The 72,089-nt window shown below is 32.7% G+C and overlaps 1 protein-coding gene across 1 annotated transcript; it reads left to right on the top strand.

Annotated features, from left to right (window-relative positions):
- Window positions 1-17,149: 17,149 nt before the first annotated feature.
- Window positions 17,150-71,250, top strand: LOC128180294 (leucine-rich repeat transmembrane neuronal protein 3-like). The gene is made up of 4 exons (XM_052848273.1): window positions 17,150-17,408; window positions 42,306-42,377; window positions 70,076-70,147; window positions 71,175-71,250. The coding sequence occupies exons 1-4, from the start codon at window positions 17,230-17,232 to the stop codon at window positions 71,248-71,250; spliced, it is 399 nt and encodes a 132-aa protein (XP_052704233.1). The 5' UTR covers window positions 17,150-17,229.
- The last annotated feature ends 839 nt before the right edge of the window (window positions 71,251-72,089 follow it).

Below are 72,089 nucleotides of genomic sequence, written 5' to 3'. Positions count from 1 at the left end.
CCCGTTTTGTGCGGCACAAAAAAGACCTATATTTTTCAATTATTTCTATCATATCACATATAAATATACATGTAAATGTATGATTTGTATGCACATTTGAGTTCTTCTCATCATCGTCGGAAAGGATAAGAAACCCTTGGGGTCCAATAATGTCGTACGCATAAATAAGAAGATGTAGCGAAAGCTATAAAGACTTATTTTCTTCTGTTCTAGACTTTTTCAGAGTTAACAAGCTACAAGTTAACAATCTCCCATTTTGACAAGCTAGATTAAAAATAAAATATTCAGCTGAGTTTTAGGTCACTTAATCTGCATTACAACCTCATACTACACAACTTCAATGATTTTTTGTTATCGATGTGCATATAACAATAAGTATAATCCCCAAGAACAAATATCTATCGCAATTAAATGGATACATTTTTGGGAGGCAGAAAAGTCGCTATATTATAGTCTGCAAGTCAATTGAACTACTACAATTATTTCAAAGAAATAAGAAACTGTCGACACTTGCAGTACTCTGATGATTTAATGACGATCAACCGACTTTATTGCTTAATGTAGTCGTATATCATTACTTCTAATCCTCAGAACAAATTTTATTTAATCTTTGATTTAAAACTGTTAACTTATAAAACCAGAGACATTAATAACTTATTAAGTTATTTATGTCTCTGATAATATATGTTTTATCATGTGTATTCTGTTCATAACTATAGAAGTTTAGCGTGTTCAACAGGTTAATTTTTTAGCCCCATTCTCAGATTACGATATCGCTAATGTGAGGTTGATTGACATCGAATATTTAGACACTTATTGTTTAACAATTGACCGCTGCAGTAAAGGATCCTTCCAAATGTTACTCAATTATTTATTAATTGCTGATCTGCAGCCCGGGGGCAATATTCTGAGCTATGTGCGCTGACGCGACACGAGATTTTTGGTCGCACGTGGAGCGGATTGACTTAGCATAGACTGACCGAATAAACACACGGGTGGGAAAGTGACATACATTGAGGAGAAAAATGTACACATGTTAAGTAATCACCAAAAATAGGTCTTCGCGACATTTTGAAAATAAATAAAGCCCTTGCACTGTCATCATGAAACCGATAAAATCTAAACAAATCTTGTTTAAAAACTCATGTGAACATTCTAAAAATAATCACTAAATCCCTCAATTCTGGACAGTTCTTTTATCGTGTCAGCCTCTACCGCCAATCGCAACTTCTCGGGTCTTTCCGGCAAGCTCGGAAAAACATTTCGTATGTATTACCTAGGCGTCCATGACAACCCCCTTTTTATAAAACTTGATATAATTATAACACATTTTATGATCTGTTGAGATGTGAGCTATACTTCATTAAAGGTATCAATATACACTAAAATATAAAACAGAAACGACATACAAGACTTCTTGCCGATACTTATTTTAATGGGAAGCGACTCCATTTTGTATAAAATTCTAACATCCGGTGATGTTAATACATTCGAGGTGTTTTTCCAAACTTGCCGGAAAGGCCAGAGAAGTTGCAATTGCCTCTACCGCATGTGTTAATTTAATATTTGTTTTTTTTTATCCAGCCTTTAACGCTTGGGGAATGTTTCATTTTCTAAATTCGGCTAAATACAGGCACGTAGCATCGTTTTTGAAAGTGGGGGGGGGGGGGGGGGCAGACTCATCCAAAAAATCTTGACAAGCAAATTAAAAAAGGAAAAAGTTAATACTTTCCAAAATCCTGAAAATCCTAATCCGGGGGGGGGGGGGGGGGGAGGGGGGAGGTAACTTTAGTGAACTTATTTTTTGAATCCAATTTTTTACATGGTCCCTTAAAAGTGTGGGGGGGGGGGGCAACTCCATCTTAATTTAATTTTTTGTATGTAAATTTAAGTAAAACATTTGCTGACCAAAAAAGTGGGGGAGCCAGCCCCCCCCCCCTGCCCCCCCCCCCCCCCCCCTGATGCTACGTGCCTGAAATAATGCTTCCAATTTTGAGCGCTCTCTACAAAATATCAATAAACATGCACGTGTGATAAAGTACATGTACAAGAACACGAAGCTACCGCGGATCACTTGTCCACTCGCGCGGGATCTCCTTGGCTATGTTTTAGGGGTGATCATCAATTTAAGGTTTAATCTTTGTGGTTTTTCGTTGTTTATCTATAACATTATTAGTACATGTATAGTTTTGAGAACATTTTAGAATTACAAATTCACTATTGATTTATGTCTGATGATGTTTCTGATTTGGAATAATATCGCTTTTATCAATTTTTTAGAGGGGCTTCTCAATTCACATTCTAATGTTTAATTAAATAAATTGAAGGTGAACAAACTTTAAGAACATAAAATTGAAACAGTTCTTGTATATATATCTTGTTATTAGATAACCGCTGACCTCTATGTAGTGCAGCCGCGACCGATTTTCTACGCCACGGATGAGGGATCGGATAACTTACGTAAAGGCAAAACACACATAGAGAGCTCAGAACCCAGGAAGATTTACAATGTTTGCAGTATGATGACTAAACTCTAATTAATATAAGTTTTTTTCCCCTTTAATCCCACGGTTGATCTATCTGTCTGATCTGCTTCAGTTCGAGAATGACATTGCTTTTACGATTAAACAGAACGATTTCTTATTGACACTCTATCGTTAAATTCAAATTAAGAAGAGTAAGCTTTAATGCCATTGTGTACGATTCTTGTGTTTGCGGCTAAATAAAATCACATATGACAGACGCGATTCTTGTGTATTAGATAACCGCTGACCGCTAGGTAGTCCAGCCGCGACCTTGGCGATCGATTTTCTCGGCCCCGGCCGAGATGGGTTATGTAATGACGCACACAACTAAGAATTTAGGTCGATTTGAAATGCTTAGGTAAAATGACTCAAATCTATTTCATGAAAGTTATTTTTTTTTAATCTAGTTTATGTATCTCACTAGATAAGAAAGAGAACGTTTATATTTTCTCGTTTTTGTTTTTCTTAACGGTTGTCCACTATAGGACCTAAACAGAGGTGACTCCAAAAAAAAAAGGCTGCAAGAAAAACATGTACACGTATACTTTTTAGACACTTTTTCAAATGAATCAAAGCATCCCGTATATGCTGGTACACTTTCAGCTGTTAATTTATGTACGTTATGCGCACGATGACGATTCTCTTACTTGCCAAATGAATACAGCTACATGTTAACAAGACAAGCTTTTTACACTCATATTACGCATTACCGGTACAAAATAATTTTGTAACGACATTGATAACACAATGATGAACAACTTTTCTATCGACAACTATAGCGAAATATTAACCATTTTTGAGTTATAAAGCGAAGACTTTTAAGGGCTCTATACCCCTAATTTAAGGGACCAGCCCTTTTTCAATGGTGTCAAGTGAAAGCCCTTGATATTTTGCACATATTTTGTTCTATATGTGTTTAGAGAAAATTTTAAACTATCAGAGCTACATAACAAAAACACAACCAAAAATCAGCATTTTTTGAAACACAAATTCAAATTAATTTTTTGAACATTTAAAGGAGAAAAATTGTAAAAACAAAACTCGGAGGACAACGTTCAAACTCTCTATTTTTAAGATTTGTTACTTTGTAACACATGATGTGAGCGGTTTCAGAGCCTTTGCGTGCACAAGAATGCCTATATTTTTGGGAAAAAGGGGAATAACTCGGTATTGGAAGTGTCGATTTCAACGAATTTCCTTAGATATTGAGAAATATGAACTACCAATAAGCTCTGAAAATTTGAACTTTATAGGACAACAAACAAGCAAGATATTTGAGTTTTAAAAAAAGTCTAGAAGAAAAAAAAGAATAAAAAGAGTTACCAACAGAATCAGTACAAGGTCTTCCGTTGAAAACGGAAGACCTTAATAATTGAGGAATTCAATGTTATCAGAGATTTACCAAAGGTATGCTAGTTTTGGCATTTTCTGCAGTTATTAATGTAAAAAATACACCAAGAAAATATTGCCAATAAATTGTAATATTTATGTTTGTACTTTGTTTGATCTCGTTTACTTCTCCAATTTGTAACATCTAATATAAGTAGTGCATTTGACAACATTTATTAAACGTATTGTTTAAATATATGTTCTTTGTCTATTTAACATAAAATCACTTATAAACATGTCTTATTTCACCAGCATAAGTTGAAAGATACCAACAGTTGCCATTAGGTATTGAAAATACCATCTTAAAAATGCCCAGCTAGTGGAATGCGAATGCTAAGATCAAAACATTTTCGAAACTAGTTTATGAAATGCTATTACATCTGTACAATGTCTGAAAATTTATTGCAAAGGCCATAGATCCAAGTCTAAAACAATGTATTTCCATCATGTTAATAAAATTATTGTGTCATTATTTTTTATGGGGAATGCATCAGCCCAATACCTTTGTTTTTAAGCATCCATTTTTTTTAATTCCTCATTTTTAAACTGAGATCAAAATGTTAAAAAAATCAAGTGTCGTGAATGTATTGGGCCTAAGAGTTCTGAGTAAGTTCAGATAGAGACAACACTCAATCAAGACTAAGTTAAAAAGAGAAACATCAAAGCATTTATTTTCTTTCAAAAAATGTGCATCTTATTATCGAGAAAAATATTTAAACAATTAGTATGTAGTCAGGGTGTAAAAACCATATCGGATTCCTTAAAGAACATCGCTCTTGTAATGTTTGGGATCGTTCTTTTTAAATGCAAAAACATCAAAAGAGATTGACAATATAATTAACCAAACAGCTTGTTTTTTGTGTCTGTGAAATAGAAAACAAAACTAATTGGTCCAATATCAAAACAATGCATCATAAATTGTCTATGTTTCATAAGGTTTAAATACATAAAGCAACTCGTTGAATTAAATGGTTTGAAATATTAATTTCAATATTTACAATGCTTAACTTTAGTATTTTCAAAAGCCTGCTCAAAATCAATGTTAGTTGTCAAGTTATAAGATAGATACAGATTTCAGATTTCATTTATATCGCTATGTTAACAAAACTTGTTTTTTGTTTTTGTTTGTTATTATAGGTTGTACATTCTTGTAAAAACATTTTTTTCTTTAGATTGTTCAATTTTTAAAATTATTATGAATGTAATTTAAACAGTTTGTATTGTTCTCACTTCCTAAGCTCTCTATATCGCTTATAACTTAACTATCGACGTTAAAACTTTGGCTGACCAATGTGAATATCTAGAATAGGTAATGCATTGTAGATACTGTAATGTATAAAAAATGGAAAAGTGACCTTTGAAGGTGTCCAAGTAGCGTAGTAACGTAGCTGCGACCCGAGTTCGATCCCCGTGATCGACAGAGGTTGTATGTGGTAGGGTATGGCGGTTGCCCGCTTGGACACGTGGGTTCTCTCCGGGTTCTCCGGCTTCTTCAAACACCAATGACCCCCCTCGCGCTTATATCCGTGCCAACGAGAGATATTGATATAATTTGTAGAACTTGCTTATCAATCGTTGTAAAATAAATAAAGTTCAGTTTCAGTTTCAACTTTGAAGAACGTTGTGACCTTTATAGTTTGTCCGCCTGACCATTGTGACACTCGTCTGAAAAGTGTTGACTATAAAAAGTAGGAACGTAGCCTGATTTTGAAAGTGGGTGTGGGCTTGGGGGTGTGCGCAGTGGGTAGACTTATCCACAATTTTGTCCAGCAAAAAAAAAAAAATGAATACGAAACATGTATATCTTGACACAAAATTTTCTCCATTCTATCAAAGGATTCACTGGACAATCTTACAAAAGGTCAGGTTTACTCAATGTAACTCTGAAATCATACGTAAATGATATATATCTTGGTTACCAACAAATGGTCACCTTTTGTAGTGTTAATCTCGGTTAACAAATTTAAATTTTTTCAATGGCACATAAAATGTAAAATGGTTTATTCTGTTTTATTGTTGGTATTTCCATGCTTCAAAAATCGAAAGGTTTTTAGTTACAACAAATGATAACCAACCAATCAAGTAAGGACATTATCCAATTGTGAACGTCATCTTCGAATACTCTTGCACCGTCAACATCATGACAATAGCCAAATTAAAGAATAAGAGTGATTTTCTGTAGTTCACCTCAAAGCAGAACGACTACATTTACTTATTAAGACATTGGTTTCTTATTTTTGGATATCGTTGGTTCTACATGTGTATAATTCACAAAGCAGTGCAGACAAATTGAATCTGCGTTAGCGCGGTATGATAATTTGTCTGCACGGCCTGGCATATTATAGGACCGACGATATCCAAAAATAAGAATATAATGCTTATATTTACATTCTTGCAATGTTCACAAAATAAATGTGAAATATACCTCATAATCACTCAATTATCCTGTGGTTAAGTTTAAGTTGATTGAATAGCTACTGTAACAGCCAAAACCATGAACTTTGATTTTCACTTGTGACGTTGCACTTTAACAGCGTTCAACGTTTGTAACGTCATTATAAAACTCATCAAATAATGAAAAATTAACTAATCAAACCTTATTTGAGGTCATATATTAAGGCGTTGCCCACTTATATAATGAAAAAAAACATAAAACATATAACAGCCTTTGGTATATCGTCAATTATAGTTTTATAGAAGAAATACTCGAATACTTTTATAATGTTAACATGGAAATCGTGAAAGATTATTGAAATAGTTTTTTAAAAAACGGAATTGGATAACTATTCAATTTTTACAACCCTATCAGTGTCCATGCAATATGAGTTTTATTAATGAAAAATGACATCCGCTGCTATGGTAACAAGGCCAAGCAATACGAAAAATAAATTCCAAATTAAAGGAAATAAAGGAAATAAGAATTTAAATGCCTTTTAGACACCTTTACCTTCGGTTACCATGGTAGCGGGTCCACATAACATCAAATAAATGATGTTAAGTTTTTGTTTTCACACATCAAATTCTTTTTCAAACTGTAAAGTATGAAGAAAATCCGTGACTATGTGTGGCCATTGAATTTTGATTCAACGAATACCATCATTCCATGTTGTTCAAAATGTATTTATTCATTGTTATTTATGGTAATAAATTGTACTAGAACGGAGTCCAAAAGAATATTTTGCATAGTATTATACTTATCATAGAAAATATCATGCATAACATGCAAAAATCATCATTGATTCGTTGTGAAGAAAAGGGTTCAACGAGTATCAAAGTGTGGCTTAACATTATTTGCATTTGCAATCAATTTCCCAATAGACTGGATCATTTACGTAACTGGAAATATTCAAGGGACTGAAAAAAAAACAACTTTTTAGGCTTGTATTATTATAAAGATTCCTTATTATACGCGCACAGTTTGTAAATTTCAGCTGTGGTTCCTGAAGTTAATTAAAACCTGAAATGTCAATTAATAGTTACAATACTGATTCCTTCCAATCCTATTGTCTCCGAAAGCTGATTTCACATTGAAACATTTATACATTAAAAGTACCCAATCATTTTAATGTTATCATATCGAGATTGTATTTCATTTGTTTATATTTTGTAGTTATATGATCATAAGTATATTCGATAATCAAACTGCATCCTCGCTTAAAAAACACTGCGCATATTCACTATATAAAAGGAAATCAGCGATAACACGTTCTGGAACTTGAAATACTGGTATAACCATTTAGCAAGAAAGAGTTATTTTATGAGCCTTAAAATGAATGGAACTTATTGTATCATTTGGTCGTTTCTTCTATATGGGGTGTGTTTTATTGGTATGATTGATGGTTGTCCCGCTGACTGTTCTTGCGGTGGGGATACGTGTAAATATGTGGCTTGCTACAATCGAGGCCTGGAAAACATTCCGACGGGGATACCCAATGATACATGCAGATTGTAAGTCATTTTCATATTTATTGTATACTTCTACTACATGTAGAAATGAATACGATAATGCTAAACTAATTAAGTGATTTACCTTACAAATATAAAATAACCAATTACCAATAAGTTACTGAAACATAATACCTCTGTAAATTTATAAAATTGATTTTCACATCTTTATCATTCATTATTATAAATGATATACCGCGCAAGCGCGAAAATAAACACTTTATACATTAATAGGATATTATGCTCAATATGTTGAACCATTTTTTCTGTTAATTTTTGTGTATATACTGTGCCCGAAATCTCTCTTAATTGCTTTTTGACCTATTGTTTAAAATTTAAATTAAAAAACCCCATGTTTGGCTGAATATTTAAGGAAGCGGGCATGGATTAAAAATCTAAACCGAAATGGATGATATATACCTGTACGTGGCCTTTATGTAATTCTTTATGTTGCAGCTGACTGGAAATAAAAATAACAAACTTTTTTTTAATTTAAAACCACTGAGTTGGTATTAAGTGCGTCGTATCTCTAGATTTCATTTTAAAAGTAAAATTTGACTTTGATTTGTATCAATGTCCTAAATAAAAATGTCAGATAAAAGACTATTTTGAAAAAAACAATGATGGGGGGGGGGGTTCCCCCACAATTCAAACTCGCCGTTTTATGCATGATTTATTTATTAATATAGACGTAGAACAGAATATGTTAATTGTTTACAAATTAATTTCTTAGTTTTTTTTGCAAATTATAAACCAAATTTGTCAGTTTCAAAGTATTTGCCAAATAGTTATCTGCCTTACAATCTCCGCCATTATGTTTAGTCAACCCGTGTTCCTTGGCACCCCGTTCGGAAAGTACTTTCAATCCGAACTAAAATCTAGTTTTAATAAATAGTTTAATAAAAACTAAAATCGCATTTAATTGTTCCATTTTATTTCTTATCTGTTACTGTATTAAAGTATCTAATCCAAGGTATTTGCCCGCTATGCATGATGAACTCGTCCAACACTTTTCGTTGATTATTAACCTGCGTTCTTGTTACCCCGTTCTGCAAAGTTCTTTCCCGTTCTCTCACCAAAGGTCGTGCTTCGCAAACGAACGAGTTTTCTCTATCAAAATTAAAATCGCGTATTTAAGAAACGAATGGCCTTATTTTATTTATTCAGCATGATGTGTCAACTTTTAACTTTTATAGTTTATTGGCAAAATGTTTTAATTTTTTTTAGTATAGATTATTATAGTTTTAAATAAAGTCTTCCCATTCATAACCCTGTCCCGTCCATTTTATCCATTCTTAATTGATATTCAAATCATTTTTCTTGAAAATGTGAGGAAATGTAATAACTTTCCTTTTGGTCTCTTCTTAATAAGTCGCAGCTGTCTTAAATGATCATTTGTGGCAGAATGTAAACTGCCACCTAAGACAGGTGGACTCTTATTCCAAGTTTCAAATCACTGAAGAAAAATCTCTAAAATCTCTGATTTTGTTCATTTTAAACATAGTTTCGACACATTCAACGAATTAAGAACTTATAAGTCACAAAAAATCATTTTATTTAAACATATTTCTTAAAAAAGGTCTTATAGTTTATCTATGTTTTATTAAAGTTTAATTCATTTTCTTCATATATTTTTTTTTATTTTATTTTGTGTTGTGGAGATAATAACTCATATGTTATATTTACAAATGATTGTCACACAAAAATCATGACACAATTTCCAATATTTTTATTGAGGACATGCATTGTTTACCAAGCTCTACAGCCATGGTCTTATTTTTTAACTGGGAAGATTTCTTTCTACTTTTTATTCACCTAAATTTAATCAGAGTGCTTGAATTTTACTCAGAAATGAATATTACTGGCAATAGGGCTTATATACATGTTGAACACAAGACTATAAACAACTAAAAACAATGGCGACTGGCCGCGTTAGATAGGCAGCCGCTTAAATGAGTTAATATAAAGTGAAACACTAAACGGGTGGAATTGAAACTGGCAGTTCATATGAAATGGCCACTGATTAAAGGTGGCCGTATCAGCAGGTGCGACTGTATTAAAATCGTTTTAACGTGCCAAAATAACTTGAAACAGTTTCTCAACTCATAGGAAAACGAGAAGATAGCGGGTAGGAAATAGAAGCAGAATGGATACATAATGAAGTATTATATAAGTCAAATAGGCGAAAAATCAGCAATTTGATAAAACAAAGTATGAGTGTCTCAAATTTAATTCAGTAGATAAGAACAAAAGACCCAGCGGATAAGAACTCGGGATCTACGGTTCACAAGTGCGATACATTAACCACGTGATAATTCGAAAAAAAGATCGATATAAACAGTTTCATCAAGCCGGTATTTGTCATTTGAGAGTTATTGCAATGTTTGTGCTTATTATATGTATATATCTATTCAATATACATCGTTTTGATCCTCTCAATTTGTCGTTTAACTGTTTCCACCTGTATTTCAAACGACCGTGTAGTGAGCGACCAGCGCGCTAGTTTGCCTTCGTCATCAAAAGCAAGATTTTTGTTTGTCTTGCCTAGATGGCCCAGTGGTTAGCGCGGTGGCCGCTCACTGTTAGGAGAATGGGTTCCAGAGTTCAAGCCCCGGCCGGGGCGGAGGTGGACCTCCATGCAATAAGGGGAATTTCTCTCTCTCTCTCTCTCTCTCTCTCTCTCTTTCTCTCTCTCTCCATCTCTCTATGTATAAAACTTGCGTTTCATAACACACCTATAGTGGCATTCAGGAGAGACAAAAACTTGAAAGACATATTGGTCCATATGAAAAATAATAACCTCTTTTTTAGAAAACAACCCTTATGCGAGCCGTGTGGTGTAAAAAAATGTGTTATGTGTAAATATATTATTTGTTCTGGCCAATTTTAAGATTCTAAGGTCAAAACGTATCAAGTTAAAAATCATATCGATTGCAAGTCAAGTAATGTTGTTTATGGGGTGTTTTGTAAAAAGTGTTACAAAATTGTATATGTTGGGGAAACGGGGGTGACTTTATATCAAAGACATGTTCTAAATTTGTCACTGATCAGGAGAGAAACTAATGACCCTGTATCAATGCATTTTAATACTGACGAACATACAGTTGAGGATTATTCTGTAATAGGTATCGAAAAATTGTACAAAGATGAAACTTACAGAAAAATCAGAGAAAATTTGTGGAAGAAAAAGATATATACTTATATGCCTTTTGGTATCAACAAAAGGGAACATTTTTGTCTTTAGACTACATTAATACTAGTTTGTATAGACATTTCATATATTTTATGTCCCGTTATCTATACATTTTTCATATATTACTTCTTAATGTACTAATTACGGCTATCATTGTGCTTTCTATAGACTCTCACCTATATTTCATATGTTTTTGGCGCAATATTGTTGTATGACGTCACTTGCCAGACTGTATTCATATTGTGACGTCATAGTATATGTTCTACATTGTGTTGCTATAGACAATAAACATCGACTGATGAAGACCGGTAACACGGTCGAAATATTTTGAAACAGTGTTTTAAAGTTTTTTATTATTCATTGAAAAAGAGACTTTGGATATATATATTTATATATACATATATGTGTGTGATATATTTAAAAAAGAACTCATTGCATTATCAGCTAACTTGATAAACAGTTTCTAGATAAGAATTTTTTTCTTTTCTCATAAGACAATTTTGACAATTTGCACAGAAAAAAATTCGGGATGTTAGAATTATCTTAAGATGACATATTTTTTCAAAGTGCGTTAAGAGTGTGAATACTAAAAAATGTTGATCTTCCTTCGGAACGGAATTTTTTTTTTCAAAATTTAGCGCACTTTAAATTTTTGTTCAAAGTGCATAGAGTGTTAATACTAAAAAATGTTGATCTTCCTTCGTAACGGAATTTTTTTTCTTCAAACTTTAGCGCACTTTGAATTTTTTTTCAAAGTGCGTAATTTGTTCGAAGTGCGTTGCCACAGACCATAAGCTCTTGGTCATTTATTCCCAGGATTTGAAGGTTTATTTCAGGTAGCAAGCGACAGTTTCGGATAAAGTACCCGGATAAAGTAGCTGTCAATATTTTTTTGTAAAATTGAGAATTGCTGTACCTGTGATGTTATTAGTGTTGCTTAAATGCATGAAATGAGTTTTAATGATTATTATTAGTCAGAGTGATGTCTTTTGTTGAATTGGTATGCAATTTGTAGGCCCTTAGGTACATGGGAATCAGAAGTAAAATACGAAACTTGCGGCTATGACTGTTGTGTTGACGTTACACAGTGAAATTGCAAGTTACATACGGGAGATAAAATAACACGAAGAGTACGTGAATGGGACATTGTAAACAATACAGCGTTAAGTTTCTGACATGTGATGGTGCAACATGCACGCAGTATGTAATGTCAACTTTTACAGGGAATTCGCTGGGGGGGGGGGGATATAAAAAGCTGTAAAATCACGAAAAATGGGCGAAATATGAAAGGGTCAAAATCTCAGAAAAACCAGTATGTAGAACAATTTACAGGTTTTGACTAGTTAATTTTCTTCAGAAATTGGTGATTGGCTTTATAAAGAGTGAATTAAAGGTTTTTGTGCTGCATGTGAACTGAGGAAATTCTAGTTACAGAGTTCCAAAGACATACATTACTCTGCTACAATGAATTGTATCAAAAAAATCTGTCTCATGCCACCTCAGTGATATATGATAAGCCAACTTAACCCTTGGGCTTTTTGGATCTTCTAGTCCCCAGGTAATTGTTATATACAAGAAAAGGCATGCTAAAGTTTCAGCCTCGTACTTAGCACTTACTCATTACTAAGATACTTGGAGGTTTGCTACCACCCCACTCACCTGTTGGGTCACAATAACACCGTGTACAAAAGGCATTTTTTTAATGGTTTACAGTGTTTTATTGTTCACAGCACACAACATCAGGAGAAAGTCTGCGGGATTTTGCATTAAATTTTTTTTTTGCTAGGTTTAATTAGGTTTGCTTCCTCAGAAAAGATTTTATAAACCAGCCCAGCGCATGATGTCTTAAAAACAGTAATAATTTTTAGAAACGTAGAACAATGTTGGAATCCTTTGTATTTCATATACATTCAACATGTATACGGTTCGTTTGGCTCAGCTTAGATTTTCTAAATTTATTCACTGTACCTTTTCTTGACCGTATAGATCTTAAAAACCAGTAGAGTAAGGAGTTTGCGCGGTAGGCTGACTGATTCGTACAAAGCGCTTCAATCAGCAAACGCGCTATGCCACAAGACGGGCATATACCATGATTGAGAGGACTGATGGGGGCTTAACTGCCCGGAGCTTTAAATACATGTATCATACAAAACTATTCACAGTCAATACATCTGTTATGGACTTTTCTTTTTATGTTCAATGTGAAAGAGACTTTTATTATCAATGTAATTTTGCAATCATCTTTTTTTAATTGTTTAAATTGCGAAATTGTATATGTCACGCGATCTCTGTCTATCAAGATGCTGATTATTTTCATTTTGAGGGATTCGTTGCTTTGCTCAGCTCTGAATAAGGCTGTGACTACTATCATAACTTTCATAAAGCTGCAACCATTAACGTAAAACTTCTTAGCCAGAATAAGGCCTCAGTTATTTTAAATCTTTCATTTGAAGTTGTGCTGACGCATTTTACCATTTTGATAGACTTCCATTAAATTCATACACCATAACCTGGTTTCCTTCAAACAAAACGAACCCCGTAACAAATCTCTTGACTCAAACATTAGATGTGCCCTAACTATATTTCAGTAACGTTGATAAACAAATGGAATTTTTCATCCGTCAATTTCCTCTTATAAATAAGTTATTAAGGACACATACGGTAAGATGTTGAAAATTGAATTTCTCTCCATGAACTGCACAATGCGGCAAAGATAAAACGAAGGTATAATGAAATGACTGTGTTTCCTTAAAAATGTTTATGTTTGACATTTATGTATGGTTGGTCTGTGATATCTAGTCAGGGCCTTAAGTCTACACCTGGTAGGGGTCTTATTTCTATGTATCTAGCAATGTGTCATTCACATGTGTATATTAGAGATGTTTATAACTTATTTTCATCTCCAATCACTCACAGTGATGGAAAACATTATTGTTATTTTTTGGTCTCATTTAAAATCTTTGTTTACATTCTTCCTTTATCAATCTCATTCATAAAATAACAACTCTAAATGGCCCATGTTGATTTCAATAAACATCCATCGTTACCTTCCTGGTCTTCTACAAAATGCAGTTCATTATCTTTTTATATGAACAGAGACTAGTGTATTGGTAATAATTTTTTTATTTAAATGGTTTTAGAGCGGACACCTTCAGAATTTAGTAATGAAGGTGAGATTTGTGAAAGATGATTTTTTCACTGATATATGCACCACACAAAACAAATGATTATGCCAATGCCAAGGTATGCACTCGCTTAAGATGCAGTATCCTATAAATTCATTTAAACCAAATGACTGATCATTGCTTAGTGAGTGTACAATCGTTATTTGTTTAAAATTATGCGTGTAATCAAGATAAGTGTTTATCTTTTAAACCTGTTTTATTATGAGAGAATATTATTCAATAAACACATTTGATATCGGTCTGCATCAGTCACCGTATCTTACAAAAGACTCAAATAGCACCCAATTCTTCCTCATTGTCCATGGAAATGAATTGGAAACTTCCGATCTATGATTATTACATGATTGACAGTGCTGTTTATAAAACCATTTATAATGATATTTAGTCAAGGGACCGACTTGAGCAAACTTTTTAAATTATAATACAAAAAGTATTAAAACAAAACTAATATATTTTTAAACCCCCCCCCCCTTCTTCACAAAAAGAGAAAGACATAGTATGCAATGAAATGAAAAGCTTTACAGAATTGAGAAATGACCGAGGTGCAACGGCATGCGGTTAAAATACACAGTATGTACTTGTAGAACTAATGACGATTATATTGTAACGTGTAGGGGGTAGACTATCTGTCTGACGTTACTATGGGATAAGGGTCTGCGTAGAATCAGACCTCGGAGAACAAAACAGATTGACACAACGTATTTACAAGATCTTGGTCTTCCTGGACCAGGCTATGGATGAAACAGAGCACCGTCTCAATTAGATGTCTTAGACCTGTGACCCAAACCAAGGTCTCTAACCAAGTGCCCAAGCACAAGGTCTCCGTGCTACCTGGTGAGCCTTTACCAGGTTACTTCTCAGTAACAAGGGTATTCAACCGAGGATACCAACACCTCGAAGATCCCGATACCCTAGAGAAGATGCCAACACTTCTCTTATCTGAACTCACTATGTATTTAGCCTTACTAGTTCTCGGCCGAGCTGTAGCTTAACGAGAGAGGATGCCAACACCCCTATCTCCGTCGATAATGTAACCGCTATCAAAGTGATCAACACTTTAACTCGCAGAGAGTACTCAAAGACAAGAGTTTCAGAGAGACGTACACAGGTTATACCCACGTAGTCAAGCTCTATTACACACACGGAAGAGCCTTATATAAATAAACCGCTCTAAACAATAAATGGGTGTTTAGTTTCATCCATGCCATATTTTGAATAAATAATACTGCCTGTATTATACAGAAACCTCTGTTATCTCTAAATCTAAGTATTTATATACAATGATAATTATTGTAAAGAAGATCAAATAATATACTAATGATTAGAGATAATTAACAAGCATTTAATGATGAAAATCTATATAACTAAGGGAGGTAACTCTATAACAAAAATGCGTGCCTCGCTACAATATTAACAAATAAAGTGATTCACGTAACAAATATAAAATTACAAATCAGTAACTAAAACATAATGTCTCTGTAGATTTCTAGAACTGTCTTTTACCTCTTTATCATTCATTTTATCATATTTACATCAAACTAGCATGATTCCTTATTTTCTTACGGAAACTTTTAGTTGATTCAAAGCTCTATAGAAACGGCCAGACTAAACCTACACGCCCCGTTTATCGATTAATCGAAACCTACAGCAAACTACAAACAATTTACGGAATGCACGAAATATTCATAGAAGACTGATTCTTTAAGCTAACATTTTGATGTACTTAAGCATTAACAGTAATTTTGTGTATTATACTTACTTTAACAATTAATTTTTTAATTTGCTAAAGATATAAAATGTAAATATAAACAATAAAATTAGAAGAATTATTTAAAGCATTGGCAATCATTTAAAGACAATTTTTATTTTTTTAAGTTGCACTTAGGTTAAGGACATACTTGATTTTTTTCTCAACAATTATTATCATCTTATCATATTTATAATTGATTATTACCCAATCATAAATGCCTTAATTTTTTTTAATGTTCCTTATTTTGTAGCTTGTTACTATAGCAACAGTTCTAAATTTTTACTTTTTATTTCGTATGGCACAAACTTAATGGTATTTACATTTAAATTCCAAATTAAAGGAAATAAAAGAAATAAGAATTTGAATGCCATTTATACACCTTTATCTTCGGTTACCATGGCAGCGTGACCACATAACAACAAATAAATGGTGTTAAGATTTTGTTTTTGCACTTCAAATTCTTTTTCAAACTGTAAAGTATAAAGAAAATTCGTGACTATGTGTGGCCATCGAATTTTGATTCAACTAATATCATCATTCCATGTTGTTGAAAATTTATTTATTGCATTTCCATGTATGGTAATAAATTGTACAAGAACGGAGTCCAAAAGATTATTTTGCATAGTATTATTCTTATCATAGGAAATACCATGCATAACATGCAAAAATCATAACATTTTAGAGTTGATTCGTCGTGTAGAAAATGGTTCATTGAGTATCAAAGTATGGCTTAACATTATTCGAAATTGCAATCACTTTCCCACTAGACTGGGTCATTTACGTAACTGGAAATATACAAGAGAAAAGAAAATGAAAACAATAGAAACTTTTTAGTCTTGTATTATTATAAAGATCCCTTATTATACGCACACAGTTTGTATATTTCAGCTGTGGCTCCTGAAGTTAATTAAAACCTGAAATGTCAATTGATAGTTTACATTATTGACTCCTTCCTGTTATTTTAAAGCAATTCCATTGGCTCCGAAAGCTGATCTCACATTGAAAACGTTTATACATAAATATTACCCAATCATTTTAATGTTATCATATCAAGATTGTATTTCATTTGTTTACATTTTGAAGTTATATGATCACTAGTATATTCGATAATCAAACTGCATCTTCGCTTATAAAACACTGCTCATATTCACCATAACAAAGGAAATAAGTGATAACACGTTTTGGAACTTGAAATACTGGTATAACGATTTAGCAAGAAAGAGTTATTTTATAAGCCTTAAAATGAATGGAAATCATTGTATCATTTGGTTATTTCTTCTGTATGGGGTGTGTTTTATTGGTATGACTGATGGTTGTCCCGCTGACTGTTCTTGCGGTGGGGATACGTGTAAATATGTGTTTTGCTTCAATCGAGGACTGAAAAACGTTCCGACGGGGATACCCAATGATACATGCGAACTGTAAGTCATTTTCATATTTATTGTATACTTCTACTACATGTAGAACTGATAACGATAATGCTAACTAATTAAGTGATTTACCTTACAAATATAAAATTAATCAATTACCAATAAGTTACTGAAACACAATACCTCTGTAAATTTATAAAATTTATGTTCACCTCTTTATCATTCATTATACTAGATGATATACCGCGCAAGCACGAGAATTAACGCTTTATACATTACTAGGATGCAATGCTTTATATGTTAAACCATTTTGTTGTTAATTGTTGTGTATATACTGTGCCTGAATGAATTCTCTCTTAATTGTTTTTTTGACCTATTGTGTAAAATTTAAATTAAAAACCCCAATGCTTGGCTGGATATTTAAGAAAGCGGGCATGGATGAAAAATCTAAACCGAAATTCATGATATATACATGTACGTAGCCTTTAGGTAGTTCTTTTTGTTGCAGCTGACTGGAAATAAGAATAACAATTTTTTTTATTTAAAACCAGTGAGTTGGTATTAAGTGCGTCGTATCTTTTAGATTTTATTTTTTAAGTTGAATTTGACTTTGATTTTTATCAATATCCTAAATAAAAATTTACTGTTTTGAAAAAACAATGAAGGGGTAGGGGTTCCCCCATAATTCCAACTCGCCGTTTTATGCATGATTTATTTATTAATAAAGACGTAGAACAGAATCTGTTCATTGCTTACAAATTAATTTCTAAGGTTTTTTTTCGCATATTTTATACCAAAGTTGTCAGTTCCAAAGTATCTCCCCAATAGTTAACCGCCCTAAAATCTCTGCTATGATGTTTAGTCAACCCGTGTTCCTGGGCACTCCGTTCTTGAAAGTACTTTCAATCAAAACTAAAATCTAGTTCAAATTATTAGTTTAATAAAAACTAAAATCGCATTTAACTGTTCCATTTTATTTCTTATCTGTTAATCCAAAGTATTTGCCTTCTATGCATGATGAACTCGTCCTACCCTTTTTGTTACTTCTCAACCTGCGTTCTGTCACCCCGTTTTGCAAAGTTCTATCCCATTCTCTCGCGAAAGATCGTGCTTCGCAAACGAATGAGTTATCTCTATCAAAACTAAAATTGCGCATTCAGGAAACGAATTGCCTTATTTTATTTATTCAGCATGTGTCAACTCTTTACTTTTATAGTTTATTGGCATTTTTTTTTTTTAGTGTAGATTATTATAATTTTAAATGAAGTCTTCCCATAAATATAACCCATTTTTAATTGATATTCAAATCCTTTTTTCTTGAAAATTGTGAGGAAATATAATTACTTTTCTAAAATTTGGTATCTTCTTAATAAGTCGCAGCTGTCTTAAATGATCATTTTTGGTAGGATGACACCTGCCACCTAAGACAGGTGGACTCTTATTCCAAATCCCTAAAATCTCTGAGTTTGTTCATTTTAAACATAATTTCGACATATTTGACAAATTAGGAAGTTATACAATGTAAGTCACATGAAATCATTTTATTTGAACATATTTCTGAAAAAAAAGTCTTATTCTTTATCTATGTTTTATTATTAAAGTTTTATTTATTTTCCTCATATATTTTTTTTTCATTTTAGTTTGTGTTGTGGAGATAATAACTCATATATAACATTTACAAATTATTGTAACACAAAATCATGACAATCTCCAATATTTTAAATGAGGACATGCATTGTTTACCAAGCTCTTCAGTCATGGTCTTATTTTCTAACTGGGAATATTTCTTTCTACTTTCTATTCACTAAAATTTATTCAGAATGCTTGAATTTTACTCAGAAATGAATAATACTGGCAATAGGGCTTATAAACATGTTAAGCACAAGACTATAAACAACTAAAAACAATGGGCATTGGCCGCATTAGATGGGCGACCGCTTAAATGAGTTAATATATAGTGAAACACTTAACGGGCGGGATTGAAAGGTTACCGTATCAGCAGATGTGACTGTTTTAAAGTCGTTTAAGGTGCCTAATTAACTTGAAATAGTTTCTCAACTCAGAGGAAAACGAGCAGATATCAGGATAGCGGGTAGTAAAGAGAAGCAGAATGGATACATAATGAAGCAATTTGATGAAACAAAGTATGAGTATGAGTGTCTAAAATTTAATTATGTAGATAAGAACAAAAGACCCAGTGGATAAGAACTCGGGATCTACGGTTCACAAGTGCGATACTTTAACCACTTGATAATTTGAAAAACAAAGATCAATATAAACAGTTTCATAAAGCAGGTATATGTCAATTTGAGAGTTATTGCAATGTTTGTGCTTATTATATGTATATATCTATGCAATGTGTGTCGTTTCGATCCTCTCAATTTGTCGTTTAACTGCTTTCCACCTGTTTTTCAAACGACCGTGTAGTGAGCGACCAGCGCGCTAGTTTGCCTTCGTCATCAAAAGCAAGATTTTTGTTTGTCTTGCCTAGATGGACCAGTGGTTAGCGCGGTGGCCGCTCACTGCTAGGAGAATGGGTTCCAGAGTACAAGCCCCGGCCGGGGCGGAGGTGGAACTCCAATAAGGTGAATCTCTCTCTCTCTCTCTCTCTCTCTCTCTCTCTCTCTCTCTCTCTCTCTCTCTCTCTCTCTCTCTCTCTATATATATATATAGAAAATTTGAAAAACGAAAGACAACACAGAGTAAAACGTTAGCGCTTTCATTCAATCTTCAGACGTTTTTAAAATAACAATTACGTTACTTGGTGACGTCTACAATACAATGACGTCATAGTTAAAGTTAACGTAGTAGAGGGATATTTCCGCGTAATCTATAGGGTAATTCAATGAAATATATACACAATACATAAAAAAGTTAAATTATAGCAGTCTGTTGAGGCAAGGTTTTAAAGTTTGAATAAAATGTTTTTCTTTTTCTCTTCTTTCCGTTGCACTCTCTGTAAAAAGTTTATAAAATGGAAACACTTTAAATTGCCCGCCTCCGCATACATCGATGTGCTCGCTGAGTTTTATTTTCCGGTACTCTGGGTCTTTAATTTGCTGTTTATGCACCCGGATTCTTGTTCTTAATGTTGTCCCAGTTTCGCCGATATAAAATTTGTTGCAACCATCACATATAATGGTATATATTAAATTTTTGGAATGACATGACATGTCCGAATTTATGTGGAATTGTTTTCCTCTGAAGTCAACCGAGCTGCCTTGTTTTAAAAACGGACACGTGCCGCATCGTATGTCTCCACATTTAGATACCGTTTTTATTGACGTATTAATTGTAGATGGACAGAGTATTCTCTTAAGGTTCTTTGGTTGCCTTTTACTGTTAGTAAACTTGAGTTTGGTTAAAACGCGAGCCATATCTTCATCTGTTTTGAGAACTCCGTTGAGATGATTGACCACTGGAGCTATATTCGGGTTCCTAGGGTTATGGGTAGTAACAAGCGGTAATATTTTGGTTTCCTTGTTGTTCTGTAAAATTGGATTAATAAGATCCTGTCTATCTATTCCTTTGGCCTTCATTATTCCGTCGTTGATAAGGTTGATAGGGTAATGCTGGTCAGTTAAAAATTGTTTTAATTCGTTGAGACGCTGATTTCTTGTTTCCTCATCACTGACTATAGTACATATTCTCCTGGCAAGGTTGTAAGGGATGGCCCTCTTTATATGTCGTGGATGGGACGATCCAAAATGCAAATATTGATGAGTATCTGTACTCTTGTAGAAGATATCTGTAGAAATTTTATCGTTCTCCTTTTTGACTAGAACATCTAAAAACGGAATTTTTGTGGAACTTTTTTCTAATGTGAATTTAATATCTGGATCTAGATCATTAAGAATATTTTTCAACCTTTGTAATTCCGAGTCTTCTTTATTCCATATGATGAAACAATCATCTAGATATCTTTTCCAGTTCTTTTTCAGAGTCTGGCTGAATTCTTCACCGAATTCCTCCTTTGTCTTTTTATACAGACTTTCTTCTAAAAATCCTAGGCATAATGTAGCGTATGTTGGGGCCATTTTAGTTCCCATGGCTGTACCTTTGATTTGATGAAAGTATTTGCCATTAAACGTAAATACATTATTCTTTAAAACCAAGTCTGTAGCCTCCAATAAAAACTCCTTTGTAAATCTGGTATCAATGTCCGTTCTGCAATTATCAATCCAGAAATTCAAAGCTGTAAGTCCTAGTGTACTGCTTATATTAGTGTATAAGTTGACTACATCCAAGCTTACTAGTTCAGCATCAGGATCCACTTGTTCCGGTAGATATCGTAGAAAATCTAAGTCATCCCGGATGAAACTTTTTACATTTTGACATAGTGGTTTCAAAATGATATCCAATAAATTGCTGAGTCGTTGGGTGGGTGCTGCAGGTCCTCCAACAATAGGACGGAATGTTAAATCTGCGGGATGTTCACAAGTAATGTATTCAGAATTCTGTTTTTGTATAGCTTCTTTGATTGTTTTTGATTTGTGAACTTTTGGTAACCCATAGAAGAGGATTTCAGAGGGATAGAGAAAAAGAAGAGGAATATAGTATGAACAGTGTTCTTCAAAATATTCTGGATAAAATGGATTCTATAGGAAATAAAATGGATACGACCAATGATCTACTTCGAGATATAATCAAGGTATGTGATAACCGCATTGAAAACAATCATTTCGAAGAAACATGCGTGAAATCTGTTAATACAGATGAAAGCAATATGTACTACCAATCGCCAAGCGAAGTTATTCAACAAGAAATTAATGAACTTGCATTACAAAAAGAGGCAATAAAAATCAAACAAAGAATAAAAGTAGACTGGAGTAGAGCGCTAAACAAGAGAAAGCAATTGTACTGGAAACAAATAAACAATGCGTGGGATGCAGAACAGTACGAGAAATGGCTAGGCGAAGACTTACCCATTCTACCCAGAAAGTATAGAATAACGGAAATACCCGGAGAACCGGAAGAACAGAAAAACATCAGAGCAAACATGGCCGTTGAGCGAGTGAAGGGAGAAATACAGCTTTTACGCATGAGATCTGAAAATAGCCAAAATAAGGTAATTGAAATTGATGAGCAAATGGGTAGCGAACTTAAGAAAAAAGCAAGCGGGGAGAATACTTGATATTCTGGAAAACATGTGGAAAGTGGATTGTGAGAAGGAAGAAAAGCGATCACAGGATAGATGGAGAATGAAGGAAATCTGGCAGTTAGATTATGTAAGAAAATACGGGAACAGTATAGTGAAAGAAAAAAATCAGAAGAAGCCCAAAGAAAACGTACTAAATAGAGCAGCACGAAAAAAATCGAGTTTTGCTGAAATTGTCAATCAAAATTCCACCCAAGAAAACGGAAAGCAATCAATGAGCAATGAGCAACAACGGTCAACGTTGCGACCACAAGAAAATACACGTAACAGATATGGAAGAAAACAGCAAAACGTGCCACAATATACGGGCTATGAAAAAAGAGTAAACAATGGAACACAACAAGTGAAACAAAGGAAAACTTCCTGTTACTCATACAACAACAATAACAACAGCAACAACAAGAACAACAGCAGTAACAATAACAGGCATGTAAGGCCAAACTGCTCTCTAGGGAATACATATCGGAGAAACGGTACAACCTACATCGGCAGAGGACTAAATAAGTATTTTTAGGCGGAGGCAAACCAGGACACGGACAAAGATTCCAGCGACAACGACAGCAACAGCAACGACGAAATGCGTGGATCCAAAAATAATCAATTTGTCCACCAAACAATTAAACGAATCCGAAATAAAGCTTCTATCAAAAGGATTGAAATACACACCAACCCCATGCAGTAATAAACAAGAATTAAGAAAAGACATAAAAGAATACACTCGCAAATTACGTCTGGCCGAATATTTCAAAAATACGGAGAGCGACAAAGACAATGAAAATACTCAACTAGATTTAGTGAAAAATAAATCTAATTTCAACCCAAAGAAAGGACGAAACAACATTCTAGACACTGTTTGTGAAACGCTCCAGAACTTACCACTAGATAGTACTAAATGTATATCTACTAAACAAAACTTGTCTAAAGAAGAAACCAATGCCTTAAAATCATTATCGAGTGATGAAAATATTGTAATTAAAGAGGCGGATAAAGGCGGAGCCGTGGTTATTATGGACACAGTATATTATGAGCAAAAAATAATGGATATGCTTTCAAACACGGAATTTTATGCTGAAATATCTGAAAACCAGGACAAAGCAATCCTATAAAAAAACTGCTACTCAAACATTCCTCTACTTTAACAGATAAGGAGAAAGAATTTGTCACTGAGTTTGAATATAAAGAAAGTTCCTTCTATGGGTTACCAAAAGTTCACAAATCAAAAACAATCAAAGAAGCTATACAAAAACAGAATTCTGAATACATTACTTGTGAACATCCCGCAGATTTAACATTCCGTCCTATTGTTGGAGGACCTGCAGCACCCACCCAACGACTCAGCAATTTATTGGATATCATTTTGAAACCACTATATCAAAATGTAAAAAGTTTCATCCGGGATGACTTAGATTTTCTACGATATCTACCGGAACAAGTGGATCCTGATGCTGAACTAGTAAGCTTGGATGTAGTCAACTTACATGTATACACTAATATAAGCAGTACACTAGGACTTACAGCTTTGAATTCTGGATTGATAATTGCAGAACGGACATTGATAACAGATTTACAAAGGAGTTTTTATTGGAGGCTACATACTTGGTTTTAAAGAATAATGTATTTACGTTTAATGGCAAATACTTTCATCAAATCAAAGGTACAGCCATGGGAACTAAAATGGCCCCAACATACGCTACATTATGCCTAGGATTTTTAGAAGAAAGTCTGTATAAAAAGACAAAGGAGGAATTCGGTGAAGAATTCAGCCAGACTCTGAAAAAGAACTGGAAAAGAAATCTAGATGATTGTTTCATCATATGGAATAAAGAAGACTCGGAATTACAAAGGTTGAAAAATATTCTTAATGATCTAGATCCAGATATTAAATTCACATTAGAAAAAAGCTCCACAAAAATTCCGTTTTTAGATGTTCTAGTCAAAAAGGAGAACGATAAAATTTCTACAGATATCTTCTACAAGAGTACAGATACTCATCAATATTTGCATTTTGGATCGTCCCATCCACGACATATAAAGAGGGCCATCCCTTACAACCTTGCCAGGAGAATATGTACTATAGTCAGTGATGAGGAAACAAGAAATCAGCGTCTCAACGAATTAAAACAATTTTTAACTGACCAGCATTACCCTATCAACCTTATCAACGACGGAATAATGAAGGCCAAAGGAATAGATAGACAGGATCTTATTGATCCAATTTTACAGAACAACAAGGAAACCAAAATATTACCGCTTGTTACTACCCATAACCCTAGGAACCCGAATATAGCTCCAGTGGTCAATCATCTCAACGGAGTTCTCAAAACAGATGAAGATATGGCTCGCGTTTTAACCAAACTCAAGTTTACTAACAGTAAAAGGCAACCAAAGAACCTTAAGAGAATACTCTGTCCATCTACAATTAATACGTCAATAAAAACGGTATCTAAATGTGGAGACATACGATGCGGCACGTGTCCGTTTTTAAAACAAGGCAGCTCGGTTGACTTCAGAGGAAAACAATTCCACATAAATTCGGACATGTCATGTCATTCCAAAAATTTAATATATACCATTATATGTGATGGTTGCAACAAATTTTATATCGGCGAAACTGGGACAACATTAAGAACAAGAATCCGGGTGCATAAACAGCAAATTAAAGACCCAGAGTACCGGAAAATAAAACTCAGCGAGAACATCGATGTATGCGGAGGCGGGCAATTTAAAGTGTTTCCATTTTATAAACTTTTTACAGAGAGTGCAACGGAAAGAAGAGAAAAAGAAAAACATTTTATTCAAACTTTAAAACCTTGCCTCAACAGACTGCTATAATTTAACTTTTTTATGTATTGTGTATATATTTCATTGAATTACCCTATAGATTACGCGGAAATATCCCTCTACTACGTTAACTTTAACTATGACGTCATTGTATTGTAGACGTCACCAAGTAACGTAATTGTTATTTTTAAAAACGTCTGAAGATTGAATGAAAGCGCTAACGTTTTACTCTGTGTTGTCTTTCGTTTTTCAAATTTTCTATATATAAAACCGGACACTGCGATATTTTTTGGATTTAACTATATATATATATATATATATATATATATATATATATATATATATATATATATATATATATATATATATATATATATATATATATATATATATATATATAAATATATATATATATACATGTATATACACATGTACATATATGCGTGTGATATATTTAAGAAAGAGATCATTGCATTCTCAGCTAACTTGATAAACAGTTTCTAGATGAGAATTTTTTTCTTTTCTCATAAGACAATTTTACGAAAGCCGAGAAGGATCATTCGAGATTCGAGATTCGAAATGCGAGATTCGAAATACGAGATTCGAGATTCGAAATTCGAGATTCAATATCTAAATTAACCAATCAAATCATGGATCTGAAACCTGTATCCTAGCAACATCAAACTGTTCTAAATAAAGAGCATTCGTACATGCTCTTTCCTACAAATAAATGTCTTAATAGCTCTTATATATATATATATATATAATAGTTATAAAATGGTTAAATCAACATTGATGAATAAACCCACACAGTATAAACAATTAAATTAGAAATAACACTGTTGGCTTTGCAAATCTAATTGGTTTTGTTTGCCCTGTATGTATTTCCCCCCGAACAATTTTAACCCGAAGTGTATTCGCCCCAACTGTGTAAAAATCGGCTCAGGAAGAAAGATCTGTTTAATCTAAATGTTTTAGCTATGAAACAAAACTCAATGAAATAATCGACATGTCAAAATATAGGTTATGATTAAGTTTTAAACCATAGAAGATATAATGATTTACAACCTCAAAGACAGAAATCCAGATAAGAATAGTGTATTGTAGGGTATGGCAATGCCATTGTCGATATGAGAGAGAGAGAGAGGGAGAGAGAGAGAGAGAGAGAGAGAGAGAGAGAGAGAGAGAGACAAACAGACAGACAGGCAGACAGACAGACAGACACAGAGAGAGTTTTGTAGTGTCAAATTCAGTTTGATTTAGAATTTGAAATTGATTTGATTTGTTACAAGCATATATAGACACTAATTAAGCCTCTAAAACGAGAAAAGAGAGGAGGTAGCTAGGGTAGGGCAGACCAACTAGCAAGCTTTAATTTTAACGGTGTTAGCGCACCTGTGATTTACATCGACTCTCTCTCTCTCTCTCTATTTCTCTCTCTCTCTATTTCTCTCTCTCTCTCTCTCTCTCTCTCTCTCTCTCTCTCTCTCTCTCTCTCTCTCTCTCTCTCTCTCTCTCTCTCTCTCTCTCTCTCTCTCTCTCTCTCTCTCTCATCACCTAGTATTTCCATTTCCGTGACGGGGTTTGGGGTATTTGTGATGTCTTACACTAGCTAGCGAAAATGATAAAAAAAACATGAAATTTTCTTTAAATTGTGTGTGGATGTTGTACGCCAATAATCTGTTTTCAGTATATACATTTCAAGAGGGGGGGGGGAGCTATATAGTCCTAATTAATTTGTCAGTTATTCTGTCCCCACTTTGTTTTCTCTTCGTTTTCCAGGTTTTTTTTATTTGGCTCGGCAAATTAATATAAAACTTTCTGTGTAGCTCCATAACGATGCACTGTAGATAAATTATGAGTAGTTTTACTTTTGATAAACAGGTACAAATCCGTACTTGATTTTTAATTTGACTCTTATAATCGGATTTAATATTCCAATAATTATAGGGTAGGAAAGAGTAGACGGGACTTTTTTGCGCATATCCTACTGTACCATTCATTCAACACAGGTATTAGCTTGCACTCATCGAGTTCGACTTGCTTTCCTTTTCTTTCATCCACTGGATTTAAAGCTATTAATTTTTGAAAATATTTTGAATTTATGGCCTGATTATATATAAATTAGAGCTGCGCTGGTGCATATATTTACCCAAATGGACCAAAATATAACCAAATGAATCTAAAAAATTTGACAAAATTAGTTTTAAACGTACGACTCTTTTTCAATTCTAATCGGGTATGTCCTTTAGAAAAATCTTGAACCACACACATTTTAGCAAATAAAACGACAATTGTTTCATTTTATTATGGGAAGGGAGGTGGTGCCGGTAAAGGACATGTATTGCTTGTGGCAGTTGTGCTTTACTCTCATTTGTTATAATAGGTAATACTACATATTGATATAAAATGAAAGTTTCCAATTACACTGTACATAGCTTCTATCACGCATTTTGACCCGTGCGATAGTTTAAAACAATTTTCAAAGTATTTAATGTAATTCAACCGATCATTTTTGAAATTTAATTTTCTGGATCCCTGCCTGATACGTCCGCCTTCTTGTATATTAGAATTACATGTACGTTGACCATATGTACACATTAACTTAATCGGCTATGTTATGGGACGATAACATTTTTTATCAATGTCTTTGCAGGATATGTATCAAATAACAGCCTATTTGTGGGTTTTTGCACTGATTATTTGAGATAATTTGCCGCCATCGTTTATGCATTCCACACACCACTCACGGTTTCTTTATTTGGTGTTCTGTGTGTATGGCGACAAATTGGTAAATTTGCACCACTCATCCCTTGTAGCTTCATCCTGATTACATTTTATCTGGCTAAGTGTACTGTAGTAGTATATTAAATACACACATCTTAGTTTGCAGTGCTTATTTACATCTTTAGAGATTTAATTACAAAAAAAGTAAACATTTGTATGACTTATATGTAATTATTGTCAATTTTGGTGCGGTGGGGGTAGGGGGGTAGGAAACTACAGAGAAACTTAACTTGGCTATGAAACATATGCTTTTATTCTTTCTTGTTGATATATCAAGGAATGAATTATAACAAAATATATGTACAACAATTAATTTTGAAATATTCATGCACAATCAAATATAAGGTTTTACGATTCTCTGCACAAGAAATCGGCAACCTATCATCCCTATCTTTAATTGTAAAGAGTAGGTATCCTTCTAAATTGAAAACAATTCCAAAAGTAAGACTCATAATAAGTTGTTTACTGGGGAAAAGGAAAACAATTGTATTTATTGATAATTCCGTATGATGTGATAATATCTCAGTGATTTGTTTATAATCATAGTACTAGTGTATCACTGTATGCATACATAAAAACGCTTAGTAATGCTTATATTTATTAGTGAAACAGGACAGATTAATTATATTTAGATTATTTAGATACATGTACTAATCTTCATGCGGGGATCTAGAAAGGAGGGGGTCGGGGGATCTGGACCCCCTTCTCGGGAAAATTGGAGCTTATTAAATTTACGTAGTAATTTTTTTTAAAATTGGCCTAGGACCCCCTACAGAAAAAATTAGCTCCGCTTATGAAGTTCTCTACCATAACCGCATTTTTACACAAAAGGGGTGAATAAACCCGGGTTTTAAACTATTACTGGTAGTGAAATACCTTAGGGTTCAAACGCATCAGGTGGAAATGCACCAGGGCAAACAAAATCACTTAGATCCGCGAAGCACACTACATTATTACTAGTCTACTTAGATATTCTGTGTAAAAGTAAATACAAATAATTATTTAGTTAGGTAGGGAGAAGTGAACATAGCATTTATTTGTATATAAGAGCATGTACGTATGATTTTTATTTAGAACAGTTTGATGTCGCTAGGATACATATTTTCAGATCCTTGATTTGATTGGTTAATTTAGATATTGAATCTCGAATTTCGAATCTCGAATCTCGTATTTCGAATCTCGTATTTCGAATCTCGAATCTCGAATGATCCTTCTCGGCTTTCGTACAATTTCGACAATTTGCAAAGAAAAAAAATTCGGAATGTTAGAATTATCTTAAGATGACATATTTTTTCAAAGTGCGTAAAGAGTGTGAATACTAAAAAATGTTAATCTTCCTTCGTAACGGAAATTTAGCGCACTTTAATTTTTTTTTTTTCAAAGTGCGTAATTTGTTCAAAGTGCGTTGCCACAGACCATAAGCTCTTGGTCATTTATTCCCAGGATTTGAAGGTTTATTTCAGGTAGCAAGCGACAGTTTCGGGTAAAGTACCCGGATAAAGTAGCTGTCAATATTTTTTTGTAAAATTGAGAATTGTTGTACCTAAAGGGTATTAGTGTTGCTGAAAATCATGAAATGAGTTTTAATGATTAATATTAGTTAGAGTGATATATTTTGTTGAATTCGTATGCAATATGTAGTCCCTTAGGTACATTGGAATCAGAAGTAAAATACGAAACTTGCGGTTATGATTATTGTGTTGACGTTACACAGTGAAATTGCAAGTTACATACGGGAGATAAAAAAACACGAAGAGTACGTGAATGGGACATTGTAAACAATACAGCGTTAAGTTTCTGACATGTGATGGTGCAACATGCACACAGTATGGAATGTCAACCCTTTACAGGGAATTCGCTGGGGAAGGTCTAAAAAGCCGTAAAATCACGAAAAATGGGCGAGTTATGAAAGGGTCAAAATCTCAGAAAAACCAGTATGTAGAACATTTTACAGGTTTTGACTGATAATTTTCTTCAGAAATTGGTGATTGGCTTTATAAGGAGTGAATTAGAGGTATTTGTGCTGAATGGGAACTGAGGAAATTCTCGTTACAGAGTTCCAGAAACATACATTATCTGGCTACAATAAATTGTATAAAAAAACCTGTCCCATGCCACCTCAGTGATATATGATAAGCCAACTTGACCCTTGGGCTTCTTTGATCTTCTAGTCCCCAGGTAATTGTTTTATACAAGAAAAGGCGTGCTAAAGTTTTAGCCTCCTACTTAGCACTTACTCATTATTAAGATACTTAGAGGTATGCTACCACCCCACATACTTGTTGGGTCACTTTAACACCGTGTACAAAAGGCATTTCTTTAATGGCTTACAGTGTTTTATTGTTCACAGCACACAACATAAGGAGAAAGTCTACAGGGTTAATTAGGTTTGCTTCCTCAGAAAAGATTTTATCGACCAGTGCATGATTACTTGAAAACGGTAGTAAATTTTAGAAAGTAACGTATACGTAGAATCCATTGTATTTCATGTACATTCAGCATGTATGCGGTTCGTTTGGCTCAGCTTAGATTTTGTAAATTTATTCACTGTACCCTTTCTTGACCGTATAGATCTAAAAAAACCAGTAGAGTAAGGAGTTTGCGCGGTAGGCTGACGGATTCGTACAAAGCGCTTCAATCAGCAAACGCGCTATGCTACAAGACGGGTATATATCATGATTGAGAGGACTGAGGGGGGGGGGGTGGCTAAATTGACCGCAGCCTTAAATACATTTATCATACAAATCTATTTACAGTCAATAAATCTGTTATGGACTTTTCTTTTTATGTACAATATGAAAGAGACTTTTATTAACAATGTAATTTTGCAATCATTTTTTTAATTGTTTAAATTGCAAAATTATATTCTAGTATGTCACGCTATCTCTGTCTATTAAAATTCTGATTATTTTCATTTTGAGGGATTCGTTGCTTTGCTCAGCTCTGAATAAGGCTATGACTTCTACCATAACTTTCCTAGCCAGAATAAGGCTTCAGTTATTTTAAATCTTTCATTTGATGTTGTACTGACGCATTTTACCATTTTGAAAGACTTCCATTAAATTCATACACCATAACTTGTTTTCCTTCAAACAAAACGAACCCAGTAACAAATCTTTGGACTCAAAAATTAGATATGCCCTAACTATATTTCAGTTACGTTGATAAACAAATGGAATTTTTCATCCGTCAATTGCCTTTTATAAATAAGTTATGAAGGACACATACGGTAAGATGTTGAAAATTGAATTTCTCTCCATGAACTGCGCATTGCGGCAAAAATAAAACAAAGGTATAATGAAATGACTGTGCTTCCTTATAAATGTTTATGTTTGACATTTATGTGTGGTTGGTCTGTGAGATCTAGTCAGGGACTGGTAGGGGTCTTATTTCTATGTATCTAGCAATGTGTCATTCCCATGCGTATATTAGAAAGGCTATATCCATCGGTTTACGAAATGAAAAATAAAATTATATCGTTAACAGTGAAAAGGATGCAATTTATAAATTTATTACAAGCCTCAGGTTATATCCATCGGTTAACAGAATGAACAATTGAGTTCAGTAATTAGAATTTAAAGCGCCGTGCACTGTTTTTGTCAGCATAGTTCGGCTGTTCCAATTGCTCTTCCGTTAAAAGCGCATTACTCGTAAAATTATTAATATTGGAAATAAAGGTCTGTAAAATTATCAAAGCATCAAATCGTTATTTTTTAAAAAATGTGGTTTTATAAGTGCAACGGTATGTGCACAATGTTGCAGATATGAGACTGCATTTTTCAGAAGTAAAAGTCCAAAGCTTAAATATTTTACAATTTATTTTCAAATAACAAGCTTGTTATCTGCTGTGACACTAGATGTGTACTTTTTTCTTAAAATATTGTACTAATGTGATATGAAAAATTCTTGGATTGACCTCTGTCTAAAATATCCATATAAATAAAGTCAGAGCCATGGTTTGTGGATAAATTTAAACAAGAATGAAAGATATATATGGTTGCTGCATACTTGATTCTGATACAACAAAAGCGCTATCATCAATTCAACTCATGGGTTAAATTGTTGTCATCCCCGATATAGTTTAAACTAAACAAATTGTGTGTGTATGTGGCCTATGGGATATTAGCCATGGTTCAATATACAATTCAATTTAAACTAGATTTTTCCCTATTGAATTGTCAAGCTGTATTTCAAGAGTAAGTATACACATTTGAGCTGTGTCCTTTCAATTGTATAACTCAAATACGTCTTATGGATGTAACTAAGCTTCTGCAAGTTTGCAAAAATGAGACGTGTAAAGCTGGTTCTCATGTTTTGAAATACATACTTCACTATTTATTTTTTTCCAATGTAAAAGTGTTCTTTCATCTTTTAACTCTAAATCCATCTCCAAATCCTAAACTTATGCGTGTAAAGACACGCTGGGGAATGACTTTGCTACATTTCTAATGTTCGTGTGTTATATAAAGAACACTGTGCCGGATGATTATGCCAATGGCAAGGTATGCACTCGCTTAAGATACAGTTTCCTATGAATTCATTTAAACCAAATGATTGACCATTGCATTGAAAATGTATAATCGTTATTTGTTTTAAATTATCCGTGCAATCAAGATAAGTGTTTATCTTTCAAACCTGTTTTATTATGAGAGAACATTATTCAATAAACACATTTTATCTTGGTCTGCATCAGTCACCGTGTTTTACAAACGACTCAAATAATAGCCAATTCTTCCTCATTGTCCATGAAAATGAATTGGAAACTTCCGATCTATGAATATTTCATGACTGACAGTGCTGTTTATTAATCCATTTATAATGACACCTTGTCAATGGACCAACTGGGGCTAACTTTTTGAATCATAATACATAAAGTAATAAAACAAAACTAATATATTTCATCTCCACCCCCTCTTCACAACAAGAGGGAGACATTGTATTCAATGAAATGAAAAGATTTACAGAAATGACCGAGGTGCAACGTCATGCGGTTAAAATACACAGAATCTAATCATGTCAGTGAGATTGTTATCCAAAAGTAATCCTTAAAACACAATCACTTCATACAATAGATCATTAATTGTACTTTATCAGAAAATTAACAGGTATATGCAACATTTGGCATTTTTCTTGCAGTCATTGTGAAAATATATGAATGATATCTAGTCAAATAAATTGTATAATCCGATTCCCTTGTAATATTACTGGTTTTTTAATATTGTTTCCTTCTCCAATTTGTGAATGGATGTTATTGTAAATGACGTCATGATGAATATTTCTTTCAAATAGTAACTAATAATAAGTGCATTAAAGAAAGTTCACTAAACATTTTTGTTTACAATATAATTTCGTACACAACATTGTATTTTTTTCAAATAATACAATATTGTATCATATCGTTTGATAATTTATATTAAATGTACAGTATTGTATAAATGATATGATATCTTGGTATCAAAAAATGATACATTTAAAAAAAAAATTCATGATGTGATATTTACTTAAGTTCAAATGAATAGGATCGTATCAAAAATTAAAAATATCGGGTTGTTAAGATAATATAAATTAACATTTTTTATATCAAATCATGTGGATCATCAAACATCAAACATCTTACATCAAACTGCGCTTTTCATATAATATGATACATGTTCTAGGGCTCATATTCCTCTGTCAGCTTTGATTATCTATCTCTTTATATAATCTTATCATATATGATAAAGTAGTAAAACACTATCCCAGAAATTTCATTAAAATTTCTAGAAATATGTGTCAGATTTGGTTCTATTGTATATGTCATTCAGTATCCTCGGAAAAAATAAAACTGGAGCATTTCTGCATTATGGAAAACAATAGTGGAAGTAGGTCAGATGAAATCTTTGATTACGAAGGATTACGAAGTATGTATAGGATGTACAAATCCTTCGTAACATTTGTATCTTGACACAAAAATATGTTTTCGCCATCAGAAGACACAAAAGGGCTAGCAAAAGGTAAAGTTAAATATAGTTAAAAATAAATGTACATGTAATTAATATACAATTCCTTGACTAGTTTGGAATGCTTATCAAATAGCAAAAAATTAAATGGGAAAAAACACCGTTAGCATAACGCTTATTAATGCTTATTCTGCAATATATAATCTAATTGCTGTCACTGTCTATACATTCGATATCGATCTTCGATTAGTCGACCTACTTTCTCTTCCAAATTAAGCCAGGATATTGCAATGCTAACTTGAGCATAAAACCGCCTGTCAACGCCTTAAATTTTCACTTGTAACAAATTGTTTTTCTCTGTTCAAAGATTTAAGGCTGTTATGCAATTGAAACAAGTATTGCTGCGATTCATTTATATATCTAACTAACTCTTAAATAAACCATATTACACCACAAGAAGATAAAGGAAGGCACTGAGGCTGTATTGCGACAATATGCTAAAAACTATAATGTACTCTGAAATATTTTTACGGTGATTTTGTCTATCATTTCTGAGCACATCAATCTGAAAAGGTTATGAAAATATCGATATCGTGGTGGAATACATCAAACCCATTAGTTCAGATGTGTATCGCCTATGTTATTCGGAACTCATTGGCTTTTTTGCGACTGGTAAAATTGCTAGCCACGTGATTTGCTAGGATTGAATTTAATATAGAAAAAAAAAATCAATAGAATAATATAAAATTAAAATCTTCAGGCATATGGTCTATTCCGGAAATACAATTTGAGCTCCATGTAACAAAAAAATAGTCAAACGGCGGTTCATTCTTTGTTATCAAAGTATGGCTTTCCTTTTTAGTGACAATCTGGGAAAAAACAATCATTTTTTAAGTGACAACTAAAATGGTTTTAAAATATATTGTATTTTTTTCCTTTGCCGTAGCGCTCATGAATTTCAAAGTGACAATAAATGTTTGTTCAACAAAAAAAAAATGAAAATGCACGTGAGGATGCATGTTACACCTTGATGAACTTATATATAAATCAAAGATAACAAAGATGAAATTTAAAAAAAATCAATTAAAACTTTAGAAAATATATATAAACAGAAAAAAATTACATAAAATGAATAAACAAATTATTTAAAAAACAAATAACATTTCAAAATACATGAATTGAAATAATGTATTTATTTTGGCAGCGTTATCTAGTGAAATCCACTGCATATTACCAGTATTTTCGGGTGAGATCCCTTGCCAATGTAAAGTACAGTATAAAGTTCATTTCATGGTGCGGAAACAGTTTTAAATTTCGGTACAGTCATGTTACTCTGTAATTTTTTTCTCTGGTGTTCAAGTACTAATGGTCCGCTTATGTATTGATAAACAGTAACATATATTTTGTGAATTACACTTACTTTTTACAATCAAATCAATGATTCGTTCAAGGAAAGATGTAAACATATTAAACAATAAAACTCTTTGGTTATGAAGGTCGGGATCATTGAAGAAAAGATCTACAGTACCAACAAACGCGGCTTATTTTTCATTTTTTGGTATTTTTTCTGCAATGTCGTCACCTGCATGATACATGTATGCATGATTAAAAAAAGGAAGCATTTTATTGGTTAAATTATATAAATAATTTTTTTTTCATCAACCTGCCCGGTCCATATATCGTCAATTTCATATTGATATTCAAATCATTCTTAAAATATGTGAGAAAATTGGCAATACCCTTGCTAAAATTCGACCTTATCTTAATACATGTATTATGTCTGTTTAAAGTGGTTTATTAGGCCATACAAAATTTAGCTCTTGGTTCTCCGGCCAATATTTTTAAAAACAGATGTGGTCGAGCGATAATATTTTTTTCTTTTCATGTCATTAAAAAAGATGTCGTATATTTTAATTTATTTAAACAAATAAATGTAAAATCCAGAAAAAGTGGTGTTTTATGGACGACGGACCCAATTCAAATTGCGCAGATACAGCTAAAGGGAGGAATTGTCACGAACACTGAAATCTCAATATTACGTCACAATCACTAAAAGTCAATGACATTCGCTTATGACGCAATAAATAGCTGTTCAACGTCATCAATACTAATTAATACCCACTTTATGTAGCGCAAGTAGTGACTGATCTCACTGTTATCTAACATGCTGAAATATGCTTTTCAACATTATTTAACATGTACAAATATCTTAAAGGGATAACAAGTATTGTGGTGAGTTTTATATTAGTTCAAGTCTCTTATCACCGTCTACATACGTTAATTTACAGAGTTTGAGCCAGTGAACATTGCAATCCGTTCAATACTTGTATTGAAAATAGAGTAAAAGCGCTCCTGTGCTTACGTTCTGAAGTATTTTATCATAGTACAAATGTTTAACATACTATGATAGTTGTTTTGTTTCATTAATCAACCTCTTAATAATGTACATTAACTTTTCCTTAGAGTTTGCTAGTACTTCTCATGAAAAATTGAAGAAAAATAACGACAATTCGCACAAATGGAATGTGCTCCCGTCAAAACGAAATCGATGATTAGGTTCTTTTTTAAATGATAGTAATTCAAAATCATCTTAAGTGCTATATTTTATTTGGGATAGAAAATCTATTGCAGAATTTAAAAAAAAATTGTTTTTCTCTTACAAGAACGCTTTTCCCCATTGTGTTTAATTGAAAGAGAGAAGTAACACTATTTAAAAAAATGGTTCCTACTAAAAATCTTACTCGATTTTTATGTTATTTTTTTTTGTATTGATTCTAATATATTTTTAGTAACTCTAACAGTCTAACTCATATACAATTTTAATGAAAATCACTTTTGTTTAAGTGAATTGGATCTTTCGTCAGTATAGCAAATAAATAGTTAACATGCAATGCATGTATTTGATTTAATAGCTCAAAATAAATGAAATACTGTAAATTCGTTATTTTACATGAGAACTTAAATCCAAGATTCAACCGTTTTGCTTCCAATTGACTGATTATCAAATTGCTAAAGCCGAGTTTTAATTATTGATCCGTTTAGTTTACATGTGTCCAAGAAATAAGAGAGTGTTTGAAATCCGCGAGATGTACTTCTCACGATATTACGCAGATATTAATTCGTGATGTTTAATTAGGAATCTGCAGAAATTCCTGTTTTTAAGCATTAAATGATACTAAGTAATGGCCACGGCTGCTCAAAATTAAAATTAATACAGAATACATGTACGAGGTGAACCCTAGGACCAGCAGTTCACTCGTAAAAATGTATACCCAATTCACTAATACTTAAACATATTATATAAACCATTTAAAGTCCACGTGAGCACTACTGGTAAGCTGGTGTATCGCTGGCAAGCTCAGCAGTTGTCTCTCACAGATCAGGCAGCCGTGCCGGATAGGGTTGACTCTTATTGTGGCAGCTTCATCCTGAAAAAAAATTAATATGCAGAGCCAGAAAAATTAAACTATCAAATTGTAGTGCATTGAAATAACATAAAATTCAATTGGGCAACCGAAAATAGAAAGGGGGTGGGTGGTAGCTGCAGGTCTGTAGCTCCCGGTCTGAAAAAATTCGGATGGACGACCTGGGAGCTACAGTGCCTCCCATAGTAAAAAAAACTGCAATTTACAGCGCACAAATGTATGCGCTTGATTTGGACTGACAGCCCTTATTTTCACACAAATTCTGTGAAAACAATTAGTACCATTAAATTTTGCAGGCAATTTGCTACCAAAACTCATCCTACTTGCCTCAGACTTTCTCTTGAACATGATAACCGACCTCGGAAAATGAAGTATATTAATTTATGTCGAGATCGGGAGTCGCCATTTTTAGATGTAAACAAAACTGCCCCACTTCACTTTCCAGGGCTAGTGATGGTGTTTAAAAGACTACCAGAGGCAAGTGAAATGACAATATCTGTAGTAAATGTCCAAGGAATATTTTAGAATCACATATTTGTACAGAATGTATTCGGATATGAGATTAATCTGTCCAAAACTAGCGCATTTTTTCTGCGCCGTAAATTGCAGTTTGTTTACTATGGGAAGCACTGTAGCTCCCAGGTCGTCCATCCGAATTTTTTTTCAGACCGGGAGCTACAGACCTGCAGCTAGGTGGGTGGGTAAAATTTAAAGCGGCGACTGATAAGACGATCTGCAGGGAGTCTGTGACGTCATACGTTCAAGCTAATATCACAAAGTGCGAGCGATGACCAATAATATGCGTAAATGTCATCAAGGGTTGAAGGATTATTTTAATGGCGGAAATATTTATCTTTGATAAACTGATTTAACTTTGATGAGTTATATGCAAATGATTCAGTAAATAAAAACAAAAGATCTAGCGGATTAGAACCCGGGATCTGCGGTTCACAAGCGCGGTACTTTAATTGCGTGAACTGAACTATGATTATTTGAAAAAAATAATGACCGACTTCGTAAAGCATCTTGTGACATTGTGTCTTAAAAAGTATTTAAGCAATGATGAAATGAGCGACCATAAATATATAAATTTATTTTGGTTTGTTTGTGTTAATTGTATTCAAGAAGACAGGATCAGGATTGACTATTGTTATGGTTTAACACATCGCAATGCACAAGATATTCAGCATAGTTTAAAATGACATGTGGTGATAACGAACAATATTCTGCAAGAAGGCCTGGAAAACATTTTTGGTAATAACAGCAACATACAAAATTGTTGTTTTCTAGAAAGGTACGCTTAAGAACATAACCGAGTATATCTTGAGGTGCATAAATGTTTAGGGATGGCTTGTTGGATGACATTTATATTTACAGAGATACTTATAACGCAAGTTCTTTGGTATGGGAAAGTTCATTTGAAGCACTTGGGATACTTAGGAGACTGATGCCCTCCGCTAAACTCTGGGTTTGAGGGTTTAAGTGATATTTAATTGACTAACGTGATCCCCGGGCAAACGTTTTAGATTGTCTATCTCTAGCGGTGTTATCCCTTGATCGTTGTTTTATACAAGAGGGGCATAATAAAGTAACAACTACAGCATTCGATTTCCTTAATCATACGTGTACGTAGCACTCGCTAATATACAGTGACACATACATGTTTGGCTGGAAAAAATAAGAAGAAAGGCATGCAAAAAAAGCTTTGCCAAAAAGACGTCCAGATGGCATGGGACAGTTTTTTGTTTTTTTTACATTTAATTGTAGCCAAGGGATGCATGTCTTCGGAACTCTGTAACTAGAATTTCCTCAGTTCCCATTCAGCACAAATACCTTTAATTTACTCTTGATAAGGCCAATCACCTATTTTTGAAAAAAAAAATTACTAGTCAAAACCTGTAAAATTCTCTACATACTGGTTTTTATGAGATTTTGACCCTTTCAGTTTTTGTTAATTGTTCATGATTTTTCAGCTTTTTAGACCTCCCCAAGTTAATTCCCTGCAGAGGGTTGACCGTACCGCGTGCATGTTGAACTATCACATGTCAGAAGCATACCGGTGTATAGTTTACAATGTCCTATCCACCTACTTTTCGTGTTATTTTACTTCCCGTATGTAACTTGCAATTTCACTGTGTAAAGTCAACACAACAGTCATAGCCGCAATTTCGCATTTTACTTCTGATTCGCATGTACCTACATATGGGGCCTACATATTGCTTACCAATTTCAACACGAGACACCCCTCTAACTAATGATAATCATTAAAAATCATTTCATGAATTTAAGCAACACTCAAAAGCCTTCAAGTACAGCAACTCTTAATTTTACAAAAATATTGACAGGTACTTTATCCGAAACTGTCTCTTGCTACCCAAGTAGCATGAATTGGTAAGGTATGACGGAGTATTGAGAAGATTATACTTGCCTATCTATTAGAAATTTAGTAAATGAAAAAAAGACCGACAAGTTTATAAACTTTAATATATTGATCTTTTACCGGTTCTTCTATAGCAAATTAGCATTCGTTTTTTTATGATGTCACACATCGTTATGCACTGGGTATTTAGCATTGCTTAATATTCTGAAAACAACAGCAACACACATCACTGTAGTTTTTATGGACAAATAGTGATATTTCTTTATTTCTTAACTGTTGTTTCGATCACACTGTTTTAGATTTATAAATGTTTACTTGACACTCGTTGGGTTAAACTATTAATATAAATATCATTTGCAGCTAAGTATTGGTGTATCTCGCCTTAAAGGTAATCCATAAAACTGAGGATTCAAACAAGATGTATTTTGTTCATTATTTACTGAGTAATTGCATTTTCTTTGTGTCAGGCATTTCCTGAGAAGTTTATTTACAGAGTTGTATTGTACACAGCACTGCAACTGTTCAGATACAAAATCAGGAGAAAGTCCTATAAAAAGCGTTTTTTGTGACTTTTTTCAACCGCTGAAAATAGGTTTGCTTGCTATAATAAGTCATAATGTCTTGAAAACTGTAGTAATTTTCAGAAACGTAGTTGTTAGAATTCATTATATTTCGTATACATTCAACACTTATACGGTTCGTTTGGCCCGGTTTAGATATTGTGAAATTCTCTATTGTACGTGTTCTCGACTGTACGGATCTTAAAAACAGTACAGTATAATTTTTGCGCAGTAGGCTAACCGATTTGTATGATGCGCTACAATTTTCAGCGAACGCGCTATGACATTATTTGAGTCTTTACCATTATTAAGAGATCTGAGGGGGGCTAAACGACCCACAACTTTGAACACATATATCATACTAAACTATTCAACCTCAATACATATGTTATGGACTTCTTTTTATGAACAATATGATCGAAACTTTTATTATCAATGTAATTCTGTAATCATTGTGTAACTTGCAAAATTGTTAGATGTCGTCTTAGTTTGTTACGTAATTATTGTCTATATAAATGCTAATTTTTAATGATTTTGAGGGCTTCATTGCTTTGCTCAGCTCTGAATAAAAGCTGGATTTCCTGAATAAGGAACGCTTAATTAAATCCTGAATAAGCCATGGTCAATCAGCCTGAATAAAGCTGCAACCATTAACTTAAAACCTCCTAGCCAGAATAGAGCTTCACTTTTTTACACCCTATATTTGATCCTTTGTTGATGCATTTTACCATTTTAATAGACTTCCAATAAACACATACACTATAACTTGTTTTTCGTTACACAAACGGGCCCCGTAACAAATCTCTTGACGCAAGAATTAGATATGCCCTAACTATAGTTCAATAACGTTGATAAACAAATTGCATTTCTTTATATGAACCGCTCAATGTGTCAAAGATAAAAAAAAATTGTATAATGAAGTGATTGTGCCTCCTTACCAATGCTTATGTTTGACATTTATATGTGGGCTGCGAATTCTACATGTAGTCAAGGCCTTAATTCTACACTTGGTAAGGGTCTTATTTCTACATATCTTACAATTTGTCATTCCTATGTGTATATTATACATGTATAAAATTTATTGTCATCTCCAATCACTCAATGTGACAGAAAATATGTGTTACTTTTGCCTTTTCATTTAAAATCTTTATTTACAATCTTCGTTTGTCAATCGCAATCATGATTTTACGACTATAAATGCCTCTTGCTGAAATAAATATACATATATCATTGTACACTCGCCGTTACCCAGTGTATTATATAATGCCGTTCATAATATTTGTATATAAATGGAGTTTATAAACTGGTGTTTTTGAAGTATTTATTTTAAATTTCAATGTGGATGTTTTAATGTTTTAGAGCGGATACTTTAATCAATTGAGTAGTGAAGGTATGGTTTGTAAGAATAATTCGTTTCACTGATATATGCATAACACAATACAATGGAAGCATCGTTTTCATATACAAAAATACCAGTTTGTAATTATGCACTGCAAGCAGAGAATATGAAGAAAGTTCAACATAACGAAACTGTTTGAGGATTTTTTCTATTAAACCCAAGATGTGAAACTTTTTGGCTGCTTTAATTATCATTTTTGTCAGACTTTATTAGTTTAGGATAATGAAAATAGATAGTCTTTTTAAATGTGATGTGGATGTTATTCATTGAAAACTGATTTGCAACGTAAAGGTTGCAATGTGAATATGAATATTGAAGTTTAACCAGTGTATAATGTGGCGGTTTTTTTTGGGTTTTTTTTGGATGTCTGAATTGCAAAAATAAGTAATGAACACGAATGATTAACTTCAACTGGAATATGAAACATTTCCTAATGCAATAACTCTCTGTCCATGATATTTTTCCTCTGGCATGTTATTTGTCAACATTGTGATTGACATATATGTTTTACTCATTAAGGAACCTTAGGTTCAACCAGATAAACAGGATCGACAGTAATGCCTTTCAGGGATTATCACAGCTTGAAACATTGTAAGTAAACAAAAATCTATTACGTCATTTACGTACCCTCTTGTTTAAACGAATTAAAGGATAATTACATAATTAATTATATACATAAACTTGTTTCAGAGAAAATAAAAGTAAAATAAAATACAAAATCAGCCTTGCTACAGGAGAAGTAATTAAGGATAATTAAAATAAAATACATTTATGTATCTAACACATCTATAAATATTATTAACGGTAATATAAACGGATAGGCAAGAAAGTAAAGGCAAGTGTCTGATGTCAGGTATTTATTAAATCAACACGGGTCATTTGAAGAGGTAAATTATTTAAATAAGAGAATTTATGTTAAACCCCTTCTTTACTTTTCAAGGCAACATTGACGCTTGTTTGTTTCCATTTGAATAAAAACAGTAACACCTCTTGATTGTTAAAATTTTGTCATTTATTTAAAAATGACGCAAAATTATAGAACATATAAACATAAACAAAAGCGGCTGGAAGATCCCCGAACATTTGACTAGAAAACAAATTGGAGAGTAAAAAACAATAGGGGACTCCCAGCCGCAAAATTGCTAACACTAGTTCACATGCTAAAAAACTACCATTAATGAAATACAATGAAAACAAAAGTGGTGCATAAAAAAGGCCATCAACCTGAAAGGTTGAAGCACCACTCAAAATGTTGCCTTGGTAAAATATTGAGTACCATTGTAAAAAGTTAATACAATACAGCACCAAAAAATATATAAGAGTAACAAAGCCAGACAGCCAATTGCTGAACCTGACATTCATGGAAAGCAATGCACGATGGAAAGCAAAATACAACAATGGCATACATCAAAAATGAAAGGAATATAAAATATATCGTTTCCTAGCCATCAGGAAAAATGATTAAAACATCAAGTTGTAATCAAATTATATATTTCTTAAAAATTGTGGAGTAGGCTTGAAACTAAGCACAGATATTATAACCTGGAATCTGATGCAGACAATTGCTGAACATGATATATAAACATAGATAATAAAAAAAACCCAGCTGTATTGAACTGATAGACACACAACTAAGGTAAAAACAAGTCAATAGTTGGATGCAGACAATTGCTGGACATGATATGCAACTTAGAGAAATAAAACAGGAACTACAATGGATTGAAAAATACATAATTGAGGTAAAGACAAGTCAAATACTTTGATGCAGACAAATGCTGAACATCAAAAACATAATACACAAATGGATTGGACGGCAAGTCAGCAACCTAAATGAACACTGGAATAGGACAAGGAAACTAACAAAGTAGGGAATTAATGCGAATATATTTTTGTACAGCATCTGATTTCCACCTTCCAAGTTTTTGAATTTCAATTTGTGAAAGTCCTCGCTTAGCTGCCTCAGTGGCTGCCCCTATTCGAAAACTGTGACCTTTGTACCATTGTGAATTAAGCCCTATAAACTTCACAGTGTTTTGAAGGTTAGTTGAAACAAATTGATAAGATACTGGGGAACCTGAATGAAATTGAAATAAGGGTCCATTTCTGTGTTTGTGAGCAGATAAATATAGTTGGAGGGTTGTGACTGGGCAAACTTGTGGTGGGGAGACTTTAGAGAGAGATATGGTTATAGGGTGGGTATTATGCATGGTTTTTGAATGTCGCAATATTAATTCAACTGAAGAGTTTCCATTGAAACTATCATCTTTCCGTTGAATTATGCATGCATGATTTGATGATGTTTTAGCAATTTCCCCCATGCGAAAAAACCCATGAAAAGCTACAGAAAAAAGATATTGTAGCAAGAGTCTATTGAAAAAATTTGGAATAGTAAATTGCAGGGCATTGACTAGTTTGACTTAAATTGAAGATGTGATCGGTAGTCTGTAATCAGGTGCTTTTGCTGACTTGTTCGCCCCAAAAATAATTTTTCTGACCAAAAATTATTGGGAATGGTCTTGTATGTTAAAAATTTTGTGAACATAGCTAATAGCTGACACCATGGATATAATTGAAGATGGGCTATAGTTTTGTTCAAAAAGATAAGCAATAAAATTGCAAAGAGTAATTTCAGATATTGGTAATTTATTGCTTACATTTCCTTGTAAAAAAAACTGTTGAAAAAGCATCCAGCTGCGCTTATATGAAGCCTTTGTTGACTCTGAAAGTGAGGAATGAAGCAAAGTTAGGGCTGTGGTACTCAAATGTGAAGTAGGTTGGCTGGAATTTGCACTGGTGTTTTGTTCAGCCATGGTGCAAGAGTTAGTGCTTCCTGAAATTCGAGGCGAGACAATCTGTCAGCTAAAACATTGAATTTTCCAGGGACATGTTTTGCTTTGAAAAAAATGTTATTTTGTAAACAAGAAATAACTAATCTCCTTACTAACTTCATGATTGTCTTGTCTTTACTTGAAGTTTTATTGATAATTGCCACCACTGCTTCATTGTCAGTGAGAAATAAAATTTTGTGGTTTTGAAATTGGGAACCCCACATCTCAAGAGCTAGCACAATCGGGAAAAGTTCTAAAACTGTGATGTGAAACTGTTTGAATGGTTCTAACCATTCAGATGCAAACCAAGTTGAACCTAAAATGGCTGCATAACCTTTTGTAGATGCAGCATCCGTATGCAATGTAAGATGGTCAGAAGAGGACCATGTGTCATTCAGAAAAACAGACTTGCCATTAAAGTGTGAAATGAACTGAAGCCAACATTGAATGTCTGCTCTGGCTTCCCATGTGAGGCGGATGAAATGCCGAGGATTGGTAACTTTTACAGTCAGGTCTATTAACCTACGTAGAAAAGCCCTACCAGGTGCAATGACTACACATGCAAAATTGAGCAAACCAATGAGAGATTGCAGGTCATGCAAAGTGACCTTTTTACGATGAGACATGTTTGCTAAATGGGTTTGAATTTTCAATACTTTATCATTTGGTAAACGACATTCCATTGCAATAGAGTCAACTTCAATACCATAAATGATAATATTTGTGGTTGGGAGACAGGTTTTATCTGGGTTCAAAGGGACTCATATTCTGTCACAAAGAGTAATGAAATTGTTTAAATCACGAAAACAGCTTTTGGATGCAGGAGGGCCAATAAAGAAAAAGTCATCAATCATGTGAGACAAGACTTTGGCAAAAAAATTGTTGAGCATAATCCACTGTAAAGAACTGCTTAGTTTTTCAAAAATCTGACATGAGCTACTGGCACCCATAGGGAGACACTTGTCATAATAATACAAATTATCCCACATAAAACCCAGTAAATGATAATCATCGGGGTGTATGGGAATATTTCTAAATCCATCCTGAAAGTCACACTTTGCCATCAAAGCTCCACTACCAAACTGTTTGACAAGGTTTATAACCGTGTCGATTGAGTCATAGGAGACCTGGCTGTTAACTGCAGGTATTTGAGAACTAACAGAGTTATTTTCAGGATAGGATAAATCATGAATCAAACGAAATTGGCCTTGAGATTTTTTAAGGGACCACTCCCAGAGGGGAGATGACCAGATTAGGGTATTGGGGATTTGTAGATGCCTCGGATATTCTACCATAACTTTGTTCTTTCTTAATTTTCTTAAGAACAATTTCAGGATGTTTATTAGTTGACCCATGATTTTTGGAAGGGGTTGAAGAAGGGGTATTAAGGCAGCCTAACTGAAAACCATAAGTAAAACCTGAAATGAGGTAGTTCGCTAAATCTTGCTCATAACCCTCTAAGTATGCTTTAAGAATTTCTGGCTTTACCGGAGTGGGCATTTTTTTTAGGGTAATCGTTCCTCATTTGAGGGGAGTTTGGGGCACTTGAACCGAGGGTGCTGCTCTTTACAGTACTGACAGGCATGCTTGTAGGTGCATGGGTCAGATCTATATGCCTGTCCTTGATTGAATGAGTAGCAAAATTTTGCTTTGGAGGGTTGAAAGTTGTTGGATTTGGATTTTGCAAGAAAGGACTGGTTTGAGGGACGAAATTTAAAGGGTTGTAGATTTGCCCTCATAACTAACTCCTGTAATGGCTCTTGCCAAGGCAAAGGGGCAGACTGTCGTAATTTACGAAAGTCTTCATCATAATACCGCCAGGAGTCGGTCTTGGTGGTAAAACTCATGTCTCTGATCATGTAGATGTATTTAAAGAGATGAGCTGCATCAGAAGGTGTTTTCTGAATGAAGATGGATGCATATATTAGAAAGGCTGATGTCCATTGGTAAATGGAAATGGGAAATTTTTGAAATTTACCTTGTTGGAAATTGATTGCCCCTCTTTCAACTGACACAGAAAAATTGTCATCTTGTTGATTGGGGAGCAACAGCCGAATATCAAAATATGAGTTGTCCCAAATTTTTTGCTTAAGTTTAGCCGACACAGTGGCCCCCAGGGGAATATTGTTGGAGAAATTTAAGGGTTGGGGGTCATGGTTGGTTGCTGACTCACCTCCAAATAAAGTATTTAGCACTGCAGGGACTGATAGTGTGTGTCATGGTGTGTAATTTTGAGTAACGTGTTTTAGAGTTAACTCATGCCAGATGACAAACATGTGTCTGGCTCCACGGAGGGTTGAGGGCAGGGTTGTTGGTTAGGCTCCGATGATACATGTACCTGTAGTGACACAGTTTGACTTGCTGGGATGGTGTCATTTTGGCTTAACACTGCAGATGGGTGATTCTGTTCGCATGCATTTCCGCTTGGCTCTACTGAGGATGTGCTGATTTGTTCAGTGACTGGTGGTGGCACATTGTGATGTACTATGGTTGATGGGTTTGGGTTGAATTGGTTTTGTTTCTTCAGGATCGCGTCGGCGAGCAGATCATAGTCAATTGTTAAACTTTGACTCTGACTTCCCTTCTTCTGTCGTTTAGAGGGTGGATCAATCTCAGGAGGTGGTGATGTTGTTGATAAAACAGGTCGTCTACTTCTTTTGGGAGGCATTGTCTAAGGAAAAAGAGAGTAACAAACAATAATTTAGAAGCGCTGTTAGTCTGCAGCAAGAAACAAACTGAGCTCATACCCACAGAAATCTAGTATTTCAATGCAAAAAAAAAAAAAAAAAAAAAAAAAAATTGGCAACAATTGATACTGCTTCAAGACAATGATAATAAGTAGAACCAATTTGTTCCTAAATGCAATGGCACTTTAGATTAGAGCTCAAACTCTGTGCAGATAAATAACCGAACACAAAAGTTCATAAGGGTTATGATAATTGATAAAAGAACTCAAACTCTGTGCAAATAAACACACTGAGCTCATACTCAGTAAATTTTGAGTTGTTTAGTTCAGAAAGCATGGGAAAACACAACCAATGTGTTCGGATTCGCATAAATGAACAACTGAGCGCATACTCAGTAAATTATAGGAATCAAGCAGCAGACTTGAATTGCAAATAAACTTAATGTAATAAGAACAAATCAGGCACACACTTGCAATTTAAAGCACAAACTCATAATAATTGACCAAAGTCAGATTAAGGCAAATAGACCTTAATAAAGTGAAACAAGTGAAGTGATATAAGTATTGAAAACTTAATGTTAACTTGTGGAGTAATGCGACAAAACATTACACATAAAATAAGTTAACAATTTACAAGAAAATTACATGCATTTTCTTTATAATATTCCAAGTAGATAGCTGTTTGCTATAATTCTGAACTAAAAAACCCCACCTAAAGGTATTGGGTAACATGCAGAATAGCAGATTTAATGCATTGTAGATACTTTCTGGAGTATTTCCCATTCATGTCTTCACGAATATGCACTCCGTCGGAAGACAGGAAATCAAGGGACGCCCAAAACCCTCGGTGCTTCCAAAAGGAAATGTTATCATGTAATGCACACGCCGAAGCGAGTTGAAGGTTCAGAGAAATCAACTCCGATACGAAAGGATTTTTTGCGCCTATTTGGGTATGTTAGGGGAGCTGCAACACAGGTCATTTCCTCCAATTTGAATAAACACAATGTGGGGTCGCGCAACAAAATAGGTAAACTCACGTAGTGCACAAAGTCTAGAAATTGTCAAACCTCCTCTTGCCACACAAGTTACATAATATTAATCCCGATTTAAACGTAGATTGTTGTCCTCAGGACTATTGTTCATGAAATCTCTGAGGCGACGTATGAAGGAATGACCCACCAAAGTTACACGCAGGGGGTCTCTACCATTCGCCCTCGGTGTTCCCGCCATCTTGGTAAAAGACGTAAACAAACGCCTATATGTTGGAACGAGTAAAAGAGTCAAAAATACTGACCTGAAAGTCCCGAAGGACGAATGAATACTGTATCCAGATAGATAGTATCTAAGTATAACTCAAATTCCACCCATGCACAAGCATGAAAATAAAATTAAAGCTCTGTCTTGAACGATCAAAAATATCGGTGCAGCTTCCCCTAGCATAAACAAAGAATGTAATAATAGCCCCAGAGTGTGCGGCTTTCTGATTGGCTGATCGGTCATAGAATTTGCATACGGTAATAGAAAATCTTTAAGACCGGATAAAAACGGTGATGTACAACAAAAAACTATGCAAGTCCTCAAAAATGTTACACAAGTATAAATAACATGGTATGTAATTAAAAACAATAAGATATAACAATTAACAAATCAAGGATTAACATAAATTGCTTTATTTACAAAATAAACCCTATTTGGTATAAGACTTTCTATAACAAATATTTAAGTGAAAAGTTAAAATCAACACTCATGTTTTCCCTATCAGTGAATGATTGAGTCAGAAAATGAAATATTTAAAATATACACTTAGGAATGACAAATTCCTTGATACATAGATTTAAGACCCCTACTAAGTCTAACATTTACGCTCTAATCTGTACAAAAGTCATGAAGATTATATTTGTATGATGTTCTAATAAAAAATTGCTGACTAACTTTGCCTCCTGCATTTCACATTTTGTCTTTTTTTCTAAAACTTGTAAATGGATATTAAGATAATGAAGCCATGTTTTTATCTTTATGTATCAAATTACATAGGCTATCTTTTGAATATCACGTTTGTTTTATGGTGAATAGAGATGCCTTTAGGTGCTTTATGATACAACCATATTACGCGGATATAATAGGGCAACTCTCAGCGATCGATTGAGTTAAATTCCTCTGATTGATGTGACGTCACAATAAGCAGTATGATGTCATATTTTAATCAGAAACATGTCAATTTTTACTTTATCTCTGGTTCTATTTATAAAAACTACCGACGTAAAATGTCTCTAGAAACTCTTCTAACTTAATATATTTTCGATTTTTCTGTATTACGTATCATTATCGTTGATGACGTCACGTGCATGTTTAATAGAGAAGATCAATGTCGGGAGACAAATCGATGGAATGCATGTAAACAATGCCGAAATTATACTTATTTTATACTGATACACAAGATTTCGATGAATGTTAGATTTGATATAATCAGGATAATACGGGTATGGATATTTAGCTTTTTTAAGCGAGTGTTATAAGGTTAGCAGATAGACTTTATGTGGCTTCACCGGCCTTTCCTCTGTCAGTGTGTACACAAAAGGCAAAAGTCTTACACTACCCCGAATATGATGAAAGTTGAGTTTGGCAAATATCAAAAGCGTATGACCCACACTACTTAAAAAGTGCTGCTAGAATCCTGTGCTTTGTTTTTGTAATTTAAAATACGTAGTATTTTTATTGAAATTGAAGGAGTCGAGGGGGTTTCCGATAAATCATGACAATATTTATTTTATGCGATTCACAATAGGATTCTAGCAGTACTACTCATAAAGATGATATAATTTCCGATCGAATTATTGTATCATACATATAAATGAACTTCGGGGTAGTGTTACACTTTTTGATTTTTTTGTAAAGGTAAAAAAGTGATCTATTTACAGCTGTCACGTGATAACATTGCACGACTCGCTTCCGAAGTAGAAAAAAATAATATCATTGCGAACACATTCACTTGATATTAATATTCAGCAATGTTTTCATAAAAATAAACAACTTTTAAATTGATCATAATATCGACGGTCATTACACTCGGAGGTGCCTTAACTACTCGCGTATCTATCTAAAAGAGATAAATAGTTTGAAAGTTGTTATTTTGGTGTGATTTAATTCATTACATCAATCATTTATCATTTTACAAGATTTGTTCACATGTCTCTTAAATTAGAAAGTCAATATCTTTGTTCTGAATAGGTTCAATTTTGAAATTTGTGTTCTGATATGATAAATGACATTTTTACATGCACAGTCTTTAAAAAAATGTATGTTCTCGTTATAAATCTTTGTTAATCACCTCTAAGCAATATATATCCTTATTAATAATTATAAAACAGTCGAGACTTTAACTATATGCTGAACATTGGCATCTGTTTTTCCACTGCTTAAAGATGATAATTAATACTTAAGGTAACTCCGTATCTATAAAATTATGGGTTCAAAGTTAAAAACTTAACTGTTTTTTAACTTATTAGACTTGAATTTCATCAAAAAATAAATAAAATATATATGTATCCATACTATTTAAGATATAAGATAATAAAAACCAAAGGCTGAAATTATCATCTGAAAATCACTTTTTTGGTTTAAAAATTAAATATAAGTGGATGGATACTTGTTTGTCTATTTAAATTTTATCGCTTACTTTGCCAGAAAACTAAAATAAATAAAAAAAAAAGAAAAAATTGTTTCATTAGAAAAATTATAGCATTTAGATATATCACTTAGAGAAAAGTAGAAAAGAGTTATTTCCCTTTGTCATTATTGAATTATGTCGAATAGAAGGATAAAGAACGCTTATTAAATATCTCCAAGTAAACAATAATTTTTTGATGTGCACCTATCATAACATAGAAATTACAAATCTACTTACAATAATTTTAATGAATTCATGGTTTATGTAAAATGTATGACGTCACAGGAGGGTGGATTTACTTTAACATTAAATTACTGCTGAATTGTAGTAGTAAACGAAAAAATTACGTTTAAATACGAAAAACAGTGGGTTTTTTCATAACAATTATGACCATTTATTTATAAATATCAAGCTTGATATCCACTTTTTAATTTCTTATAAGATATCAAAATTTCTCGGAATTATCAATGCCTAAAAAATTTACATAAGTTCAAGCCATGCTTCTTCGCTAAATTCAAACACTTTAAGAAGAATCAAAGATCCTTAAATAATATATATATATATATGGTTATTGCACAGTTGAATTTTAAAGCAACAAAAGCCCTACTATCAATCCTTGGGTTTAATGGTTGTCAACCCAGATATGTTTTGTCTATGGTTTAAAACATTAAATTTGTGTGCGTGTGTGGGATATTAGTCACAGTTCAATACACTTTTATTTAGAAGTGCCCCCTAAAATTAATTAATGAAAACACATTTGTAGATGTGACTAAGCTTCGAAGACTAAGCAAATAGTACTTTAGAGAAAGAAATGAGTTGTTCAGAGCTGGATCTCATGTTTTGTATATATATTTCACTTTTTTTTCAATGAAAATTAATTCTTTTATGTTTTGACTCTAGATCCATCCCCAAATCCATAGCTGATGTGTACATTTAAAGACACCGCTTGAGCACTTACCTACATGTAGCTATATTTCCAGCCATAATGTGTTTCACGTGTATATAACGAACACTGTGCTGAATAATTATGTCAAGATAGCATTGCATAACATGTATTTCACCGCTTCAATGCAGTTTGTTAAAATCCATATAAATACATAGTGATTGGCAATTGCCTAGAGAGTATACTACCATTTTGTTTTACATTATGCGTCTAATTAACATAAATGTTTATCTCCCAAACCAGGTTTACTATGAGGGAACATTATTCAATAAACACATCTTATCTTGGTCAGTTCCAGTCTCTGTTTCCCACAGAACATTCAAAAAGCACACAATCCTTTCTCATCGTCCATTAAAAAGGAATTAGAAACTTCCGATCTGTGACTATTTTATGCGCGAAAATGCTGTCTATAAAAACCATTTATAATGACACATCAGATACCGAATGGAGTTAGCTTTGTAGAATATACAACACATAATAAAATGTAATAAAACCAAACTAATATATTTCACCCCTCTCTTCACCAAGAAAGACAATAAAATAAAAGAGAAACATGATATTCAATAAAATGAAAAGTGAAAGTAAAATGACCGCGGTAGATATGTATGCGGTGACACAGTATTTTATCATGTCATTGAAATTTCGTGGAAAAGTCAGATTTAAAACATAATCACAACATACAATAATTCATGAATTATACTTTATCAGATAACTGATATATATTATGTCCTTGGGTTATGACTGGCTATTTGATGCCGTTTACTTCTCCAATTTGTGAATGAACGTTGCTGTAAAAGACGCCATAATAGAAATTTATTTTAAGTACAAGTAACAACACCTACATGTTATAGGTGCAGCATAAAACAAAGATCACTAAAGATATTGCTTGAGTACACGTTGTTTAGTTTATTCACATGGATTCACTTTTGCACAGAAGAATGTGTTGAAAGAGTTACATTACTGCCATTAGGTATAATGATTGCTCTCTTGAAAACTTCCAGCTTCTTTAATGAGAATAATAAGGTCAATACTATTTTTAACCCGTATAAGGAAATGCTTAGTACAACGTGTCAAAAGGTTTTGTAAAGAATATAAATCCAAATCCTAAGTAGAGTATTTATGCCTGTTGATAATTAAAGTGCATTGCGCTGGTATGTATTTTTCTGCGGGATGCGTCATCCCAACAGTTTTGTTTTTAGCATGCCTAAGTTTTAAACCGAGATCAAAATGAAAACAAAAATGTATAACGAAAATTGTTGACATGTTCCGGGATTAAGTATTTTGAGTAAGATTAGAATCTAGATAATGGCTACACGCATCCAAATTATTTAGACAGAAATTTAAATCTATTTACGTCGTATCGATGTTTTTAAAGAAAAAAATGTTTGTGGGTTTTTTTTATCAAAGTTTATGTTATAAACTTCCCGAACATTTCAATTTAATTAAAACACATTTCATAATACTGAATATATTTTCAGATATATTGTTTCACATTTCGGTCCGGACTGCAAACACCCAGTTCAAAATATTCATTATAACATGATGTCACAGGCGTTTCTAGTAACTATGTAAAGAAGAGGTCGACGCAAAAGCGTGGTCGGTATGTTGGTAGTGACCATGATCTAACACATTTGAAGAGTAAGGAAATACAAAAGAAATGGTTTTCTTTTTAGAAAAAAAGAAAAATTCAAAGATAAAGTACAAAAAAATATAACAGACAGAGACATTAAGGAGAGAATATAGATGGTGATGAATGTTCCAAATGTTGAATTATATCTTTCCAATAACCAAAGAATGATAATTACAATTTTCAAAAGAAATCATTTTTCTACCAACATACTGGTTATATATTTTTAAATTATATTAAAATGTATAATTTAACGTGGTCCATTGAGAAAAACTGCAGCCAATGCTTACAAATAATAAAGACTATAATATGCATATGAAGAATAATGCACACAAATATATTTTAAACTATTGTATAAGTTATGAGTATTATCTATTCAAAATAAGAGATTTAAAACTATTGTCGTACACTGGCAACCAAACATTGAACACTATATCAAAATGTGTTGCACGATAATATGCAAACAACATACAGATACTACGTTTTATTTCCTTTCGAAACAAAAATCTTTGAAGTTCAAAATCCCACATACACACAGCACACGAAATGAAATTTTAATAGCTATTTTAGCAAGAATTCTACCCATTCTGATTTTATTGACTTTTCAAAAACAGTGTCAAAGAATATTGACATTATTAAGGTGTATGAGGTCAACGTGGATATTTCTGTCAGATACCAGGGGTATTACTATGATATAAAAGAAGGGGGGGGGGGGTAAACCGACCATGCAAAGGACTTGTGTATTGTTGTAATGGTGTGTTGGGGGTTATTTGATTGATTTTGCGCTATTTAATCTTTGTATTATTTTGTTGCTACATTCGTGGATTGGTTGTCCTATTGTACTTTGATAATGAATCAGTTGTAAAGAGACTGGTACCAGGTGCAAAACATGTGTGACTGTCTGTGCATCATTGACAACGATATGCATTTTAACATTCAAGGTTGCCACAATTTCCTTTTAAATAAGCATTTGCTGGTATGGTACTTGTTTGTCAAACGTTAATTTCATGTACATTTACAACGTATTTCTTTTTTGATAGCCATTATAAATGATAGATTGTCACCATAGGTTGTCCAACATAGAAGTGTTTCTTCCCTCGGTCTAACGTCGTGTTTCTCTCTGCCCTTGTGCAGAATTAGATAACGCAACTGAGGTGTGTACGTAGTTTTTTTGGTTTCCATTTATTCGTTAAAATTATGTTTAATTTTACATCAGTAAAGTATCTTCGAGTTGAAATTTAATTAAAATGACATGCAGGAAGTGAGTGAGGAATGAGAGTCATTGCCAAGAACTAATAGTTGATAGTGTGACTTTATCAAGAGTTTTTGGTTTATGGAAACCGGATTTATACCAAACCATGTGATGCTTTCATAAAAATGGTGACCTTTTCTATCTCTTCGAAAGTGATATAACTGGTTTTTTTAATATGTAAAAGATTAATAAATTAAAAATAATATATAAACCAAAGAGGGATAGAACAATTGGTTACGTACTACATTTTATTCCTCAATTAAAGCAAAGTAAAGTAGCAAAGTTGTCTAACTTGTATCATACATTCAAATAAGACTGTTACAATTAGTCAAGTCAATATTATAGACTTCAAAATGTTAACCATTAGTTTTAGTGGTGGGCCATCAACACGATGTTTTGCTTCCCAATCTGACACTGTGTATGTTATTGATGAGAATTTGTGTTTTATCTCTGTTTACAGGTATGCAAATGCAAATAAATATTATAGATATCTAATGTACTCAAGAACTTTTACAGTTGTTTAGACTGCTGTTATCTGCTTCTTGATTAATAGCCAATTAAAAATTGTAATAATTTAAGCATGTAAAAGGCAGACTTTTTTCACTGATTATTTATGAAAAGGGTATAATTTCTGATATTTGACTCAAAATGTCAATAACTAAAGCTTACGAGACGTTGACTCGAATCCTTCATTATAATGCCTTTATCAGGCATTGAAGGTTCATTGACCACTCATAGTAGTCATACTATTGTAAATAATATTTTCATTTAAAAACAAATTATCTTCAGTGACTATACCGATTACTGAATTTAAATAAATGAAACATTTCTTAAACGTTAGTAGCAGGGTGAAGAATGCTAAACCAGTATAATCTTGAAATATGGAAATAAAGCTCGTCAGGAAGATAGTTCTTTATATTTAAATCGAGCTTACGTGCTATGATATTTGTATACAAAAAGTGTTACTGTATTATTCATGGTGTGTATATACTTTACTGTTGAGGATGGACAATAACTAAGATAGTTTATGTTCTTATCTACATGACATAAGATTAAATAGCGGATTTTCACAACACGAAATGGTAAAACAGTAAGCCAGGATTGTTTTGTTCCAAACAGATAAGTATGAAACAATATTTTGGTAAGGCATTGCAGGAAAGTTTTGCTTTTGATTCACGTACTAAATTGAAGAAAATATTTGGGTTGTAGGTTAAGTAGCCAATAATAATTTGCGTTTCGTAAATATTTGTTTAGGAACTTTGTGCACGAGAATTGTAGAAAATACATTTATTCATAAATGATAATGTTCAAACTTGACCATGCATATAGCATTATTTCACTCATATTCCCATGAAATCTCTATCTGCTCGAAAATAAACCCGCTTAGCCCTTCACCTTTTTAAAGTAAACATCACAAAACAAATAGGTATGTTTCACTCTGCCACTTTTGTGACTATACTATTTAACGAAATAATCAGGGAAATGACAATAGATTATTATATTACAATAGTAATCATCTTTAAATAAGATTAATAATAAAGTTATGAATATTTGATTCTTTATGCCATTATATTTTACAACTAAGCAATCAATAACTCCCATTACTCATTTAATCAATAATGTAAATGATTAGATAATTCATGAAAAACATAATCCTTGTTGTCTGAAAGCGCCTAGCTAAATAAAAAAAATGAAAATACGTAACATTTTCTCTTTTTTATATACATGTTCTTGAAAAAGGAAGCTGTGGTTGGGGACGGTTTAAAGATCGCTTTGAAAATTGTCGATGCTTAGCAATCGGTGTTCTGAAGGGTAGTAAGAACCCACGCTTTTAAAATGACGCTTCCACAATTTTACCGCGAAATAAATCTATTGGTTACAACCGGCGAATTTGATTTTGTGTCCATCTATGAAGATGCTGTATAACTTTTGATAATACCGCAGGAAAGATAACAATCGCGGTTCTAACAGAAATTTTGAATTTATGGATAAATATTTTAAGAAATCTTAAAATTCTTATAATTGCTTGCAAACAAATGAAAGCTTGAAATTTAAGAGTTAATTTTCTGCATTTATATAAAATTCATTTGCATGAACGTAATTGTTTCTTTGGTTTTTTCATTACCAGTCATTTAATTTAACAGACTGAGTGTTATTATCCCGACGGTTGATACAATACATCGATTCATTGATAGGTATCTATATTCCAACCAGATTAGTCAGATTAACAATAATGCATTTCAAGGGCTGTCACATCTAAGAGAATTGTGAATGAAATATTGTAATCATATTAACATATAGCCTTGATGTTATCATTTTACTTTGCAAAATATATTATTTTGTAAAAAAAAATAAAAAAAAATGTTTAAATTGTCTAACCTATGAATAGCTCTGTTATCATATTTTCCAAAAAGGATTTATAATTTATCAAACTTTGTTTGTAAACCAAAGATATCTGTCATCCATTTCTCCAATTCAATCCAAATTTCTTTCACTAAATTACAGTCAACAAAATTATGTTCGATTGTCTCAGGGGTCTGTTGACAAAAGTAACACAACGAAGAATTTACATTCCCTACTCTCTATAAAAAAAAATGATTGGCTAGATCCTATGTAATAGTTGGTATTGAAGCCACAGTAATTTTGAATCTTTTGTGCACTAAAGGGGCAGAGTATAAATTTTCCTCCATTGTTTTTTAGTTAATTCGATTTCTGACATCCATTTTGTTTCAGATTTTGGATAAGTTCTTTTCTTTGATATTGAGAGGTTGTACATGTCACTACAACCCTTCTTAGATCTACAAAATATATTTAGGGTTGTACAAATAATTTTTACGCTTTTTTGTGACTGTTTGAATCTTGAAAAAAAAAACTACTGTTAAGTAGGTAGTCCGCTTCAAAAAGTCGCTTCAATTTCTGCGCTTAATGGACCTTGTCCAGTTTGCATTATTATTAGGGACTAGGAAGGTTAAAACTACTTGCAAATTTTCATACATACTGAGTCCTTATAAAGTTAAAAATTCTTGACTCAAAACTTGAATAAATGTATTTAAAAACAGTAAAAAACCAACAAAATTTTCTATACGTCAATTTTCTTTTATAAAATTCACATTACAGAAGTTGCCTGATCATAGACTTCTGATGACCGTAATCGTTTATAAACAATATTTCTGATATTTCAAGGTTTAATGGTGAAAAAGAAAGAATTAAGTTGAAATATTATACTTATGCTGAGGTCCATCGTCAAATTTTAGTTTTAAGTAGATTAAAATAAATTTGTGTATAATTTACGTTTTCTGTAAACTGAACTTATATGGGTTCTTGGAATGTAATTTTGAAGAAGTGATTATCGTTTTAGAGAATTCTTCCGGGATTATTTTAACTGTAGCTTTTTCTCATGGACATTGTTGCATTTACTTTCATGGTTACAAATTATAAATTATAAATGATTGTAGAATCATATTTATTCGTTGGGGTCAATGTTGTGGGTAGCCAAAATAGTCCTCGATCATGGGGACGTAATTTCGATAGTTGTGTATTCGGGATAATTTAAATAAATATTAAACAAGTTATTGTGTATAGGTTTGTGGGATTGCAAATTTGTTTGCAAGGGTATCCCACGAAAACCACACAACACACAATGGTCCCCCACGAAAAATGTGTTGCACAATATTGTATTTTTTTAAATAAGAAAAATCAATGTTCATCACGTAAACATGGTTTTTCCGCTTACATTTATTTCGAATTCATTTGTTGTACAAAAATAGAATCTACTTTTAAACAGTTCGTGGATACTGAGGAATCATTAGGTTTCGTGGTCGCTCAATTTCCGTGGATTTAATTTGTAGGTACCTCTTTACCACGAATTGACATCCTCCACAAATTAAATAATCAATTGATTAAGATTATAAAGTCACGTTCTCCATTGTTGGTATAAGAAAACACACGAAATTACGTTCCAATGAACCTTTAAATTTTCAGCAATCCACGAATATTGAACCCATTAAATTTAAAGATTCCACATTAAACTGCTGAAATTTGTCTGATATAAATAATCTTGTTGCTTCAGTGTAATTATATTTAGAATAAAATGAATAATGTTTAAGTCTCGAATACACACTTTGTAAAAATGATTTGACCATAGGTGATGTGCAGAAAAATTCCTCTTAAATATATTAAATATATTTTGTGAGTCTGCCAAACTATGTAATAATTTAATTTTTGGATTGTTATTTCTCTGTTTGTACCTGTTTATATCATATTACTAATAATAGATACATTTTTTCCCTCAAATTTTCAAATTATAAATGTTATTGCATAAGTCCAATAATACATATTTGTGAAGGTTTAAACAAGCGTTCATCGGAAACATCAATTCCATACTCATATGTTACTCATGTTAGTAATATGAACCCCTACATGCCTGCTTACATTATTGTAGTTATTCTTGGCATGCATAATCATTATCTCTCTTAGATTTGTATTGTAAAGTTCCAAGTCTATTTTTATCCATTTATTGCTATTTTACTCATGTATGTACATTAATGACAATCAGTTAAGTAAGATCGACAGCAACACCTTTCAGGGCCTACCACAGCTTCAAACACTGTAAGTTTGTTACTCTAATGTATTATTCCTAGGAAAAAATATTCCGCCGATTTATTTGTTAGATAAAACCGAATTTGTGAGAATTATTTAAAGGTATTTGTTATGCTAGTTTCAATAAATGAAAAACGATCTCGAAGACATGACTGCTCAATAATTAGGCGTTCTTTAACCCCAGGCTTTTACTTTGAACCTAAAGCATTAACCTGTTTTATTGTACAAATGTGCATCAAACTTTTACAGCGGTTATGCTGCTTTTAAGGACTGGTTAGATGTAGATTGTCAAATTTTGTTTCGCTTGAAATATGAGTTTTTGACAAGAAAACATCATTTTAAAGTTGGTACATAAACTGACAAAACATCGGAAGTAGAGAAACATTCCCTAATTCTAATCTTAGATAAACTATGATTAAAAAGCATACATTCAAGTAAATGTAAGAATAATATACATGACTGAGAAAAAATACATGATGTTGCGTAACCTGCCTCATCATCTCATAAAAAAATGAAAATTGGAGGCAGGGGAGATGTTGATTGAGAAAAACTGCAGCCAAAGCTTACAAATAATAAAGACTATAATATGCATGTGAGGAATAATGCGCAAAAATTGATTTAAAACTATTGTATAAGTTATAAGTATTATCTATTCAAAATCGGAGATTTGAAACTATTGTCGTACACTGGCAACCAAACATTGAACAATTTAACGAAATGTGTTGCACGATATTATGCAAACAACATAGAGATACTACGTTTTATTCCCTTTCGAAACAAAAATCTTGAAGGTTCAAAATCCCACATACACACAGCACAGGAAATGAAATTTTAATAGCTATTTTAGCAAGAATTCTACCTCTGTGTATTGTTGTAATTGTGTGTTGTGGGTTCTTTGGTTGATTTGCGCTATTTCATCTTTGTTTTAATTTGTTGCAACATTGATGGATTGGTTGTCCTATATATTGTAGTTTGATAATGACTGAGTCGAAAAGCAGTGGTTACCACGCGCAAAAGCTGTGACTGTTTTTGCATCATTGACAACAATATGCATTTAAACATTCAAGATTGCCACAATTTCCTGTTAAATAAGCGTTTGCTGGTATGGTACTTGTTTGTCAAACGTTGATTCCATGTACATTTACCGCGTATTTCTTTTTGACAGCCATTATAAGTCATAAATTGTCACCATAAGTTATACAGCATAGGAGTGTTTCTTCCCTCAGTCTAACGTCGTGTTTCCGTCTGCCCTTGTGCAGAATTAGATAACGCAACTGAGTTGTGCAAGTAGTTTTTTTGGTTTCCATTTAATCGTTAAAATTATGTTTAATTTAACATCAGTAAAGTATCTTCGAGTTGAACTTTAATTCAAAATGACATGCATGAAGTGAGTGAAGAATGAGAGTCGTTGTCCAGAACTAATAGTTTATATTGTGACTTTATCAAGAGTTGTTGGTTGATGGAAACCGGATTAATACCAAACGCTGTCTTACGTTCATAAGAATAGTGACCTTTTCTTTCTCGTCGGATGTGATTGAACTATTTTTGGTATTTGTTCATATGCAAAAGATCAATACATGAAAAATAATATATAAACCAAACAGGGACAGACAAATTGGTTACGTACTACATTTTATCCCTCAATTAAAGCAAAGTAAAGTAGCAAAGTTGTCTAATTTGTATTAATATTCAAATAAGACTGTTACAATAAGTAAAGTAAATATTATAGACTTCTAAATGTAAACCATTAGTTTACTGGCCTGGTTTATCAATAAGATGTTTTGATTTCCAATCTGACATTGTGTATGTAAGAAGAAGGTACAGTTTTTTTTCATTATTTGCCCTAAAATTCAAAAGTTGTTTAAATCTCATGAAAATAAACATATGCGTTTTTGAACATGTGTGTATAAAAAAAAACAAGTTATACACTTTTATCTTGTTTCAAAAAATGATTATGACTTCAACAATTTGACAAATTTCTAAGATTTAGTCAAAAATGATGAAAAATGGCACATTTTCTCATAGTTTTTTGAAGAGGAAAATGTGTCCGCAGCCGTCGCCCTCAACAAAATTATTATATTTAATGTGTCATAACATGATAAAGTGATAATGTGAGTTTCATTGTGGGCGACGGCTGCGGACATAGTTTTCTATTCAAAAAACTACTGAGGAATTGGTGTCTTCTGCTCAGTTTTATGAAAATTACGGGAAAATGCACTGTTTGTGACGTCACAATTATCCTTGTGAAATTCTAATCAGGTAACTATTGATAGATTCTTAGTTTATGAATATTCTTGTGTAGATAAATGTTATATTTCCATTTTTTGTGATATTTTTAAAAATTACTCTAAAACAGGGCAAAATATGACTGATACTGTACCTAGTTCAAATTTATCAGAATTTGTGTTTTATCTCTGTTTACAGGTATGCAAATGCTAATAAATATCATAGATATTCAATGTACTTAAGAACTTTGACAGTTGTTTTGGCTGCTATTACCTGCTTCTTGATTAATAGATAACGCAATTAAAATATGTTAATAATCTGGATCTCACACTGGCCAATTACAAATTGTAATAATTTAAGCATGCATAAGGCAGAATATTTTCACTGATTAATTATGAAAAACGTCTAATTTCTGATATTTGACAGCAAATGTCAATACCTTAAAATTGGGAGACGTTCACTCGAATCCTTCATTATTATGCCTTAATGAAGCACTGAAGGTTCTTTGACCACTTATAGTAGTCATACAATTGTAAATAATATTTTCATTTAAGAACAAATTCACTTCAGTGACTATATTGATAACATTATTTTTAGGGTTTTAAAAATATTTTTTATGCTTTTTTGGACTGTTTGAATCTTGAAAAAACAATACTGTTAAGTAGATAAACTGCTTCATACAATTATAAATAATATTTTCATTTAAGAACAGATTTTCTTCAGCGACTATACCGATTACTGAATTTAAATGAAAGAAACATTTCTTAAACGTTAGTAGCAATGTGAAGAATGCTAATCTGGAAATATGGAATTACAGCACAAATCGTCAGGAAGATAGTTCTTTATATTTAAATCAAGCTTATGTGGTATAATATTTGTATATAGAGAGTGTTATTGTATTATTCAAATTGTGTATGTGCTTTAATGTTAAGGATAGACAATAACTAAAATAATATATGTTTTGATCTATATAATATAAGATAAAAAAACGGAGGTTCACAACATGAATTGTAAAACAGTAAGGCAGGATTGTTTTGTTGCAAACTGATAAGTGAGAAACAATATTTTGGTAAGGCATTGCAGACAGTATTTGCTTTAAGGGTTTAATATACTGAATGCATATGATTTACATACTAAACTGTAGAACATGTTTTGGCTTACAGTTTAAGTAACCAATGATGATTTGCATATCGTAAATATTTGTTTAGTTACTTTATGCACGTGAATTGTACAACATTACTTTATCCCTAATTGATTATGTTCAAAATACAGCATTCCTGCATAAAGTAATATTTTACTCATATTCCTATGAAATAATTGACCTCTATCTGCTCAAAATTGAACCACCTGAGACCTTCACTTTTATAAAATAAAACATCCCAAAACAAATAGGTATGTTGCTCTCTGCCACCATATAACGAAATTTGGTTTGAAATAATCAAAAAAATGCAGGAGATGACATGACTATATAACAATAGTTGGTAAGTTTATATAAGATTAATCATAAAATTATGAATATTTGATTCTTTATGCCATAATATTTTACAACTTAAACAATCAATAACTCCCGTTACTCATGTTATCAATGATGTAATTGATTAGATAATATATGAAAAACATAATCATTGTGGTCTGAAAGCGCCATGCTAAATAAAAAAATAAAAATACGGAACATTTTTTTTTCTAAACATGTTCACGAAAAAGGAAGATGGAGGTGGGGGCGGTTTAAAGATCGCTTTAAAAATGTTCAATGCTTAGCTATCAGCGTCCTGGAAGAAAGTAAGAACCCATGCTATTGAAAGATGCTCCCACAATTTTACCGCGAAATAAATCCATTGGTTACATCCGACGACGTTGATTTGTGTCCACATATGAAGATACCTTTGATAATACCGCAGGAAAGATAACCCTCACGGACTTAACAAAAATGTTCAATATGCATAAAATATTTTAAGAAATCTTACAATTCTTATAAAATATGTTTGCAAACAAATAAAAACTTGAAATTTGAGAAAAGTTTATTTTCTGCATTGATTTAAAATTCATTTGCATTTCTTTGGGTTTTCCATTCCCAGTCATTCAATTTAACAGTGTTATTATCCCGAACGTTGATACATTGCATTGTATTCATGGATAGGTATCTATATTCCAATTAGATTGGTCATATTGATAACAATGCATTTCAAGGGCTGTCACAGTTAAGAGAATTGTGAGTAAAATGTTGTTGTTTTTTTCTACTGTCACTTCACTTTTTAACTCTTTAACAAGTTGTATAAAAACTTCAGAATTTTTTTTTCATAAATGTAACAGTTATATGTGAACGATATGTCAATGATATTTCGTCGAGATGACAGACCAAAAATGTTAAGACGTCTACAACGTTTTAGTTAAATAATTTATAAATTATTTAATTTTATTTAGAATAGCTCTTATAATCTCACCCTTGTAAAAGTATCTGATCTTAAAGCTGACATGAATTCATAACATCATTTTGTCGCCATATTATTTTCGATTGCTCCTCTTCTGCAACTGGGGTATATATACCGGTTGAGAAAGTTACAGTCGGTTAATTGCTTTCCGATCAAGGCATTCATTTACACGGACTTCTAAATGCATGAAACACATTGTAGGAAACTGTTAGTAATAAAGAATAAAGGAAACAACAATCAATGAAATACAAAATATATTCATTCTTTGAAAAGATTTCCAAGGTATCCGTATTATTTTGCACAGACAGTGCTGCCTTCAACGCATAGACATCGAACACGTGTGTCATTCATTCAAAATGCATAACGTCTGCATCTTTTTGAAACCCCTGGCGACATTACATCAAACACAGTAGCTAAATGATAGTAAATCCAAGAAAGTAACTCATTAAAATCGTTTCGATCCTTTCCTACAAAAACACTCCGTTTCTAAAATACATGCAATAATTGACATTGCTCTGCCACAGTGTGTGGTTTGCACATATGCGATGTTATAACCTAAACAGGAAATCGGTCTACAATTATCGAGGAATTTTTGAAGTATCTGCGTCTGGATTTCAGTCTGCCTTGTTTGGTCGTTTTGCAAGATTTGATATATCTTGCCAGTGCAGTGGTTGTCATATTAGTTTTGTTCAAAACACGTTTCTACATGTCTTTTCGTCCAAGGTTACGTGTTCGGGTGTATGAAATTCCTGAATGCGGTGAAGCATGAATAGTGCTCTCGGTCTTATAAAGGGGGTGAGTAGCGATAAGCAGAGCAATAGAAATCGACAACTAATATGGCGGTAGTCGGAGATAAAAGGGAAATAATACGTATTTATGGATTCATGTCAGCTTTAATAATAACGATCAGTATTATGTAGTATGAACTATTCTGGGGGAATCTTGTTCTGAGTAAAGTCCAATAGGGAGAACAATGAATTCTTCTACACATTCCTTCATTTCACTTTAGTTTTTAAAATACAAAACAAACTTAGACAAATCAAATCGTTATACAGAAATATTAACACAAATTCAGAATACAATTCACATAATAAGATGCTTGTAACATTTGCTTCATTCTGTGTTGTTCTGTAATACTACTCTTTCTAGATGAAACTACAAATCAAAAAAGGAATTTATTACACTTGGCCAGTTAAACTTTGAATTTCATTTTTAAGATGAAATACATAAAAACAGATTTAAAAACAAAATGCTTATATGTATCACATTCTCATTAAAAAAAAACTTTTAAAAGATAAAAGTCATCCGCTTCATAAACTAATATCACCCGAATACTTCCTATTAAACCTGTATATACATGTTCACACACATAAACCTAAATCTCAAACATAATTACAAAGCAATGTGTGTCATCGATTTGTTTCTCTATTAAACATGTAATAGAAATGATATAAAATTTGTTTAATGGGCAAACTGTTTTGTTTTGCATAGCACATTAAATCTTTGGCATAAAATAAATAAAGAATACTATATTTAACATGATAAATAGTAATTAAGGAACTGATGATATCATATGAATCATATTCACTTTACGCTTTTATCCGTACAATGTAGCAATCAATAAATAACTTTTTTTTAAGTTTAATGAATACTTTATGGTGTAAACTTAAGAATTGCATAATTAAAACCCTAAAAATATGATTTTCTTCGGGGCGTCACATATTGCAAACGAAAAGATGCGTCTGAAACTAAATGTGGCATTTTCTTGTGTGGTCAAGGCACGTTTTGGGTACATGAAGAATGAAAATATATGTATTTTTGATTTTTAGGGGTACACAGTTAATTCTAATTCCGGTAGAGTTTTAACATAGCATCTCATTGACAACTTTGTCACTCATTTAATACTCTTAATTTCAAGTTTTTGTTTTGTTTTTGTTGTGTTCTGTTTAAATGGGTGTGTGTGAGATTTGCACTGTATTTGTCAAAAATGTTCCTACAGGTGAAAAATGATCCTTAGCTAAACAAAAATGTTGTGTTGAAAGCATGTAGAAATCTTCGAGCAATTCGATTTTATCAAACTTAATAGGTTATCGAAGCTATCGAATTGTTTTATGTCAGTCTGGCCCTCCATTAAAATGTTAGTTGGGTTCATTAAAAAGTAAAAAAAAAAAAAAAAAGGTTATTAAACCGTGACAGGCTGTTCCTTTTATATTTTGTTTTGAAAGTTACCGTAAAAAAACCAACAAACCAATTAAAACATATTGAATGTAATTTTTAAAAAAGAATAAACATTAAGATTTCCCTTTTGAAACTTTTTTTGAAACATATTTTATCATCTAAATTCGAGTTTTGCTTATAAATTAGTATATGTGTTGTATGTATGAATGCTTTTTTCGAACAAACGGCCAGAAACAACAGCACACATTTTTTTTCCTTAATTTTTATTAAACGTCACAGAGACAGAAAGCACATATAACATTCAAAACCTATGACGGAATACACAACAAATATTCTTCAAGACAAACGGCATAAACAGTTACCGAAACGCATAAACTACAATACCTTGTATTCATGTAGGTACCTTTGTGGATATCAGATAAGTAGGATCAACAACAACTCATTTATCTCAACTTCAAACACTGTAGGTCTGGTTTTTCAGTTTCAATTCATACTTTATTAAAGCATCATCATTGCGTTCTTCACATTATTAAGCAAGAAGTTCATCTACGCAGCAATGTTAAAAGTATGTGTGGCGTATTTGGAGTAAAATTGTTGACATGATATTTAGTAAAAATATACATCATGCTTCTTATAATTAGACGTTTCACACACTCTAGGCCCGTAAAACATGTTCTTTCTTTAATTAGTTGTCTCTAAACTTTGCTACACGTCTGATGAATATTAATGTGATCTGCCATTTGTAACGCCACTGTGCATGAGTGCGGGAAAACCTAGTATTGAAAACAGGATGGAAGAACAGTTTGTTTACAAATTAGAATCACGTTTTTCATGTCTTAAATTAAAAAATTCTTTTATCAGATGATACACGAAGCATTATTATTTCGTTATTCATTAATGTAGAACGATATAAATTGCTAATTATGTGTAATAAAGATGAAACACTATTTTAGCATCAACGACACGGTAAAATGAGTGAATATCCCCTCTCCCCGACGGGGATAAATGCATTTACTGAGAGTGTTTATTTATTCTTTATTCAAAAATTTCTCTAAACGAAAATCAGCTTGTGGTTCATAACTTATAAAGTAAAGACATGTGACACATGGAGCACGTACAAACCTGACTAGCAAAACCCCAACAACTTCATGATAAAAACTTAAGTTTAATTTGGCTTTAATTCCTATTTTAATCAATCCACAAGGTCTTCGATGACAATCATCCCTTTGTTCCTATCCTTGTCAGTCTATCTTTTTTTTTTCTTTCTTGGCCAAATCTGTCAAACTTAACGGTATTACGGGTATACCTATCTTTCTCGTCGTCACCATTGTTGTTATGATAGACTGAGCGTGGTATCAAGTGGCCGATTTAAGGCAGGGTTTATTCAAATGCTCTTCTATTGTGGACTCAAAAATAATTGTTAAAATTATTTATTAATTTCTATATCTTTTTAAGCCGATTGATAGGAACTACGTAATTTATTGTGAAGATATATCTTTATATAACATATTTAAATAAATAAATCAAATATTTCTTAGCAAAAAAAAAAATACGCCACATATACCTTAAAGGTGTCCCAGAGCTAAACTTTGATTAAAAACGGTTATGTTTATATCAACGAAAAAATAATATTGCCAAAAATATCTTTTTTATAATTTTAATAACATAATTGACAACAATGTCAACATTATGTTTGATGCAAAGTTGATTATCATATGAAGTACAGACAAGTTCATACTTTCTACACAACCCTGTTAGTTTTCTTATTTTTATCAACTTTTCAAACAACTGCGTTAAAATGTTGAGTTAATATTATCAAGGTGTATTTGGTCAACGTTGATATTTTTGTCAGGTACAAGGGGTGTGACAATGGTATAAAAAGGGGGAATAACAGCCTTGTGAATTTTTGTATGGATGTAATGTGGGCAGTTTTCTTGCAACCACGATGGATTGGTTGTCCTTATATTATTGTAGTTTGATAATGACTGAGTCGAAATGCTATGGTTACCGCGCGCAAAAGCTGTGTGACTGGTTTTGCATCATTGACAACGATACGCATTTAAACATTCAACATTGTCACAATTTCCTTTTAAATAAGCATTTGCTGGTAAGGTACTTGTTTGTCAAACATTGATTTCATGTTCAATTGCCACGTCTTTCTATTTACATGTACTACTTTAGAATTTGTTAGCCACAATAAGTCATAAATTGTCATCATAGGAATGTTTCTTCATTCAGTGTAACGTCGTGTTTTTGGTTTCCGTTTCCCTTGTGTAGAATTACATAACGTTACTGAGGTATGCGTTAAAACCAGCTTGTTTGGGGTCTCCATTTTATTATTAAAAGAGTGTTTAGTCTAATGTCAGTATAGGTTCTTCGAGTTGAAATTTTATTTAAAAAATGACATACATGTAGTGAGTAAAGAATGAGTGTTTGTCCAGAACTAATTGTTGATATAATGACTTGATTTAGAGTTGTTTGTTATTGGAAACCAGGTTTGACCAAATCATGTCACACGTTTTTAATAATGGCGAGCCTTTCTTTCTCGTCGAATGTGATTAAATCGGTTTTTGGGAATTTCACAAAATTAACAAATACAACAAATAATTTATTAAACAAGCAGGGACAAAACAATTAGTTACTGATTACATTTTATTCAAGTAAATCAAAGTAAAGTAGCAAAGTTGTCTAAACTTTATAATACATTCAAACACTACTGTAAACAGATAAATAAAGTAAGTATTATAAGCTCCACATTTAAACTATTTGTTTTTCTGGTGGCCCATCAATAAGACGTTTTGGTTCCCCGTTTGACATTGTGAATGGATTGGTGAGGTTTTGTGTTTTATCTCTGTTTAAAGTAAAGCAAATCTAATGAATATCACAGATATCTTATAAACTCAAAAACATTAACAGTTGTTTTGACTGCTATTATCTGCCTCTTGATTAAAAAATAACGCACCTAAAGTGTGTTACTTATCTTGATCTCAAATACGCAAATTTAAACTGTAATAATTTGGGCATTTATAAGGCAGAATATTTTAACTGATTATCATTAAAAGCGTCTCATTTCTTATATTTGACTCAAATTGCCAATGCATTAAGAATTGGAGACGTTGACTCATGTTCGTCGTTATCATGACTTTTTAATTAAGCACTGGATGTTAACTGACCATTCATAGTAGTCTAGTAGTAGTTTTATGACAGGTCACATTTTCTTCTGTGACCAAATCGATTACTAAATGAAAGGAATATTTTTTGAGTAATAGTGTAAAGAATGCTTAACTGATATACTCTGGAAAAATCGAAATGCCGCACAGATTATCATAAAGATGAATCCTTATATTTTAATCAAGCTAAAATGCTATTTTCATGGTGTGTATATTCTTAAATGTAGAGGTTGGACAAAAAAATATACACTGTATGTTCTTATCTGTAAAAAATAAGATTACAATAGCAGAGCTACACAAAACGAAATTTTAAAAGAGTAAACAAGGATATTTTCATTACAAACAGATAAGTGAGAACCAATATATTGGTAAGGCATTGTAAATATTGAATGCATATGATTTACATACTAAATTGTAGAAAATGGTTAGCTTACAGTTTAAGTTACTGATTATGGTTTACGATTTAAATATTTTTGTATTGTTATTTTATGCACGAGAATTCTACAAACATATGTATAAAATAAAATTAAGATTTGAACAAATGTTTGATTTTCTGCATGAATATGAAATTCATTTGCATGGACGTTTTAGTTTCTTTGTTTGTTTATTATTTTTTTTTATTACCAGTCATTCAATTTAACAGTGTAATTATCCCGAAAGTTGCTACATTGTTTTTATTGATAGGTGGCTATATAACAACCAGATTAGTCAGATTGACAACAACGCATTTAAAGGGCTGTCACAGCTAAGAGAATTGTGAGTAAAAACTATGGTTATTTTTAACTTACACTTTACCTTGAACTTTTTACCAAATTGTTAAAGAACTTTAGACTTTTTGTAAATATTTATTTTTACTTACATAAATGTAATACTTACACGGAAACGGTATTCTCATTATACATTCATAACATTTCATCGTGAGCCAAAACATTATACAGAAATATTGAAACGTACTCTAGAAAAAGAAATATTCCTTGAAGATTTTCATTATTTTTGTTGGCAGTATTAATCAACTGGATTAAATCTACAACAATTTTTTTATTTTAACCAAAGTTTAATTATGAAGCCATCTTGGTAAAAGGGTGTCAAATATATTGCAAGCGAACATATGCGTCTGAAACTACATGTGCATTTCATTGTTTGATCAGGGTACATTTAAACTCAATGAAAAGTTCGTCTCTCATTTAACACTCTTAATTTCAAGGTTTTGTTTTGTTTTTGTTGTGTTCTATTTTTATGTGGGATAGGTGATATGTACTGCATTTGTCTGAATTTCTCTTTTTGGTAGAAAATGATTCTAAGCTACGCTCAAATGTTGTGATGAGAGCATGCACAAATCTATGTAGCAATTTAATTGTCATCAAAATTTACATTTTATTTTGAAGGAACTACCTTTATTTTCGAGAAAAATAATGAAATGATAATGGAGTTCACCGATCAAAAACGAAGCAATGAAAGCGAAAATTAAACCATATCAAAATAAATGAATGTAAATATTTCGTTTTAAATAAAAACATGTTCTCAATGTTATTTTAAATTGTGGTATACTCATAAATCATTTAACCTTCTATATGAAACTGAATGTTTTTTTGTTATTTTTTTCAAAAAACAGCCACCATTTCCAGAACACATGTTATTCCATTTTTATTAAACGATACATAAACAGACTGCACACATAACATTCAAAACCTGTAACGTATTACACATTTTGATTATACCAGACACACAGGTATTAGCAGTTTCCGGCCGAACACATAAACAACAATACATTGTATTTTTGTAGGCACCTTGATAGAAATCAGATAAGTGGAATCGACAACAACACCTTTCAGGGGTTATCTCAGCTTCAAACACTGTAAGCCTGGTTCTTCAGTTTCAATTCCTACTTAGTTAATGTATAGTCAATGCGTTCTACTCAACTGAGATTACAAAAGTAATACTGTGTGTAAAATATTGGCAACAGGCTTCTTTCTGAAAAAAGAATACATCTTTGTTAATTGATTAATAAATGGTCATATCATTGCCTGCTAGTAGCTTTGCACATATCTCAGTCACAAGCCATGCTACTCTGAAAAACTTAATTCTTATACCTTACAAGATAATGGTTGCTAACAGCGGCGTCTACAGCTTAAAGTAGGTTTATAAAGCCGTAAGACAACCCTTTTTTCCTATATTTTAATTCATAAAAATTTGGATTTGACATAAACGTTCATAAAGAAGAAAATATCCCATAAAAAAATATTGTTAACCATTCAAAGTCTGTATTCCTTGGGGGGAAGGGGTGTGAAGACCATCTAACTCAGGAAAAAAACACTCTGTTCCATGATATTCACCTTTAAGGACGACGGACCCAATTCAAGATTTCGCACCTCTGCACAGTAATCCGTGCATATTCTTTGAATATGACTGTCGTAATTACGTACATCAAAAAAGGAGAAAATCAATTCCCTCTTATTCATTTCTAGCAGTGTTAGATGCACAGTACCGATTTATTTCCAATGTTCATACAATTGCAATCAGACTACGAAATCATATCTGCGGTAGATAAAATTGGGAATGCCAATAATTAAGTTTATTTAACCGTAAATTGCTATCAACACACCCGGTCCCGATGTAGAGCTGACACGTTTTGCCAAAGCTGTCAATCAGATTTAGGTCATTGTTCCTTTTGTGATTGACAAGGCGTATGTTTTTTTTT

The sequence above is a fragment of the Crassostrea angulata genome, chromosome 4 (genome assembly GCF_025612915.1).
Source record: "Crassostrea angulata isolate pt1a10 chromosome 4, ASM2561291v2, whole genome shotgun sequence".
NCBI lineage: Eukaryota > Metazoa > Mollusca > Bivalvia > Ostreida > Ostreidae > Magallana > Magallana angulata.
This window is presented reverse-complemented; position numbering and strand designations above follow the sequence as displayed.

Excerpts from the sequence above, each read along its gene's own strand:
- LOC128180294 (XM_052848273.1), top strand. The coding sequence starts at position 17,230 with ATGAATGGAAATCATTGTATCATTTGGTTATTTCTTCTGTATGGGGTG. Across the intron at positions 17,409-42,305 it reads CCCAATGATACATGCGAACT|GAACCTTAGGTTCAACCAGA; the intron begins GTAAGTCATTTT and ends TTACTCATTAAG. Across the intron at positions 70,148-71,174 it reads CTGTCACAGCTAAGAGAATT|GCACCTTGATAGAAATCAGA; the intron begins GTGAGTAAAAAC and ends GTATTTTTGTAG.